At 36.9% G+C, this 72,089-nt stretch overlaps 1 long non-coding RNA gene across 1 annotated transcript; it reads left to right on the forward strand.

The window, feature by feature from the left end:
• The first annotated feature begins 35,682 nt into the window (after positions 1-35,682).
• On the forward strand, positions 35,683-49,808 carry LOC135269683 (uncharacterized). Its single transcript, XR_010337932.1, has 3 exons — positions 35,683-35,731; positions 35,968-36,048; positions 49,727-49,808. It is a non-coding gene; the product is annotated as an uncharacterized LOC135269683 (long non-coding RNA).
• The last annotated feature ends 22,281 nt before the right edge of the window (positions 49,809-72,089 follow it).

Here is a 72,089-nt window from a genome sequence, read left to right on the forward strand (position 1 = left end):
GAGAAAGCTTTACAAAATTGGTCTGGGAAATACTTTTTTGGATATGATCTTAAAGACACAGGCAACAAAAGCAAAAATAGACAAATGAAATCACATCAAACTAAAAATTTTCTACATAGCAAAGAAAATAAAAAACAGAGTAAAAAGACAATCCCTTGAGTAGGAGAATGTATTTGCAAAGCATGTATTTGATAAGTGGTGAATATTCACATATATAAAAACTGAGTCAACGCAATAGCCAGAAAACAAATAGGTGATTTAAAAATGGGCAAATTACTTGAAAAGACATTTCTCAAAAGAAAACATAATGGCCAAACATTTAGAAAAAAAAAAATTCAGTATCATTAATCATCAGAGAAATACAAATTAAAAACACAGTGACATATCACCTCACACCTTGTTAAAGAAGAAGGAAATTGTGTTATTTGTGACAACATGGATAAAACTGAAGGACAATATCCTATGTGAAATAAGCCAGAAAGACTAATACTGCTGATTTTACTTGATGTGTGGGGAGGCTGCACATAGTTACTTTCTTCCAAAGAGTACAATCTAGAAAGGGGAAAAAAATTTTTTAAAGCCCTGAAAAGCATTAACCCAGCTATAAGATCAAGGTTACCATCAACGGTGATAAGTCACATTGATATCATGTGCTCCTAATATGATGTGATGAGTATAGAATTTTATCTCTGTGATCGTCCTCCACAAAACTCATAGCCCTGGGCTTACCATGAGAAAAACAACACACAAATCCCCATGGAAGGAAATTCTACAAAATATCTGACTGGTACTCCTCAAAACCTCAAAAGGTCATTAAAAACAAGGAAAGTCTGAGGAAATGTTAGCCCAGAGGAGCCTAAGGAGACATTGTGACTAAATATGATGTCCTGGATAAGATTCTTGAACAAAGTAAGTAAGACATTAGGTAAAGGAAATCTGATGAAAGTACTGACTTTGTTTGATAATGTGTCGATATTGGTTTATAACTTGTGACAAGTGTTCTATACTGATGTAAGATACTGACAATAGGGGGGCACGGATGTAGGGTATATAGGACCTCAGTAATATCTTCAACTTTTCTGCAAATTTAAAACTATTCTAAAATAAAAACCTTATTGTAAAAAGTAAATATTCACTCAGTCTCTTTTTGTTGAAGGACGACTTCTAGTTTTAAGTCCTGAATTGTCTACACCTATTTCAGTGGAAGACATACAGACTGCAACTGCTGCAAAAAGCTCAGCTCCCCTAAAGCATCAAAAATTTTTATTATTGAATACTCAAGAATGAGAAATTGAGGATAGTTTTGTGCCATCATTTCATTGGACTTTGAACTCACAAGAATAAGAGTTAATAATGGCTTTGACCTTTCTTAGAGCTTTAATTTCACTTAAAGTTAGGGAATCTCTAGGCATTGGCATGTCACTGTTATTTTTATTTTTTCATAGTTTCATTGCAGAACTGTGATGAGTGATGTAGCCTGGGAATAATTTGGAATGGAAAGTACAATAGAGAGTGAATTCTTGGCTTTGATATAGGTGACGTTGGATTTAGCACAATTAATGTGCAGTCATGCATCACAATGACAGGGATACATTCTAAGAAATGCATCATTAGATGATTTTGTCATTGTGAAAACATTATAAAGAACACTTACACAAACCTAGATGGTATAGCCCACTACAGCGTGATAGCTATATCGTATAGCCTGTTGCCCCTAGGCTTCAGTCTGGTACCTCACGTTACTCTACTGAATACTGTAGGTAACTGTAACACAAGGACAAGTATTTTTTGCCTAAACACAGACAAGATACAATAAAAATACAATATAAAATATTTACAAATGGTACACCTGTATAAGGCACTTACTATGATTGCAGGACTAAAAGTTGTTCCAGTGAGTCAGTGAGCCAGGAGTAGAGGGGAATTCATATTCTATTTTTCTAGTGCATCACAGAAAAGAGAGATTTAAAAATCAGTTAAATCACCACTTAAAAAACTCATTAAATACTTCTTTCCCTTCACCCATATATTTGATCCCCAACCAAGTTGTGCCAGCTTGGCTTTACATATATAAATTCTATCTGAAGTTGATGCAGTTGTTTCCAATATTTCTGCTGCTGCTCTAATAAAATTAATATCATATTTTCTTCAGAAAATATATAGTCTACAAACTGTACATCTTTGGAAAATGGATAGTCTCCGAACTATAATGAGCTGTTACTTTTTCTTGCTATACATAGAGTATTTGTGAATACAAGGCAATCTCAAAATCACGTTAAAGAGTTGGGGTCAGGAAGCCTTCCCAGAAAGTGACATTTGATATCAGTTTTGAAGGATTGACAGGATTCAGTCAGGCAGAGAATGAGAATATATAAAAAATATTTCAAGAAGAAAAAAATGTGACCAAAGGCTTACAGGTAACAAGGTATAATAAGGCAAGAGTGGCCAGGTGGGATCTCAAGGACTGTGGGTGGTGACCCATCTGGCATTATTAGAGAAGCATTGTAGGAAACGAAGAAATTTGATTTAAATTGGAAATACAGTATTTTGAATTCTGAATTACTCTACTTGTTATATTTTCCTCACATTGTTGAGGAATGATAAATAGAAAATTTCAATTTAAGTAAGGTTGTGGTTATTTAGAAATGTAAATTTCTTCACTTAGATTTGCCTCATATTCTTCTCAAATGCACATTTCTCCTTCCTTTACTGAACTGCTGGCCCTTGATATACCTGAGGAGCAACCAACCTTTAATTCTCTACACTCCAGCTTTTGAGAAGGGATAAGGGGATATTTTATTCACGTTGGCTTCAGCAGACTGTTCTTCATAGTAAGTCAATTGAGACCAGTAATCTGGTACCATGGTAATAAAGAGGGAAAGAGGGGGCTAGTGGAAAGCTTAGCATTTCTCAGCAGAAAAAAAGTCTTCCTAAATAACTAAACTATCAGAAGTGTCACAGTCTCTGACTATTGCTGGGATTCTTGGTGCATTTAAAATGTAAGTGCAAAGAGGGAACTAAGAAGTCTTCCTAGATTTGTGGTTTTCAAATGTCATGGATTTTTCCCCCACCCCCATGCACCCAGGGAATATCTGACGATGTCTGGAGATATTCTGGGTTATCCAGGGGATGCTACTGGCATCTAGTAGGTAAAAGTCAGGGATGCTGATAAACATACTGCAAGATAAAAGCAGCCTCTCATCACAAAAGATTATTCAGCACATGATAGTGTTACTTTTCAGAAACTCTGTTCTAGATCACACCTTCAGTTTGCAGATGGTGAATAAGGTGCACAGATACAATGTGGAGACCAAAGTATAAACAGCAGGAGAGATGTGAGATTCCCTCCTTGCTTCATGTGCTCAACAGTTACATGCCTAATGAGTCATGCAATCAAACTACTGGATAGAAACAGCAGAAAAGACATGGTTCTTACAAAAATCGAGGTGGAGTAGGAAATCAAAGATGTCAATCAACATGATCATTAACTTCCTTTCATGGAGAAAATTAATCTCATTGCTTTTTCTCCATGGAATTAAAAAAAAAAAATACCAAGAAAAAAAGTGTACTTTCAGGAGAAAGAGATAGTCAAGGTTTTTCTTAAATTAAGTTTCTTGCAAAACACCAAAGAACTCTGAGAATATGGAGTTTTCTTCTGAGATATAAATAAAATTCATACGAGCCTTAGAGAATTTGAATCACCCACTCTTTGGCACCTAAAATTTCACTTGGCCGAACAGCAGCTGTAGTGTTTTTTTAAAAAACGCTAATCAGCTCTTATCACTTCCTTACTTAAAACTTGCCAGTGGCTTCTTATTGGAATCCCAATAAATCCCTGATTCTTTTATCAATGCCTGCAGCACCCTAATGAATCCAAGTCTTCTCACCATTTTGACCTTACCTTCTTTCTACCTTTGCCTCAGAAGTTTAAACTTATTCTTTCCGCTAAAGAAAATGCTATTTCCCTGAAGAATTTCATGTTTGGTTGTTTATCATCATTCATTCAGGCGTTGGCAAAAATGTCACTTCTTCAGACAAAAGCATTACCATATTTAAAGAAAGCCACTCTTATGATGTATTATTGTAGTCGTTTGTTAATTCTTTTCATAACACTAAGAAAATTTGCAGTTATTTCATTTATGCATTGTTGACTTACTTTTTTCTTTTACTGCAATATAATTTCCAAGAGTGTAAAAGCACTTTTTGTCTTGTTCACTGCTATATAACATTTAGCATAGCCTGTGACAGTTGGTGGGACTCAACAGGTTTGGGAAGTGTATAAATAAATTAATTCAATAACTGAGGAAAGGGGAAGAGATTTAATGTGAGATCTCAGAAAGGAAACTTTTAAAAAAATGAATAAGGATCAGAATAAGATTTATTTCTAAGAACAAGAATAATCACATGAAGGGTTAAGGATGATCTTGTCAGGACAAAAGGAGTCAGTTCTGAGACAGCAGTCTAATCCAAGCACTACTTAAATTTGAACAAAAAACAGTGAAAATAATCTCACTGTTATATTAAGATCTCCTGGAGTTCTGTAACTTTGGTTCTGTTACTGTCTGTAACTGACTTGTGTTCCTCCCTTGTGAACTGAGATAACATAAATACTTATCGCATGGAATTGTTGTTGTTAGGTCTTATTCCAAAGCAAGCCATATAAAGTTCAATAATAGTAGTCATAATTATTGGTTGGTGATAGGATTTATTATTGGTTTATTGCTGTCTAGTTCCATTTAATTATTATCAATAACAAAGAAAAACAAAACAAAAATTGAAGAACACAGGATTTGTTGTGGCTGTTTCAAAAACAGCAGAATAGGGAAAAGTTAGAGACTGGTACAGTGCTCCAAGCAGAGCCCAAATGGAATATAACAGAGATGGAAGCATTGATGATGATAGCAGGGAGGAAGCAGACAGGAGAAGTGCTAAGGCTGTAGGAGGGAAGAGAGAGGAAGGAAAAGCATACACCCCTGGAGGCTTCTTGCCCACAGAGGAGTAAAGCACCTGGCCTAGAGTTGTGAAGGATGTGGATGAAAAAGAAGAGGAGACACTGAATCTGAGAAACTTTGCAGGAAAAGCAATAACCAAAATTTGGAGCTAGCTTTATTTTTGAGACAGAAAAAAGTAAGTGACCAAAAGATGAAGTTAAACATACTGCAAAGGTTTGAGATATAAAAGTATTTTGTTTTTTTCTAGTTCTTTCTTGAACTTTTCAATTTATTGATAGACTTGTATCTTCAGATCAAAAGTGTTTTCTCTCACTCTCATTGTAGATTTCCTTTTCTTCTCCCCATATCTTTTCCCTTCACTCTGTCTCTTTCTATTTCTAGGTTTTTGTGTTTTATTGCTTTTTGGTCTATTTCTTTGACATTTGAATCTGTTCTCAGATGGTGATATAGTTTGGTTGTGTTCCCACCCAAATCTCATCGTGAATTGTAGCTTCCATAATTCCCACAGATTGTGAGAAGGACCCTCACAATCACGAGAGCATTTGCCCTCGTGATTGTGAGGGTCCTTCTCACAATCTGTGGGAGTTGAATCATGAGGGCAAATGCTCCCATAATGTTCTTGTGGTAGTGAATAAGTCTCTCAAGATCTGATGGTTTTATAAGGGGTTTCTGCTTTCACTTTCTCTCATTCTCTCTTGTCCACCACCATGTAAGACATGCCTTTCACCTTCCACCATGATTGTGAGGCCTCCCTAGCCATATGAAACTGTGAGTCCATTAAACCTCCTTTACTTTATAAATTACCCAGTCTCTGGTGTGTTGCTATCAGCAGTGTGAAAACAGACTAATAGAGTAAATTGGTACTGGTAGAGCGTGGTGCTGTTGTAAAGATATCCAAAAATGTGGAAGCAACTTTGGAACTGGGTAACAGGCAGGTTGGAACAGTTTGAAGGGCTCAGATGAAGACAGGAAAGTGTGGGAGAGTCTGGAACTCCCTAGAGACTTGTTGAATGGCTTTGATCAAAATGCTAATAATGATATGGACAATAGAATTCAGGCTGCAGTGGTCTCACATGGAGATGAGGAACTTTTTAGGAACTGGAATAAAGCTGACTCTTGCTATATTTTAGCAAAGAGACTGGAAGCATTTTATCCCTGCCCTAGAAATTTGTGGAATTTTGAACCTGAGGGAGGTAAATTAGAATATCTGGTGAAAAAAATTTCTAAGCAGCAAAATATTCCAGATGTGACTTGGGTGCTGTTAAAAGCATTCAGTTTTAAAAGGGAAATGGAGCATAAAAGTTTGGAAAATTTGCAGCCTGACAATGCAATAGAAAAAAAGAAAAAAAAAAAATTCTGAGAAGAAATTCAAGCCAGCTGAAGAAATTTGCATAAGTAACAAAGAGCCAAATGTTAGTTGCCAAAACAATGGGAAAAATGTCTCCAGGGCATGTCAGAGACCTTTGTGGCTGGCCATCTCATCACTGGCCTGGAGATATAGGAGGGACAAATGGTTTCATAGGCAGGGCCCAGGGACCCATTGCTGTGTGCAGCCTAGGGACTTGGTGTCCTGTGTCTCAGCCACTCTAGCTATGACTAAACGGGGCCAAGGTACAGCTCGGGCCATGGCTCCAGAGGGTGCAAGCCTCAAGCCTTGGTAGTTTCCACATGGTGTTGAACCTGTAGGTGCACAGAAGTCAAGAATTAAAGTTTGGGAACCTCCACCTAGATTTCAGAGGATGAATGAAAAGATCTGGATTCCCAGGCAGAAGTTTCCTACAGCAAGGGTGCCCTCTTAAAGAACCTCTGCTATGGTAGTGCAAAAGGGAAATGTGGCATTGGAGCCTTCACACAGAGTCCCCACTGGGGCACTGGCTAGTGGAGCCTTGAAAAGAGGGTCACCATGCTTCAGACCCCAGAATGGTAGATTCACCAACAGCTTGTACCTACAGCTGGAAAAGCCACAGATAATCAAGACCAGTCTGTGAAAGCAGCTGGGAGGGAGGCTCTACCCTGACAAGTCACAGGAGTGGAGCTGCCCAAGACCATGAGAACCCACATCTTGCATCAGTGCACCTTGGAAGTGAGACATGGAATCAAAGCAGATCATTTTGGAGCTTTAAGATTTGGCTGCCCTGCTGGATTTTGGACTTGCATGGGGCCTGTAGCCTCTTTGTTTTGATCAATTTCTTCCATTTAGAATGGCTGTATTTTACCAATGCCTGTACCCATATTGTATCTAGGAAGTAACTAATTTGCTTTTGATTTTACAGGCTCATAGGCAGAAGGGACTTGCCTTGTCTCAGATGAGACTTTGGACTGTGCATTTTTGAGTTAATGCTAAAATGAGTTAAGACTTTGCAGGGACTGTTGGGAAGGCATGATTGATTTTGAAATGTGAGGACATGAGATTTGGGAGGGGCCAGGAGTGGAATAATATGGTTTGGCTCTGTGTTCCCACCCAAATCTCATCTTGAATTGTAGCTCCATAATTCCCACATGTTGTGGGAGGAACCCAGTGGGAGATAATTGAATCATAGGAGTGGCTTCCCTGATACAGTTATCATGGTAGTGAATGAGTCTCGTGAGATCTGATGGTTTTATAAAGGGTTTCCTTTTTTGCTTCTCTCTCATTCTGTCTTGTCTGCTGCCATGCAAGATGTACCTTTCACCTTCCACCATGATTGTAAGGCCTACCCAGCTATGTGGAACTGTGAGTCCATTAAACCTCTTTCTCTATATAAATTACTCAGTCTCTGTTATGTCTTTATCAGCAGTGTGAAAAAGAACTAATACAAATGATCTCCCTGGGGAGTTACTAAAGTCAGAGCCACATTCTCTTTCAACACGTTTCTAATGACACTTCTTTTATTTTTTCTTTAAAAAAACCTTTTTTTCTTCAACTTTTAAGTTCAGTGGCACATGTTCCGGATGTGCAGGTTTGTTACATAGGTAAATATGCACCATGGTGGTTTGCTACATAGATCAACCCATCACTTGGTATTATGCCCAACATCACCAGCTATTCTTCCTTGTGCTTTCCCTTCACCTACCCAGTTCCCTGACAGACTTCAGTGTGTGTTGTTCCTCTCCCTGTGTCCATGCATTCTCATTGTTCATATCCCACTCATAAGTGAGAATATGAAGTGTTTGGTTTTCTGTTCCTGTGTTAGTTTGATAAGGATAATGGCTTCCAGCTTCATCCATGTCTCCACAAAGGATATGATCTCATTGCTTTTTATGGATGCATAATATTCCGTAGTATATGTGTACCACATTGTCTTTATCCAGTCTGTTATTGATGGGAATTTGGGTTGAGTCCATGTCTTTGCTATTGTCAATAGTGCAATGAACATAGTATGTGCATGTATCTTTATAATAGAATAATTCATGATCTTTAAGGAATTGTCACACTCTCTTTCACAATGGTTGAACTAATTTACACCCCCACCAACAGTGTAAAAACATTCCTTTTTCTCTGCAACCTCACCACCATCTGTTGTTTTCAACTTTTTAATAATCACCATTCTGACTGGCATGAGATGGTATCTCATTGTTGTTTTAATTTGTGTTTCTTTAATACCAAGTGATGTTGAGATTATTTTCATATGTTTCTTGGCAACATGTTTGGCTTCTTTTGAGAAGTATCTGTTCATGTCCTTTGCCCAGTTCTTAACGGTTTTTATTTTCTTGTAAATTTGTTTAATTTCCTTATGGACTGGATATTAGACTTTTGTCAGATAAACAGATTGCAAAAAATTTCTCCCACTCTGTAGGTTGTCAGTTTACTCTGACTGTAGTTTCTTTTGCTGCTCAGAAGCTCTTTAGTTTGATTAGATTCCATTTGTCAATTTGTACTTTTGCTGCAATTTTTTTTTTTGGTGTTTTCATCATGAAATCTTTGCTCATCTCCTGAACGGTTTTGCCTAGATTTTCTTCTAGGATTTTTGTAGTTTTGTGTTTTACATTTAAGTATTTAATCCATCTTGAGTTACTTTTTGTATGAAGTATAAGGAAGGGGTCCAGTTTCAATTTTCTGCATATGGCTAGCTAGTTCTCCCAGCACCATTTATTAAATAGGGAATTCTTTCTCCATTGTATGTTTTTTGTCAGGCTTGTTGAAGAGCAGATCATTCTAGGTGTGTGGTCTTATTTCTGAGTTCTCTATTCTGTTCCATTGGTATATGTGTCTGTTTTTGTACCAGTATCATGCTGTTTTGGTTACTGTTGCCTTATAGTATAGTTTGAAGTTAGGAAATGTGATGGCTCCAGGTTTGTTCTTTTTGCTTAGGATTGTCTTAGCTATTCAGACTCTTTTTCACTTTCCATATATATTTTTAAATAGTTTCTTTCAATTCTGTGAAGAATGTCAAGGGTAGTTTAATGGAAATAGCATTGAATCTATAAAGTACTTTGAACAATATGACCATTTTCACAATATTGATTCTTCTTATCTATGAGTATGGAATATTTTTCCATTTATTTGTGTGCTCTCTGATTTCCATGAGCAGTGGTTTATAGTTCTTGAAGAGGTTCTGCACTTCCCCTGTTAGCTATATGCTTAGGTATTTCTTTCTTTTTGTAGCAATTGTGAATGGGAATTTAGTCATGATTTGGCTCTCTGCTTGCCTGTTGTTGGTGTATAGGAATGCTAGGGATTTTTGCACATTAATTTTGTATCCTGAGACTTTGCTGAGTTTGCTTGTTAGCTTAAGAAGTAGGATACTTCTAACATGAGCTTCATGAATCCTTTTGATTGAAATAAATAGTCTTCATTTGCTTCAAAACAGTCATGAGACTGCAAGTATCTCCCACCAGGTTGTAAATAACTTAAAAGTAAGAAATTGTGGTGTTTGCTTTCCATCCTCAGTGCTAAGTATCCTGAGTATTGCCGGTGTATAATAAATGAATATATTAATACTATATAAATAAGTAGTATTTGTTTATTTTCAAACTAATATCTACTAAAGGACCCAATACATTAGTAGAAGTAGGGGACAGAACCACAATGTTGCAGTCTACCTGTGTGATATGTCCCCTTTCTAAGGCCATCTAGACCTCCAGAGAAAATTCTGAGCTGATGAAATGCCCAGGTGGATCTTTTTTTAAAGCAAGTGAGAGAACTAACAGGTGGAGATCCAAATGATATTTGCATTACTGATTTGCATATGGCATATAAATAGTAAAACAGCACCCAAGCTCCAGAGTAAAAGATGCAAATTAAATTGATAATAACATTTTTCCATTAAATTAATATTTTAAACCTTTTTTTATTCATTGGTCTCTATACATTAGAACAATAAATACTTTTAAACACTGATTTTGAAAATAAATATTGTTAACTTTTTGAAAAATAAGTTGAAAAATCATGTTTTTAATATTTAAAGTTCTTTGACCAGAAAATTATTCTTTTAGATATCTAACTTAAGCAATTGGGAGGAGAAACCCAATAGTAACAACAAAAAAAGTGGAAGAAAACTTTGGGAAGTGACAGATACTTTTATGGCCTTTATGGTGGTGATAGTTTCATGGGTATACACTTATCCTCAGTTTTATAGATATGTATAGATTAAATATGTACAGCTTCTATATATCAATTACATCTCAATAAAGTGGTTATAAATAAGCAAATGAACATAAATTAATTTTTTTCCATTTAAAATATTAAAATTGAGATTACCTAAATATTTAACTTTAGAATTATAATTAAATATATTTAATGCATTATATAACATGCAATGATTATAATGTTTATAAAAGGCATTTAATGACATAGAAAAATGTATATTACTTAAAAGTAATAAAAAGAATATATATAATTATATATTTATGTTGAACCTTTTACGTGTATATAAAATGCATATACATTTCTCTACTTTCTGAATCATATATGATAAGAAGTCAGAAGAAGAAACTGAGAACAAAATAATTTAAATAGACTCATTTCTAGTCTCTATGAAATTATCTAATTATAAGAAGTGAGGAGTGGTCCTAGTATCATGGAGCATAACTAGCAACCACATCATGGTTTCTAATATCCTCCCCAGAAGAAACAAGGTTGGCTTACAATTGGATCAGGAAGTGTATAAAATGAGCCTAGAGCATCTTGTAGTGCCAGAAAGGAAGAAAGTAATAAAAGTAAAAACACAAACAAAAGACATATTAATAGATATATGTCAAAGTGACACAGAAGTCAACTGAAAGAGCTCCCAATAGCTAAAGCAGGAAAACTTTGGGCCACAAAAGAAAGTAGTATCAAATTGTAAGCCAAAGCATAAAATAAATATTAATGAACCCATACTCCCATAAATAAATGATTGAATAAATAAATGAACTGGGGAGAGGAGTCAAATTTCTCTTACAGAAAAATTTCCATTCTGTAGGCTGTCTGTTTATAAAGTGGGAGAAAACGTTGGCAAACTATGCATCCAACAAAGGCCTAATATCCATAATCTATAAGGAACTTAATTCAGTAATCAATAACCCCATTAAAAAGAGGCAAAGCGTATGAACATCTTCAGAAGAAGATATGCAAGTGGCCAACAAATACATGAAAAACTGCCCATCATCGCTATATCATTAGAGAAATGTAAGGTAAAACCACAATGAGATGCTATCTCACACCAGTCTGAATGGTTATTATGAAAAAGTCAAAAAACAACAGATGCTGATGAGGCTGTGGAGAAAAGGAAACATTTATAAACTTGGCGAGAATGTAAATTACTTTATTTACTGTGGAAAGCAGTTTGGAGATTTCTCAAAATAATTAAAACACATATCATTTGACCCAGCAATCCCATTAGTGAGTGTATACTTAAAGGTAAATAGATCACTATGCCTAAAAGACACATGCACTCATATTTTCATCACCATGCTATTCAAAATAGCAAAGATATGGAATCAATCTAGGAGCACATCAATGGTGAATTGAATAAAGGAAATGTGGTACATATAGGAAAGGAATATCATGCAGCCATTAAAAAGAATAAAATCATGCCCTTTGCAGCAACACAATTGGAGCTGAAGACCATAATTGTGAGCACATTAACTGCAACATAACAGAAAACCAAATGCTGCATGTTCTCATTTATAAGTAAAAGCTAAACATGGAGCACAGATGAACATAGACAGGAGAACCATGGACACTGCAGCCTGCTGGGGGCAGGAGAGGAGAAAGCTAGAAAAACTACCTATTGGGCACTATGCACTACCTGCCTACAATAAACCTGTGTACCACACCTGCACATGTACCCCCATATCTAAAATAAAAGTTGATTTTAAAAAAAAAAAGAAAAATTCTAAATAATTATGTATCTCATCCTTCAGGAGGAGTAGCATAAATCTCTACTCCTTAGATGTAGGTCTTGCATTGTAACTTCCTTTCAAAGAGAACAACATAACAAGAGGGAAAAAGAGCAATTTTCTAGTGAACAAACTTGACAAATACTCCCTCAAGTGATTATGGTCAATATTAATGGTGAAAAATTATGGTGATAACATGTACCCTTCATGTAATGTGATAAAAATTATACCTTTATGGCCTTCCTCCCAGAAAACCATAATCCCATTCTAATGAGCATTTTGCTAATGAACCTTTAGTTCTGGGAAGTTTCAATTGCATATGCCACTTTCCAGGGAGGAAGCTTTTATTCTGAGTATTAACTCCAGGTTGAATATAAAATATTTAGTTTTATGATGTTGGTAGGACATATACAGAGAAATTCCTGATGATACACACAACTTGGTTAGTGCAATATTCACATTTACGCCTCTTAACAGGATAAGTAAGATGTGAGATAAGCATGTACTACCTTCCAGAGGTAGGTCTGCCTGGCAGCTTTCTGCCTGGGCAGCTCTCCTGACTCCAGCAATGCTATAACTTCAAACCAGCAATGCAAGAGTTTCTTTCTCCTCAATCTCTGCGTGTATTGGGTATACACCTGTGTCAGCACTATAACAAGAAAGCTCACATATGAAGTAGTAAGGTGAATGCATCCAGTTATCAATAATTAAAAACAAATTTAGTTCATCCATGCTAGAGGGAAAGCATTTTTTCTAATCCCACCATAGGAATTAATATTTAAGAATGTCACAGGAAGAGGTAATCAAAGACTGTGTGGTCACAAATATACAGAAAAATTTATTATAGAGGTATGTTGGGAAATTCATTTAAATATTACATTCTTTTGCATATTTTTGATGCTTGTGGCATTTATCACCTATTTGCATTTTTGAATGTGTTACGATTTCTTACTCTGAACAAATATTCATTCTTGCATCTAGTTTTGTTTTTGTAATTGTGTACCTTTTTCTTAAATAAGGGCCCCAGGGTACACATACATAAAACATCGTTATACTATTTTTAAATAATAGTATACCATTATTATACTATTGTATAGTATAATATAGACATATACAGGAAAGACATACAACAACTTTAAGATACTGATTACTGGTGTGGGGAAAGAAAAGAGAAGAAGGTGAGGATTTAGCTGTATCTGTAACATTTTTCTTCCTATTTTTAAAGATATATTTAATGCACGTATGGCAAAATGTTAACATCTGTTTAATCTCAGTCGTGAGTACATAGATGTCTGTATTTTTAATTCTTCTACATATTTGAAATTATATAAAATTCTATATGTATTTTTTTAAATTATGCTATTAGTAGAAAATTACTTATGTGAGTATCTCCAGCTACTATTTACAACTAAATAGTCACATATTTGACAAGGTAATCTTATTACAGGTCACTTATCCTAAGGTAAAAATAAAAGGAATATTTTACATGAATAAAATATTTACCATTTCAAAGACTATAATTTTAAACATCTAATATCAACCAGGCAATGTGCTAAGCTCTGAAAGCATTTACTTATTTTTATATTTCTTTTGCTTCTCAATGCCATGTGCTTATATTTACATTATTAATGTTTTGAAAAAAAATCTTCAGAATGTGACAGGTTGAATTTAGGATGAAATAGGCTGCACATCACATTTCTCTATCCAACAAGTATCTACTGAGCTTCTGTCATGCTCTAAGGCTAGTTCTGTGTCCAATGACCTGGTCTCAGATTTTACAGAGTTTATAGTTTATTGTAGAAGACAGACAATACACAAAACAGAATGTGAGCTAATATTGATTATCACCATGATAAGTGATAAATGTCCTAAAAGGAAGGAGAGGCATGCTGCTGGAGTAAGGTAATCCATGGGGTGGGGATACAACTTCAGGAACATCTCTCTTAGGAGATGACATTTTAGCAAACTTAAAGGCTGCCAAACAGCCAATATTCAATGAAATGATCAATAATGAAAATAATGTATCAATATAATCCTAAAGATTTGAAGCTGAAAGAATTGGGGGTGTAAATGCCACTGGCCAAACCAAGGAGGTCAATTGTAAAAGCTATTGTCAAGGGTCAGGAGAAATTACAAATTTATTAGCACATTGATTTTGAGGTTTTATTGGAAAATCAATCCTTGGAAACAGCCTCAGGCTTGATTTGGTATAATCAGTCACTGAAAATCATACACAAGCTAAAATACATGAACTGGACCTACATTCATAAAAATAGAAAAATATTAGTAATATAATACTGATTTAAATAACTCGTGAAGTGTGTATAATTTATACAATATGAAACCATGTGTATAAAGTATAAAAATACAAAAATCTACTACATATTGGTATGAGTTAATAAATACATAGGGTTTTATCATAAAAATATACATGGGACATATACACAAAGCAGTGTAAGACTTTGGGTACTTCTGAGGTAGGAGAAAAAGAAATGAGAGTGTGGAGGGATTGAGATATATCTGTAATATTTTGATCAAAAAACAAGGTTTGAAGCAAATATACAAAAATGTCAACATTTGATCTATTGTGCATTGGATACTCAAGGAACTGTTGTAATACTTTTCATATTCTTTCTATGTACTTAAAATATTTTATAATTTTGAAGAGTAATAAATAAAATGAAAACAAAATGAGTGAAGCAATAGCACAACACTATATTGTAGATTTAATTTCTAGCAGCCAGGCAAGGATGTAACTAACTCTATGTCTCTAGTTTGAGAACGATTGTTACCTATCAGGATTCAGTTGCATTGAACAGAAAGAAACCTAGGTATTTTAAGCAGAATAGCATTTAATGAAGGGAATTAAATTCTTACAAAAATCACTGAAAGGCAAGGACGCTAGCCGTCTTGCAATGAGGCTCAAATCAAAACTATGAATCTAGCCTACCAGGAGAGCTGCTACCCTCTACTTCAACAGAGAAGATGAGAAAGAGGGAGTTTACTCCCAGGAACTAGTAGGCCCTCAAATGCCTTGGCTTCCATCCAGGAATCACGAAGTCAATATTTAAATACCACACTCTGCCTCTCAATGTACAAACCTGATGACTGTTCACTGATATTTCTGCTAAGTTAGCTGCAGAAAATCTCAGAGCATTCTTTATCATATTTTGCAGCAGTCACAGCAGCAGTTGCAGAACTATGGGTCTTGCTTCCTTTAACATTCCAATCTAATTGGACAAACCACATCACATTAAGAATCCTGAAAGTAAGAGGGTCTTGGAAATGCTTGGAGATTTAAGTTTGTCAGCTTCAACTGTGTACTGGCAAACACAGAAGAAAAAAGGTGGAATGGCACCTTAGTCTCCTCAATGGGAGCTTCCACGCTCTTCATTTTGACCTATAGAATACCCAGGCAGATCTTGCCATTTTCTAATAGGACCAATCCAGAAGCCAGTAGCAAGCTAAACAAGGGATAATATCTGGAGCATTTAGAAAGAAGCACGTATTCCTTCTACACTCAAATGTCAGCAATAAGACCAGGTGGCTGCAGAACAGAGAGCAGCTGTTGGTCAGTGTTGGTTGGCGGCCAGGCAAATACAAAGTATCTTCGAAATAATGAAACAGATTTGTTCCTATGCTCATTAGGAAATTCCCTTTGGAGGTTTAGCAGCTGCCCCTGGTGATAAGCAACCTCAAAATTGTTTTCTTTTAAAATCTATAATAAGCTGAATTTATACAATCAACCTAAAAGATTTTCACTTGTTTGGTTTGGGCACTGAATTTTAATTAATCCGGAGGTCTTATTTTCTGGCTCATTTCTTTTGTCATTTCATTTTCACTTTATCTCCTTGTAACACTCCTGAGTGTGAGAGAACATTACTCTGTACTTGTCATTAAATACTGTCAGCTAATACTTCAAGTCACTTCATGAAAAAGATAGCCAAACAAAAATCAAACCTTTCAAATTCCTGAAAGAAAAAAGGAAGAGGAAAACTTGGGCGATATTCATTTCTGAAAGCAATAATAGAATCAAGAAATTATTCGCCCATGGTAACTATTAATAAGCAAATTATGTATTACTGGACCCATGAATCCTATGAGACCATGGATTATATTATCCACCAGTCCTGTAAAGTAGCTAGAATAAAATCTGTGTTGCGACAATTGCAAAATGGCCCTACTTTTTTTACCCTTCTCTATATCTACTTTCTTTGCCACATAACTTTGTAGTGTCCTTTTGCTAAGACTTTAACTTTGGCCATGTGGCTTGCTTTGGTTAGTCAGAAGTCAGCAAATGTAACCAAAATGAGGTTTGAAAGATGCTTTCCCAACTGGGCTTGGCTACTTTGCATCTATACCATTGTTGAACACGCTAAGACTAGACTGCTAGACAATAAAAGATACATGGAGTTGTGCTGGCTCACTGAAATCCTTTCTGTCAAAGCCATCATAGATCAGCTAACAACAAGACAATTTTTAATATAAACGTGTGTCTGTGAGTCCAGATAACAATAGTAAAGCTGTCTAGATGACCTGCAGCTGATGCAGACTGAGTGAGTCTGGCCCGAATTAGCTCAACTTTACAGCCACATGAGTTTAAGAGTCTTTATATGCCACCAAGTGGTCTGTTGTAATCATTTAAGTGGCAATAGGTAACCAATATAGCAACCAATGAGTATTACATGATGGTGAATTGATGATGATATGTGAACATACAAAATATCTAAATTTCAATTAAAATTTATTAAAATTGAAATACCCTAGCTTGGCTGTGATTAATACATTTTGAACAATCCTGCTGACTCCATTTTGCCCACCCTGAGCTATGTAAGGCATTCTGTTCCAAGAGCTTGTGGTCTGAGACACCTGGCATCTTTGTAACAAATTTTCTGAGAAACAGGGCCCACTGGCCTATACCTCCTGTATCTGCAACTGTGTAACTGCCTACCCCACAGCCTGAGTGCAAAATAACTTTAAATAGAATCTTGTTGTTAGGCACCCCCCACCCCTCCCTTCCCCAACCTGCTCCTTCTGCTTCTGTAATAATCTGCTTACTGCCCCCTGACCCTAAACTAATATAAAAATGTTGACTGCCCTTTGTTCGTGGCCGAGAGGTTTGAACTCTAGCTGACTCTTGGACACTGGCCATTAAAAGTGGACTCTCAACAAACTCAGAGCGTGGCGCTTCTGTTTAAACTCGCTCAGGTATAACAAACTGACTTAAGTATATCAAGAAATCATTTCTGAGTTGATCTTACAATGTGCTTTGAACCAAAAGCTGTACAAAAGATACAAGTTATTTGGTTGTTGAATTTTTCTTTTCTTGTATTTCAAAATAATTCTATCACTGGACCTAGTCATGATCACACTTTCCAAAGTTCTGATGTTTGAGAAGAGCAGCTCTATTAACAACTAATTCTGAACAAACGCTTTGAATTTCTAGGTTCTTTTAGGCAACTATGTATTTACTATCATTCACCTTAAATATAAAGTAATATAAAGTCTTTAGTGTAGGGAAAACCCAGGTTGCGTGACTATTTTGACTTTTGAAATGGCAGAATAAAATCTAGGCAAATTGTTTAGGTAGAGCTTACTTTCAGTTTTCTTCCATTTCATGTCTCTCTGTGCCATGTTTCTTATTTGTTCACCAAGGAACACTAAGAAAATCAATTTAGTAGTACCCTGGCAAAGAAGACTTCCATTCTCTGTATCTGTCTGCTTTTCTTGACTACCATAAAAATTTATTAGTTTTGCACCTTTATGGTTGTTCTTTGACTTTTAAAGTTTGCCTATGTGGAGAATTTTTATATACTTTAAGGTTCTGGGATACATGTACAGAACATGCAGGTTTGTACATAGGTGTACACGTGCCATGGTGGTTTGCTGCACCCATCAACCCATTATCTACATTAAATATTTATCCTAATGCTATCCGTCCCCTAGCCCCCCAACCCCCAACAGGTCACAGTGTGTGATGATGTTCCCATCCCTGCCCATGTGTTCTCATTGTTCAACTCCCACTTATGAGTGAGAACATGTGATGTTTGGTTTTCTGTTCCTGTGTTAGTTTGCTGAGAATGATGGTTTCCAGCTTCATCCAGGTTCCTAAAACTCCGAGTATTCTGAAGCATTAACAAATTGTTTCATTTAAAAAAAATTGAAGACATTTATCAAAAAGCATGAAATAAAAATAATGGTGAACAAAATCAGAGGAAAAATATATAGAAAAAATCATGAAATCAAGTCAAAGTGTGCTATGTACAGAATGGCAAGCCATTGAGTTATGATTAATAACTCAAAGTCAGCAAGAATTTTGATTTTAATGCTACCAATTGCCAAAGCGAGAGAGAACTATGCTTTATAAGAGTATCACATCACTTAAAACAAACATACAAAATGCTAGTTACTTAGTATAATTAAACTTGCTAAAAATGGTCTGAGACAAAAATCTTCTATGTAGGACCATTATTTAAGCAAGTGACTTCAATTATATCCCTACAATAGAAATTACAGTAAGAGTTTTTGTTTGTTTATTTGTTTTTTACATGAATGCCAAAGTAAAAGCAATAATATAAACGGTAAAAACCACGTAGTCAAATTGTGCAGCTTTCTAGCTTTAAGAGTTATCCAGAAATAAACTTGAGATTTCCTAGAGAGATACATGAATTGTTTATCTTTCAGGCAATCCTTTACTCATAATCTAACTTTTGTTACACATGGCCACATAAACATTTTGAGGTTGTATTCTCAGATACTGAAGTAATTTTCACTGATAAGAAAATGCAATGCCAGTCATCTTGTTATACCCGAGTGAGTTTAAACAGAAGCGCCACACACTGAGTTTGCTGAGAGTCCATCTTTATTTGGCCAGCGTCTGAGAGTCAGCTAGAGCTCAAACCTCTCGGCCAAGAAGAAAGAGCGGTCAACATTTTTATACCAGTTTAGGGTCAGGGGGCGGTAAGCAGATTATTACAGAAGCAGAAGGAGCAGGTTAGGGGGAAAGGGGGGCCTGACAAAAAGTTTTACTTAAAATTGTTTTTTTACTCAGGATGTTGGGTAGCAGTGTAGGGTAACAGTTACACAGTTGCAGATACAGGATGTACTGGGCCGGTGGGCCCTGTTTCTCAGAAAATTGGTTACAAAGATGGCAGGTGTCTCAGATCACAAGCTTTCAGAACGGAATGCCCTACATAGCTCAGGGTGGGCAAAATGGAGTCAGCAGGATTGTTTAAAATGTATTCATTATAGCCAAGCTAGGGTATTTCAATCTCACTGAAAAAATGGCATTGTCTATTCCTTAATTTTTCATGAGCCTGTGGAAGTAGCATCCTAGTATAAGTCTGACACAATTTACAATGTTTCTGGAAAGAGGAAAACACTTTGCCATACACACAGAGTGCATAAAATCTCATGTATTCCATGTTAACACTAATCAGGATGAATTGGTATATTTTCCAGGGCCTTTCAGATAACTGTTTATTTGTTGACTTTCACAATTTGTGAGATTTGTCTTTAATTAAAGGTAAGAAGTTTTCTTAGGGTACATTTTTCTTAATTTGGTTTTAGGTAAACATTTTCTTAGGAAAAAATCTTTAATGTCTACGAAATATGGTAAACTAGCATTTGACTGAGAATATAAGGTTAAAAAAACAATAGGTCTATATAGAATTATACTTGGCAGTATAATAGAGCTTTTCCTATTGACTTAGATTGCTGATGTCAGAAAAAATATTTCATCTTGAGTCAATGTATATGATGTGTGAGACTATATTGGAAAAACATTTCTTTAAGATGAGTTATTTCATTTTGACATATTTGTAATAATTTATATAGTATATACTTAGCATGTAGTGTTATCTATGTAATTATATTCTCTACATTGTGTTTAGTTCCAAGTCAGGTATTAAGATTTTTATATTTTTTTAAACTTGAACTCATCTCTAAAATATGTTAGCTCTTCAGAACACTTACTTGGATTTAACTCAGGAAAGAGAGGGTGATTTAACATGGCAAAAAATTAATCAATAAAATTTACTACATTTGAAACTTTAAAAATATAATTCATATCACTTTAATAGATACAGAAAGAACATTTGAGAAAATGCAATATCCACTCCTAATAAAATGTGTAGCAAAATAGGAATAGAAATGTTCTTAAACTGATTAAAGGCATCTATTATATATCATACAGCTTTTCTTCTTGTATGAGAAGCAAGACAAGGAGGTTTTCTCCTGCCTCTTCTATTCAACATTATAGTAGGGGTTCTAGAAAGTGCAATATGACAAGAAAAATAATTGAAAGACGTACAGATTGTAAAAAAAAGAAGAAAAATATTCTTTTATATAAAACATGATAATTATGTAGAAATATGGAATCTACAAAAAGTCTACTAGAACTAATAAATAAATTATGCAAAGTTACTGGATACAAGGTAAGTATAAATGTTATTTTCTATACAACTTCCAAAATTTAAATTACTTGTATACAATTAAAACAAATACACATAATCTATAAGTAAATCTAATGTAATATATATACCAACAAATGTACCCAAGGAAATTTGGATTAAAAGACTAATAAGGGGGTGATTATCTTATTTATCATCAGAATATACTTTAAAACTATTATATTCAAATCAATGTTAGTGACATAAGAATTTAAAAATAGATCTGTCAAAAGGAATAGGAAATAAGTAAAAATATGAGAGTTCTGTAAAGCAAAAGGAAGTAAATTATAGCCATCTTTTGCCACACAAAAAAATACATTATAGAGATGCACTTTCCCACACAGTAACCAGTAGCCATGTATGGGTATTGGTTAACTAAATTTCAATAGCCATGTGAGGCTATTGAGCAAAAGCAAGTTGAGATGTGTTTTCTAAAATGCACATGAAATTTTAAATGCTCATTTAAAAAAAAAGTTACATACCTAATTTATAATTTTTATAAGTACTGTGTTGGAAACAATTACATTTTGAATATGTTAGGCTAATAAAATATATTATCAAATTTAATTGTGTTAGTTGCTTTTTACATTTTTAAAAATACATGTAATATGAAATTTAAAATTTTATATATAGCTCACATTTGTGGCTAGCATTATATTTTAGACATTGCTTGTCTAGAGAAGGTAAAATAAAGAAGTTTTGCAAGAAAATCTAAGGTCCTGATAATATATTCTAGAAACAGGTGATTTCTGTGACTAAGTAAAAAGTCAGAAACTATAAATTATATTATTTAGAAAAAATATTAAGTTATACAAAAAGGTACTTATCAAATGTATTGAATACAAATAAATTTTGTGGAAAATTCCCTCTCAGCAGAGCGAATAGGCATAAAGGTGATATTAATTCTGAAGCTGGAGTTAAAAAACCCTACAGATAAATGAGCAAAGGTTTCTAAAAATAAATTCAAAAATGAGAAAACTCCACTGGCCAATAAATATATAATAGGCTGTCTCAACCCTCTATTAGTGTACTATAAATTTAAGTAAAAATATACTATTTCTAAAGTATCAGATTTAAAAAATTGTTTGGTAGTACATATTGTTGTAAGAATAATTATGGATGCGAGAAACAGAATGATAGGCAATTTCATACATCCCTGGTGGAAATGTCAATTATCACATTTTTGGTAAGACAACTGCTCTGTCACAGAATTAATTGAGGTGCATAAAAATATTCATTATAAATATGTTCATTAAAGGATCATTTTGATGTTTTTATTACCACTCAACTATACACTTAAACCTGTTAAGGATGATAAATCATATAGATGTATGTTTTACCTTAATAAAAAATAAGAAAGGGGAAAAAGCATTGTTCATAATTCCATAAAACTAGAAACAAAGTGAATATATATTAATAATTAAATAGTTGAATCAACTATATGCAAACTGTGACGTGCATTAAATATAATTAGTTGTGAAAATTAAATTTCAGGAATTTTAATAAGTTTTAAGAATTGCCAGTTGAGAACAGTAAGTTAAGGAAAAGTGAGTATATGATTACAGTTTTATAAAACGATTATTTTAAAAAGTCTATCTCTTACATATATCTATATATTTATGTGTACATACACATTTATATTACATGTATATACTTATGTGTATATATGTATTCTTACATGAGCATGAAGAAAAGCATGAAAGGACATGTTTTTAACGTGTTGAGTTGTTAATGTAGGTTGCCTGGTATGAAAAAGATATGATAAAGAATGAGAGTGCAGTACTGAACCAGGAAAAAAATACGAAACACCTTTACACACGCACACACACACAAAGCCAAAAAGAAAAAAATGATATCATCACATTCAAAATGCATTTATATAAAATTGCATGTGTAGGTAAAATACGTTTTTAAACATGAATTAATGCAACACAAACATGCTGATGACATTTAGCCATTTGATTCTGATATTTTTTAATTTTTACTTAGTGTTTTGGTTTGATTGCCAATAGACTGTTTTGTATACTTTAGAAAGATCTGGGTTCCAGACCAGCTCTTCCAACTATAAACTGTGGGATAATAGTCAATTTACTATTGTACTTAATGCAAATTCCTTGTTAATAAATAGAGCAAAAACAAATAAGTATGAAAGGATGTTACAATAACTAAATGAATTAATGTGTTTCAAAAGTCTTATACACAGTTAAACATCCAATGCACATAATTAGCTGTAGTGGCTGTCATTAACATCAATATTGGGATCATTGCCATTCTTGCCACCACCATTACAGCCATTATCATTATCATCATTGCTTTAAACTGCATTGTATAAAGGCAGACACTCCCTTCATAAGGTATTCAGTAAGTGTATGATTGCATTCAGAGAAGCCATAACTTATCTTTTAAATATATTATGCCATCTAGGGCTTTTAGCATTCTCTCTGGCCATCTGTGATAACAGATAAAAATACCAATTGCCAAGCTACTATTTCAAAATCACATATGATATTAAAAAACAAAATCTACCTATGTAAAAATGAAATTAAATTGTAGATTTAAGTATTACAGGGGAAAATGGTTTAGCAGATAATGCCACCATGAAAATATTTTCTTTCTATCTTTTGTGTGTTTGTTTGTGTTACCTAGAAGTAAGATTGTATACATTATTCTAGGGAGTAAAAACTTATTTTTCTAACTATTCTTCTCTAAAAATGTCTGTTCATTCATTAATTTATTTATCCAAACCATCTCTTGAGTGTCAATCTGTGTAAGAAAACACTATGAATAAGAAGGTATAGTAGGAGTAATAACAGCAACATGGCAAAGTAGGAAGCCCTCAAGCATCTTTCCCTTGACAAGCACCAACTGAGAAACAACTCATGGGCAAACTCCCTTTGTGAGAAGTCAGAAACTGTTGAAAGGTTCCAATACCCAGAGAGAATGTAAAATCAATTCATTGAAACAAGTAGAGAGATTTGGGAAACTCACTAAAAACCTTGCCCCTGGGGTAAGAACATATGATCGGGAAAAGTTCCCTTGTACCCAGCTTCACAAAGGAGCAAGAGTAGATTGGTTCTCTCATTCAGTATCCCAACTTTTTTGAAGAGACTTCTCAGATAACTGGTTTCTGTCGTTTTAGCCTCACAGCCCTGGTGAGGTGAGCACAGTCAAGCTGCCTAGGAGAGAAGAGCTACAGTGGCTTGGGCTGATAGGCACTATCAGTTCTCCCTGCTCAAAACAGAGTGAAAAGATTTAAAAATATCATGTCTCAGCTTCTCCCTAGACAGTAAAAATGTTGATCCATGCATCCAGTGCTGTCCAAGGAATTAACATCTGTCTCACTATTTTTGGATTTCTGATGGGTCTGGCATGGTCTATCTGCCTGGAGAAGACTGGATGCAGTAGCATGGCTGGTAGATGCGAATGCTCACATTCTTGGCTTAGCACTCAAAGAAGGAACGAAACACACAATGGCCTGCCTTCTGCATGGGGAGGGAAAGACTTGCTAGAGGCCCCCAGAATCTCTAAGCTGATTGATGGGGACTTTTCCTGTATGAGGCCAGTCAGTGAAGAATTGGAGAATTCTTTATCTAAAGGGCAGACTCAACACAGACTGTCAAGGAAAATGAAAAATCAGGCAAAGATGTTCCAAACAAAGGGATAAGATGAATCTCCAGGAATCAACCCAGATAAAATGGAGGTATATAATTTGCCAAACAGAGGGTTAAAAATTACTCTCATATAGGTGCTCATCAAGGTAAAGAGAAGAGTGCATTAATGAAGTCCACTCAGCAAAGAGACAAAAATATAAAAGTATTAAACAGCAATTGTAAAGCTGAAGAAAACAATAACTACACTAAAAATTACTAGAAGGGTTTAACAGCAGACTAAATCAAGTTGAAGAAAGGATGAGCAAACTCAAAGACAGGTTACTGGAAATAATTCAGTCAGTAGAACAAAAAGGAAAAATAAAATAAAAATAATGAATAAATCTTAAGGGGCGTATTAGTACATTTTCACACTGCTGACAAAGACATACCTGAGACTGGGTAATTTATAAAGAAAAAAAGAGATTTAATGACCTCACAGTTCCATTTGGATGGGGAGGCCTCACAATGATGGCAGAAGGCAAAAGGTGTGTCTTACGTAGCAGCAGGCAAGAGAGAGTGTGAATCAATCAAGCAAAAGGGGTTTCCTTTTATAAAACCATCAGATCTCCTGAAACTTGTTCACTCCCATGAGAGGAGTATGGAGGAAACCACCCACCATGATTCAATTATGTCCCACCAGGTCCCTCCCATGACACATGGGAATTATGGGAGCTAAAATTCAAGATGAGATTTGGGTGGGGACACAGCCAAACTCTATCAAGGGAGTTATGGAAAATGTCAAGCAGACCAATATATGCATCATGAGAGTCCCAGAGAGAGAAAGGATCAGAAAGCTTCTTGAGAGTAATAATGGTTGAAAACATCTCAAATCTGAGAAAGGAGTAAATATATTGATCCAAGAACCTGGAAGGATACCAAATAACATAAAATGCAAACATTATTTTATATTATAATAAAACACATTATAATAAAATTGTCAGAAAACAAAGAATTTTGAAAGCAGCAGAGAAGGCACTTGTCACATATATGACAAACTTCATGAGACTACCACTAGATTTTTTTTTTTTAGCAGATAACTTGCAGTCCAGAAGGGAGTGGAATAGTACTAAAGAAAAACAACTGCCAACTAAGAGCACTAAGTCCAACCAAGGTCTCCTTCAAAACTGAAAAAGAGATACAGACTTTTCTACACAAACAAAAGCTGAGGTAATTTCTCAGAACTGGGTTTATCATACAAGAAACGTGAAAGCAAGTTCTTTGCTTTGAAATAAAAGGATGTGTGATGGTTAATACTGAGTGTCAACTTGATTGGATTGAAGGATACAAAGTATTGATCCTGGGTATGTCTCTGAGGGTGTTGACAAAGGAGATTAACATTTGAGTCAGTGGGCTGGGGAAGGAAGATCCACCATTATCCTGATGGGCACAAGCTAATCAACTGCCAGGAAATATAAAGCATGAAAAACATGAAAAGGAGACACAGACCTAGTCTCCCAGCCTACATCTTTCTTCTTTTCTGGATGCTTCCTGTCCTCGAACATCTCACACCAGTGTTATTCAGTTTTGGGACTCAAACTGCTCTCCTTGCTTCTCAAGCTTGCAGACAGCCTACTGTGAGACCTTGTTATCATGTCAATCAATACTTAATAAACTCTCATGTTTTTGCTATTAGTTCTGTCCCTCTAACACAATCCTAACTAATACAGATTTTGGTACCAGGAATGGATCTAGGAGAACAGAATATTAAGGATAGAGTTCTTTCTTTGGTTTTGGGGTTTCTAGAGTTGGCTGCTTAATAGTATTAGACCCCAAAATGCTAAGGACTCTGCTTCTAAAAGTATGGAGAACACTGATAGTCCCTGGTGTGAACTGTTTAGAGAGTTATGCAAAATAAATGCATTTGACACTCCTGATTCACGATTTGTGAGAAGCAAGTTTAGTGACTCTATACATAATACCTTTAACCATACGTGGAGAACCAAGGAACATAATGAAACTGGTTGGTTGCTCCTATGTTCAGTGGGCAAAATGATGAAAGAAAATGATGAATTCAGGGATTCCGTCTGCCAGCTTCAGGAGCAGATAATGAGCCTCAAATCTGCTCAGGTTGCCCTGAATGAAGGTCTTATCTCCTGTAGAGAAAAAGCTGAAATTGTGGAAAAACAGCACTTATCATGCTAGTGGCTGATGTACAATGAATGGTGCATGCAGAGCCTTCCCAGGTGTCTACTGTTAAAGTGAGGCCATTGATGGGAAACGAATGGGACCCTACAACTTGGAATAGGGATGTGTGGGAGGACCCTGATCAAGACAGAGATATTGAGTTTGTAAACACCAATCAACGTTTTTTTGCCAGAAGGAACAGCTTCCACATCCCCAGCAGTGGCAACATTTGTTCCCCAACCCATACTGCCATCAGCCTTTTCACCTTTGTCTGAGGAGATAAACCCTGCACTGCCTGAGGCAACAGTAAATGCCTCTGCTGAGGCAGTTGCCAGGCAAAATAATGTTGGTTCTCCTCAGAAGCCACCCCCAACACCCCTGTTTGCTACTAGACCTATAACTAAAGTCCCAGGGGGTCACTAGAGGTGAAGTTGAGAGTGTGACCCATGAGGAGGTGTGCTACACCAGAAAAAAAAAATGGTTGTTTTCTAATTTATATAAACAGCAATATGGAGAACAAGCATGGGAATGGATAGTAAGGGTATCTGATAATGGTGGAAGGAACATAGACTTGTATCAGGCTGAATTTGTGGATTTGGGCCCACTCAGTAGGGACTCTGCTTTCACTGTTGCAGCTCAAGGAGTTAAAAAAAGGTCTAATAATTTATTTTCTTGGTTAGCTGAAATATGGATTAAAAGATGGCCCACTGTGAGTGAGCTGGAAGCGCCTAATCTCCCTTGGTTTAACGTAGTGGAAGGGATTCAAAGGCTTAGGGAGATTGGGATGGTGGAGAAGATTAGACCTATTTTAGACCTACTTATCCCAGCTTGGAGGGGTCTAGAAGATATATTCTTAACCAGTACCTTGCCAAATAGAATTGTGAGGGCAGCACCTGGATTTTTGCAGAGCCCTGTAATTGCTCTTCTCTATATGTCAGATCTAATGCTGGAACACTTTGGACTCTTCCTACCTTTAAGTCAACAGTTTAAGAAGGGAGTTACACTGTTGGCTGGGGTGATTGATCCAGATTATCAAGATGAAATCAGTCTACTACTCCAAAGTGGAAGTAAGGAAGAGTATGCATGGAATACATGAGATTTATTAGGGCGTCTCTTAGTATCACCATGCCCTATCATTAAGGTTAATGGGAAACTACAATAGCCCAATCTACACAGGTCTACAAATGACCAAAAACCTCCAAGAATGAAGGTTTGTGTCACTCCACCAGGAAAAAAACACAACTTGCCATGGTGCTTGCTGAAGGCAAAGAGAATACAGAATGTGTAGTAAAAACCTAGTCATCAATACCAGCTATGACTACGTGACCAGCTGCAGAAATGAGGATGGTAATTGTCATGAGTATTTCCTTCCATCTTTTCTTAAAATCATGTTGACGTGTGTATACACTTGTACTAAGAAAATACCTTCATTTTATTTCCTTTCTCTTTTATCATGTGGCATCAGATTTATTGACTTCATATCAGCATTTAAGCATTGTTAACTTTATGAAATAGTATTTGGGTTGGGGATTGGTGTATTTCCAGTTGTCGGAAGGACAGTTGTGGTATGTTAGACTTAATTATTAAGATTATGTATGATCTCAGGAGATATATATGGGTTCAAGATGACAAGGGGTGAACTTGTGATGGTTAATACTAAGTGTCAAAGGATGTTGATCCTGGGTGGGTCTGTTTGGGTGTTGACAAAAGAGATTAACATTTGAGTCGGTGGGCTGGGGAAGGCAGATCCACTCTTAATATGGCGGGAGTAATCTAATCAGTTGCCAGCAAATAAAAACAGGCAGAAAAATGTGAAAGAGAGACGGGCTTAGCCTGTCAGCCTACATCTTTCTCCCATGCTGGATGCTTCCTGCCCTTCAACATCAGACTCCAAATTCTTCAGTTTTGGGACTCGGACTAGCTCTCCTTGCTCCTCAAACTTGCAGACAGAGTATTGTGGGATCTGGTGATCATGTAAGTTAATGTTTAATAAACCCTCCTTTATATATTCACATGCAGAAAAAAAAGAAATACATTAGACCTCTTTATTACACCATAAACAAAAATCACCTGAAAATGGAACAAAGGTTTAAACCTAAGACCAGAAATTGTAAAACTCCTAGAGGAAAACCTAGGGAAAAACTTTTGCACCAGTAGTCTTGGAAATGATTTCATGGATATGCCACGAAGACCACAGGCAACAAAAACAAAAATAAGCAACAGGGACCACATCAAACTAAGAAGCTTCTATATGTCAAAGGAAACAGTAGAATGAAAAAGTAAGATAAAGAATGGAAGAAAATATTTGCAAATTACATATCTGATAAAGATTGAGTCTCCAAAATATATGCAAGAACTCCTACAACTCAGTAGTAAACAAAACAACAAAAACCCTAATAACCCAATTTAAAAATGGTTTAAGGACTGGAAAAGATACTTCTCTAGAGACTACATGCAAATGGCCAAAATGTACATAAAAGGTGTTCAACATTACTAATTATCACAAAAATGCAAATCAAAACCATGATGATATATTACCTCACACCTACCAGAATGGTTATAATATATCTAAAAAACAAAAACAGAAACAACACAAAAGACAACAAATGATAGTGATTTCCAGGTTCAGTTTTAATACATATACATATATGTGTGTGTGTGTGTGTGTGTGTGTGTGTGTGTATGTGTGTATGTATATGTAAAACCAATGCTGGTGAGGATAAGGAGAAATTAGAAGCCTTGAACATTATTGGTGGGAATGCGCAGTAGTGCAGCCACCATGGCAAACAGTATGACAGTTCCACAAAAAAATTAAAATAGACCTACCATGTGATCTAGCAATCCCAATTCTGAGAATTTTTCCAAAATATTTGCAATCAGAATCTTTAAAATATATTAGCAATCCTATATTCATTGCATCATTATCAAAATAGCCAGTATGTAGAAATAACCCAAATGCCCACCAACAGGTGAAGGGATAAAGAAAATGTGGTATATACATAAAATGTGGATACTATTCAGCTTTAAAAACAAAAAAAGGAAACTCTGCAATATGCAACAACATGGATTTCAAGTGAAATAAGACAGTCACAGAAAGACAAATGCTACATAATTCCCCTTATGTGAGGTAAGTAAATAGTCAAATTCAGACTGAAAAAGTGGAATGGTGGTTGGTTACCATGGGATAGGGAGAGGGTGAATGGGAAGTTATTGATCAATTGGCATAAGTTTAGTCAAGCTAGACGAGTAAGTTCTGAGATCTGCTGTACAGCATTGTATTTACAGTCAACGACAATGTATTGTACACTTAAAAATTTCTTAAGGCTGGACGCGGTGGCTCATGCTTGTAATCCCAACACTTTGGGAGGCCAAGACAGGTGAATCATGAGGTCAGGAGGATCAGGAGGTCAGGAGTTTCAGACCAGCCTGGCCAATATGATGAAATCCCATCTCTATCAAAAATACAAAAATTAGCCCGTGTGATGGTGCGCACCTATAGTCCCAGCTACTTGGGAGGCTGAGACAGAAGAATCGCATGAATCCAGGAGGCAGAGGTTGCAGTGAGCCAAGATTGAGCCACTGCACTCCAGCCTGGGCAACAGAGCGAGAATCCATCTCAAAACAAATAAAGTAAATAAATCCTTAAGAGGGTAGATCTCATGTTAAATGTTTTTATCACAACAAAATAAAATAGAATTACATTAAATTTTAGAAAAAGATAAAGAGGAAAGTAGGCCCTGGCCTCAAGGAACTCACATTGCAGGGTAGAGAAAGGATGGAGAACTGTACAACTACCCTTCTACAAAAAGATGATTACTGTAATAAAGGTATGTTTAGAGTGCTAATAAGAAGGACAAAGAGAACAATTTATCATGGAGAAAGGATGAGAGGGGAAGTCAAATCATTTTTAAGAATCCTTGCAAAGTTTTTTTTTTATATATAATGAATAGATTCAGTGCCTGTAATTAAATGGATGTCTTTCTATACATTCAGAGCTGTTAAAAGCATGTGTCTGTTTTCTATCAATTAGATGTTTTGTTTCTCAGGAAAGATGAAATGCAATAACATCATAAAAAATTAGAGACAGAAGTGACCTTAAAAAAGAGTTTAGTCCCAAATTACAGTTGATTTTAAAATAGAACAAAACTGTTTCCAGATAGTTTGGGATACATTCAATTTGGGAACACAGATTTGGTTGTTAGGAGAATAGTGCTGTAACCCATGTCCCTTGCTTCAACTTCCAAGCCAAGACTTTGTCTAGAGCATGAATCTTCTTTTTGTTCTTATTTTGTTCTGTGCCTGTTTTTGTTTCTGTGTTTTCTTTGTCTGTTTTATTGTTCAGTGCATAGCAAAATCCTAAATGTCAGGAGATATAAGAGATGCTTGTAACATAATAAATAGACTTCTTTTGGCCTCTAGAAAAAATTCAGAACAGTACCACAGCACTTTATTAAAGATGTGTGGTTGTTCTGAAACAGTCAATTTGGCTCTGAAAATCATACTTCATGCCTTAAGAGTAATTTATGCACTGCCAAATCTTGTGTAAATCTCATTTCACAAACTGTGCTTGAGGAATACTGAAATTGATGCTATTCACACATACAATATTAGCAAATGTATTTTTTCTATGCAAAGTATAACCTTGTCATTTTTATTATCTACTAGTATGCTGTGTTTATTACTGATGTGAAAGATTTATTTAAATATTTCTCTATGGCCTTAAGGTCTTCTGAGGCCATATAACAAATTTATCTTGTATTTCATTAATTTTTTCTCTATCTTGCTATTATGCTGACAGTTCTATTACTATGGATTTTGGTAATCATCCCAAAATGTCAGTTAGGCTTAGCTTTAAAAAGAAAAGAGAAGAAATTGACAGAGTCAATGAATCATCTCAAAGTTTCTTTTGTTTATAAATGTCTATTTTATAAAGGAAAAGCTTTTAAATTCATTAGGTGTGTTTTGTGGAAATGTTGTCCTAAAACTGTATTATTAGGCTGTATTTGAACAGGCCTTTTTGTCTGAGATACTCAACTGATTTCTTAGCTTTAGTAAGCAAATATGATCTTACCTACCAAGTCTTAATAAACAAATTCTTAATATTCACAAAAGATACATTATCTTCATTGTCCTTCATTAGTCAAATGGCTGCACATTTAACATAAGCTTGAGAAGCAATCACTTTTGTATATCTTTAAGTGAAAAAAGTGCTACTTTATTGCTATGTTGAAATTATTCCTTGACCCAATGGTCTATTTTTACACTTCAGAAATAAGAAATTTCACTTGCTGTTAAAGAAACTATTCCTTATATGTTATCATTTGAAAGTCACCAAGCAATTGTATTTATTGATTATGAAAATCATAACTCAAAGTACATTTTAAGAAAATTTACATAATAAGTATAAATACTGTATATGATCTTAGAAAACATTATTTACACATTGATTTCATAGTACTACTGGAAACATAGAGATTTTAAAGCTACTATTCTGAATCAAATCTGCTTCTGAGAATTGTAATTATTTGAGTACATCATTCTATCTTCATAACTTTTCCTTTAGTGTTTATGCTTGTATAATATTTGTACCCTTACAGATATTTATATTTTAAAATTCTCATACCAACATTATTTCAATATTGCTGTCTTTCATAATGTATTTTTAAAAAGCTTTATAAATATTTCATTATATATTTTTATTTCAAATTGCTTTAAACTCCACCCAGACATTTTGGTTGACACAATCTAAGTTCCATACAATTATATCTAGTTTAAGTCAAAATGAAATTTGGAGACTTATAAAACTGAAAACTTCAGGGTAGATTTGACTTAAGACATATTGGTATTCAAGAATTGAAAACATCACCAGGTCACTGTCTTCATCCCTGGGTAGTCTTGGCTCTCAGGAATGCTTTTCAGTCTTGTTGGCAAATATGATCCCTGGAAGCACTAGAGTTACTAACATTTCCAGAAGTAGGAGTTGTATTTTGCTCATAAATCCAGAAAGGTAAGTTCCAGAGATGAATTTCATTGACTCAACTGGAGTCACTGACCCATTCTTGAATGATTATCTGTGGCTAGAGAAGAACTGCTCTAGTGAACTGGGCTTGGGCTATATGCCCTGCACTGAAGCCAGAAGTCAGTCTCATTGAAGCCACTATAACAGATGGCAGATGCAGGTATGATTTCTCAATATAAAATAGTATAGAGCTTGAAAGCTTAACTAACATAGTTTTATATAGCTACAAAAAACACTCATACTTTCATCTATATTTCAATTTTTAGAGATATGAAAAATAAAATGCTAGTCTCAAGATTTTCAGTAAGTCCATAGGCACACCTAACATGGAATGTATTATGACATTTAGTCAGCACTATTAGAAATCTGAGCTTTTTACCAGGTTCTCTGAATCCTGTCAAAACACTTGAATTTCAGAGCTAACATTTAAGAGGTAACAGTAAAAAAAAAAAAAAAAAAAAAAGGAATATAGAAGGAAAGAGTCAAATGAATTTTTCAACCTAGACAGTTGCTTGCTTGATTTTTTAGTTTATGGTTATACTGTCAGAACCTAAGTACTTGAGTTAGGAAATGAAGACACATACAATGGATGACTAACTGAGGATCCATATTCAAGTTTTGACTAATGATTGAAGTTCAGTTTTCAGTCAACTGAGAGCCATCTATCACTCACTATTATAATAAACTTAATACATTCCTTTTACTCTTTCAAGGCAACATCAAGAACAATTAACAGAATTTTAGCAGCCATACTAGTTGACTAAATAATACACTCTACTTCCAGGGAATGAAACAAAGAAAAGATGTTTATGTCAGTTGATAAAACAAAAACAAAAATCTCCACCCTTATACAACTTATGTTCTAATAGACCACGGTATATTGATCCTATTTTTAACTTTCCTCTTCACTAAGTGAAAATTTGATCTATTTTTTTCTCTATTATTACATTTTGGGTATCTTGGCTTGTTAAATGTATTAGTATTGACTGAAATACTGTTTGAGGTATGATCATGGCATGATCCAGATGAATTTGAAGAAAGCCTGACTTTAGATATGCTGTCACACAGAAAGCCCAAACTCATTAAGAGTAACTTGTATGCTGTCCCGCTCCACCTCCACCCTGTTTGTCAGGCTTAGCCTGTTCTTGTAAATAACAACTCTGTAAAAATCACAGTTAGCTGGACTAGTGTTTAATTTTTCCCTTTAATGGGGAGGAGAATCTTTTGCGTTTACATGTAGGATATTTAAAATTCATTAAAGGGGGACATTTTAATTATCTATATACAGAAAGAAGAGCAAAAGAGAATGTGTATCAGGGTTGGTTGAGAGTAAATATGGGAGCTCAGCAGAGAATGGTAGTGGACATCTTCATAATGTCCTCCTTCTGGGAAGTACTTTTCTCCACCTAGCAATATGGTTTCTTCAAGGATGCCAAGTTCTTACATGTATTAGTCCATTTTCACACTGCTGATAAGGCAAACCCGAGACTGGGGAAATTACAAGACAAAGAAGTTTGATGAGATTAGAGTTCCACATGGCTGGGGAGGCCTCACAATCATGGCAGAAGGCAAGGAGGAGCAATTCACAACTTTTATGGCTGGCAGCAGTCCAAGAGAGAGCTTTTTCCTTTATACAGGAAGCTCCCCCTGTATAAAACCATCAGATCTCATGCGACTTATTCACTATTGTGAAAACAGTACAAGAAAGACCTGCCCCTATGTTTCAATTACCTCCCACTGGGTCCCTCCCACAATATGTGGGAATTCAAGATGAGATTTGGTTGGGGACACAGCAAAACCATTTCATTATGTGACCCCTCAACTGTGGTAGCAGATATTTTGGTTCAGAAATTGTTGCATGATCCAAAGTAGGAAAATGGTTCTTTTCATGGGTTTTTAAAATTTGGACTGAAATAATTTTTTTTCTATGGCTGAAGATATAACATTTAGGATGTGTTTGCTTCCTATCTTCAGTCATGAAGAGAGTGGCAGCCTGAGAGAAGAATAAAGCCACAACAAAGAGAAGCAGTAATAAGAAGAAGCAAGTTCTAATAGCATCCATGCCCTTCTTACAAGTATTTCTGAGAAATTTTTCCTATTGCTGAGGATGGTTCAAGTAGGTTTTCTGTCACTGACAAACACAGTGCATTAATGCACAATTAAATGTTATTAAGTGTCATTAAATCTCCTCATACTTTGTCTCTGTGATTTTTAGTTTATTTTTTTCTCTGTCAATTTCAACTCTTGATTTCTTGAGCTACCTCCTTCTTAGTTGGGAAGCCAATTAAACAAATCCATTATAATTGCATCTAAAATAAGTTCAGATGCACTTTGTGTGTGTGGACAGTTCCCTTTTAGAATTAGAATGCCTGAGAATTAGTGAGTGGATCTTGTGACAGCTATTTTGACAGTTTAGGGTCTTTTTTTCTTTTACAAGCCAAACTTTATTATGTGAGATATGTTAGGGTGATCCACTGTCCAGAGGGTTCCCAGGATGCAGGACTTTCAGTAGCATAACCAAAAAATGTCCTCGTACAATGGGCCAAGATGGCCATACTAATGCTGGAATTGACTTCTTGAAACTGTGACACATCATTGTGTACTTAAGTGCATAGGCTCTGGAGCTAGCTTCTCTGGGTGAAAATCCTGGCTTTGCTATTTAATGCACCATCTTGGTCAAATTTCTTTACCTGTTTTTACATCAGTTTTCTCCATCTGTAAAATGGCCATAATAATGATGTTTACCTCTTAGGTGTGTTTTGAGCATTAAGTTAGTTAATATATTTAGTCCTGAATATAATGCCTTCATTAATTTTAGTTGCTATTGCTATTCTTGTTATTGAGTGTTTAGTTGCTATGGCCAAATAGAAGGCAAAGAATTTAGAGTAAATCTGAGTACTGGACTCCCCACAAAGCTTGAGTAGGGCACATATCCTAAAACGCTCTGAGCTATTTCTCATATCCAGATCTTAGTTCTTCCATTAGATTTGCACAAAATATCGTTTTTGTTTTTTTTTTCTGGGAAAACATCGTTTTCCCCAATCTTCATGTTATCATTAAGCATTATTCTGCATTTGATGTATAAAATGAAGCTATGCATTTGCCCTTTAACTTTTCCTACTCTTTCCTTTCCCTATGTCAAGGCGTAAAGAAACAGGAAAAGGAGTAAGAAAAGGAGGAGAGAGAAACAATCACGTTGTCACGCAGTGTCACGGTGGTCATATCCTAGTCAGAGTAAGATTTGGTATTTGCCCTATATCTACATATAGGCAAGTTTTCACTTAATTTATATCCAATGGCTTTCTTTTAATTTATCCTTTCCTATAATGAATTTTTTAGAAGAATGTTTTATAGAATATAGCAGTTTTTAAAATATCAATAAAACATAAAAGACTATCTTTTTAAGTGAATTACAAATTCTGATCACAAAAACTAATAATAATAATAATGGCTCTTACCTTTTATTACAGGACTTAATGAGGGAAAAGCATACTGGATTAAATGCTTTACATATGTCAGAACTCATTTTTGCCCCTATAACACTTTCTAAGGTAAGTAAGCAGCCTTTTTATTTCATTTGCATAAAAGATAGAATTGTGAAATAAGTTGCAGCTCAGAGAAAATAAGCAATTTATCAAGTAATATAAATAGTATCAGCAGTAGTGTATGTGTTTTGTTTTATTTTACTCAGGCAAAATTAATAATTTTCTTATTGGTCATGTTCTAGTTCATGTTATGTTCTAGTTCTCTCATTCATCTAATCTTCCAGAGTTCCACGACTACAATTGCCTTAGAATGATATGAAATGGCATTTTTGTACTCTGTATCACCTAGATTTAAGTACCTAATGTTTCTTTTAGTCAGAGCAGGGAGTTTTTTAAGAATCTGCCAGCCAGTACCCCAGTGGTTCAGCTTATCTGTCTTACCATGTATTCTGTTCTGAAATTGTATTTTGGACCTAGTTAACTGACCCAATACTCTGTGACCTCAAACCTAAGTCCTTGATGCACACTCTGGTTTATCTCTGACTAAGTCTAACATTTTATTGAAACTCAGCCACATTCATTCATTGGCATGTCAACTATGACTGTTTTCATGCTACAATAGCAAAGTTGAGTACAATACTTGCAAAAGAGACCGTATGACCTGTAAAGTCTAAATTATTTACTATCCATGTCTTAACATAAAAAGTTTGCCAACCTTCACACTAGTCTTTCAACTCCAAACTCATTGACTACTTCTAATGGGGTTTTCCATTCACTATTTCTATACTCACTGTTTTTGCCTATAGTTGAGAAACCTGCCTGCTGACCCTCCTGGTTAAATCTCTTAGTTAAACCTCTTATAATTGACTCACATGTCTGTGTATACTCCATGTCCAGGTTACACTGGATCTGGATCATTGTAAAGCCTTATGTATGACATATTTTAATGAAGCAACTCTGTTTTGTCAGTCCACTTCTAATTAGCTCAACAAGAAGGTGAGATGAAATGCATTGGCACCCTACAGATAGGACAACGACAGCAGAGATAAGGGGTTGGGGTTGTCAATTATTTTTCTTCTCCCAACCACAAGTAAAATTTCTAACATATATTATGTTCATACTGTTTGTATTTCCTTGTTTTGAAATGATATTTACAACAGAAAAAGTACAGAGAATATTTCGGAGGGAGGCATGTTCTGACCTTTACTTTATATAAAAAGGAATAAGAGCAGAATTACAAATAAGACTCCAATATCTACACCCTTTCACAGGAGGATAGGCATTCACCAAGCAGGGAAGCGATTAGAAGATAATTGCTGTTATATCAAATTAGAGCATTCTGAAAATCATAGCTACAGCTGTAGAACTCCCACTGAAAATGAGCTAAAATTAAAAATTCGCACGTCTGTAACTGTGGCTTCCCATTGGTAGACTATATTTTGGATGCCTTGCCAAATGAGTACAGTTTGCATGATTGTTCTTTGAGGCAAGAAATTTTCCCTCTTCTGTTAACCCTAATTGGGCTAGTTAGAGCAGGGCTGGCTGTTGGTGACTAAGACAACTCCCTGAGACTTGGAGCCAGGCAATGAACTGTGCAACTAAAACCTGATGCTCATGGCTAGAAAGTATCATGCTTGGATGTTTCCAGAATAAGCACCAGAAGCCCCAAATTATTCCATAAAGACTCTGCTTCTGTAACTTTCTTATATATAATAACTTTGCTGGTAAAGATTATAGAAAGAGCAGGTTCCCACTTGAACTTAGGGAGCTTTCTATTCACTGAAAATTGAGAAAGCAGGGGAAGCAGCCACTTTATAATAAAGGATTTGTATTCCACTGCCATTGTTACCAGGGAGGGAGTGAAACACATTTTATTTCTGGTTTGATACGGAACTCTCCGTTAAAAACCTGAGCCTAGGAAGCAGCACCTGTTGTACATAAGTGATTCCCCTCCTGGTAGATTCAAACTGCTGGCCTGATTTTCTGATTACTTAAAGCTGTTTTTCCTACATCTGTCATAAGTTGTAACAAGATATTTAAAAGGATGTCTGACAACAAATGTGAAAAGCTATTTAGTCCCCAGTCTAGCTTTTCCAAATGGTAGTACATCGATCAGCTAGGCAGTTTAATGAATCTGCCATCTTGTATCAGCAGTTATTCTCTAAATTAAGCCATATTCCATATAAAAGCCTTATTGTTATTCAGGGCACTTCCCAGCTCCAGCTGTAAGACTGGATTAAATCAATATGTTCCTATGAGAAACCGCATGTTGGGGAAGGCAATGTTAAAATGCACAGGGTAACAATACAAGAAAAATACAGGATTTCATTTTACTAATGAAGTTCCAAGGTGTGTTTTCATATGCTTAGAATAGCCCTTTTCAAAGGCTCTTCCTTTGGAGTCATTGCCCCAAAATAATTTGTATAATCTGACTCACTGAAAACGAGAAGGTAGGATGCAAGTCAGCTAATGGCAGCGTATCTTACACCTGGCCTGGAATAATTGGTTAACTGAGCAAGCTACCCTCTTTCATCCAATGATACAAATACAGAATAAAGTTAGATTTTCTCCGCCATTGTCTCTGAATTTAGATTATGAACTCTAAGTGGCATTCTAATCCTGTTACAATTATAAGTAAATTAGAGAATAGCATAGATTTTATTTTTATGATAAACCAGCCTATGTTCAATTCTGGGATCTCCTATTTACTGTGTGCATGAACTCAACAAAGTCACTTAGCTCTTTTGTAAAATAGGTTACTACTTTCCTGTTTGCTTTACAATATTATTGTGTCTTTTACTCATTTTTTTTAATCTTCATGAGCTAGACTAAGGCCTGACACATGGTAGGAACGCTAAAAAGTTTTGTGGAATGAATTGAAGTGCTGTAAAACAATGTAAGGATCCACACTCCATGATGTATAATGTATGTGACATTTTTAGCCCAGGTTCTTCACCCTGTTCTATTTTTTCATCTTTTGTCATTTGATTCTGTAGCTTTTCTGCCAGTGACAAAGTGTGTTTCTTTACCCATTGTCTTCTGGCTTAGACATGGAATTAACAGAAAGTGTGTGCAAACAACAGTTTTCTAGGTAAGCCTAGGCCATCAGAAGCATTGCACATTTCAGCGTGCTCTCTTGCTTTCTGCCATTACTATGGTAGGCCAGGTCTCACTAACACAGGCCTCCATAACAACTGTTTCAGTACTGACTGAGTGGTTAAATTAAATATTAAAAGCTGAAAAAAATCAGTGCCCTATACAAAGGCTGAAATATAACAAAAGCCCGCCAAGAGTTTTGCCTAGGCCTTTCCTGAGCCTTAAAGCATGACAAAATAATGAAGGAATTCTTAACGAGATCCATTTAGGATTCAATAAGTTCTATTGGGGGCCTGAAGAAACTCTCCAGGCCTCCACAAACAAGTTTATTGGAGATCCGACAGCACTCCCCAAACCTCCAGGCTCCAGAGGAAGGTCTTCAGGACTCAGACCTTAGTTACAGATTAAAAGAAGTGAATCACTTATGTCTTTGAGTGAATGCACATTTGCTCATAGATATACAGCTTAGAAGGTATATAAGCTCTGGGAAACTTTGTAATTTTGAGTTGGTCTGGCAATAATTTCCAGGCCTTCTCCCTGTAACTGGTTACAGAAATAAAACTCTTTTCCTCCTCAGTTCATCTGCATGCCTTTATTGGGCCACTAGAAATAGCAGCCTGACCCTCAGTTTGGTCCGAGAATATTACCATGAGAACATAACCCAGCAAACTTACTAATCTAAAGCATATGAGAGACGTGGAAAATTTTCAAGCTGAACCTACAAGTTATAGCCTCCTAGCCAAGCCCAGACTGTATTAGCTGAACCCCTACTGCGCAAAAGCATGAGCAAAATACTTATTGCCTTGTGTCCCTGAAATTTTTGTAGTTATTTTTAAGGCAGTAACAGCTAACTAATATACCATGCAATGTAAATGCTTACCGATTGAATAGCTTGTAATGATACATTCTTAGAGAAGGAGAAGTGAACAAGACAAACATGGAATAGATACAGCCTAACTCTCAAGAGTTTAAAAGTCATTCTGTCTCCATGAAAAACTGTAAGAACTAATAGACAAATTCAGTAAAGTTACAGCATACAAAATCAACATACAAAATGAGTTGTGTTTTTATACATTCACAACAAAGCATCCAAAAATTACAAGAAAACAACCCCATTTATGATAATATTAAAAATAATAAAACACTCAGGAATGAATTTAACCAATGAGGTGAAATATCTGTATACTGAAAAGTGTAAAACACTGATAAAATAAATTGCGGAAGACACAAATAAATGCACAGACATTCCATGTTCACGAACTGGAAGAGTTAATATTGTTAAAATGACCATACTAACCAAAGTAATTTACAGATTCAACAAAATCCCTATCAAAATTCCTATGGTATTTTTCATGAAAATAAAAAAAAAATTCTGAAAATTAATGTGGAACTACAAAGACCCTATTGCCAAAGCAATCTCAAGAAAGAAGAACAAAGCTGGAAGTATCACACTTCTTAATTTCAAAATATCTTGCAAAGCTATAATAATCAAAACAAAATAGTTCTGGCATAAAAACAGACTATAGACCAATTGATCAAAAATAGAAAGCCCAGAATTAGTCACACATTTGTAGTCAACTAATTTTTAACAAACGCACCAAGTATACACGATGGTGAAAGGATAATCTCTTCAACAAATGGTGTTGGGAAAATTGGAATATCCACATGCAGAGAATGATATGAACCCTAATTAAGCATATACAAAAATAAAATCAAAATTAACTAAAAATGTAAGCATACCACTTGAAATCATAAATCTTCTAAAATAAAACATGAAGAAAAAAAGCTCCTTGACATTGGTCATGACAATTAATTCATGAATATGATGTAAAAACATGGACAACAAAAGCAAAATAAACACATGGAACTGTATCAAGTTAAAAATTCTCTTCATAGCAAAGGAAACAATAAAATGAAACCTATGGAATAGGAGAAAATATTTCCAAATCATATAACTGATGACAGTATGCTAACAGCCAAAATATACAAGGAATTCTTACAACTCAATAGCAAAAAAATAAATAATCCAATTAAAAAATAGGTTAAGGACCTGGAAAGATATCTTGCCAAAAAAGATATACTAAAAGGCTAACAGGTATAATAAAAGGTATTCCTTTAAGTAGTTACTAATCATCAGGAAAATGCAAATAAAAGCCACAATGAGATACTGCCTTACAACTGTCAGGATGGTTATTATCAAAAAAAAAAAAAAAAAAAAAGATAACAAGTGTTGTGAGAATGTGGAGAAAAGGGAATCCTTATACACTCTTGGTGGGAATATTAACTGGTGTAGCAACTGTGGAAACAGTATGAAGATTCTTCAAAATTCAAAAGTAGAACTACTATAAGATTCAGCAATCCCACTACTGGGTATATTTCCAAAGGAAATAAAATTAGTATGTCAAGAAGATATCTGCACTTGCAAATTCATTGCTGTTTATTTACAATAAGCAAGATATGGAAACAACCTAACTGCCCATTGATGGATAAATGAAAAAAGAAAATTTGTTATATGTACATATGCAGTGGAATATTATTTGGCATTATAAATTGAAGAATATACTGTCATTTCTGACAACATAGATGAACCTGAAATATGTATACTAAGTGAAATAAGGCAGGCACAGAAAGACAAATACTGTATGATATCACTTAAATGTGGAAAATGAAATAGTCAAACTCATAGAAATAGTAGAATGGTAATTCCAAGAAACTGGGAGGTGGGAAAATGTGGAGATGTTGACCAAAGTGTATAAACTTTTATAAGTTGGATAAAATCTGGAGATCTAATGTACAGCATGGTGACTATAGTTAATAATGTACAGTGTATTTGAAATTTTCTAAGAGAATAAATCTTGCATATTCTCATCACATAAAGTTAAGAGAGGTAATTATGTGAGGAGATAGATATGTTGATCAGCCTGACTGTGGTAATCATTTTACAATATACACCTATACCAAATATTCACACTGTATGCCCTAATATATACGTAATTTTTATTGGTCAGTAAGAACTCAATAAAGTTGGAAAGAAAGAAAAGTTATTGTGGATATGACAAATACATGTCATTGCAATAATACAACACTAGAAAGAGCATAGGAAATATACTATGAAATCAAAAATGGCAAAGTGGTAGTAATAAGAGAGTCAGGGAAGATTCATTCATTCAGCAAATACCTATACAATGCTTACTCCTATTTTGTACTGAGTACAGAAGAAATGGTGGTTTGCAAAGCAGATTCATTGTCTACCCTCATGGAGTTTATTGTCTAGTTTATGCAAAGAAGAGATAGTGTTTGAGCCTGTACAAGGAAGATGAGCTTATTTTCCCCATTTGTAAAGATGGAGGAGTTACTATTTAAGCATAATAGACAATTTGTATCCAGCAGCAGCACAGAAGTTTGATGAGGTGATCTAAGATGAGAGAGGGTGGGTACCTTCATTGGCATATATAGTTGAAGATCCAAGTTCTCAGAGCTCCTTAATCAAATGCCCAATTTAACTTTAATTTATGGTTACTAAGAATATAAGTGAATGCCCAGAATGCCCCTGAGATGTTCACTAAAGCATCTAGACCTCTAAATCTTTTTTTCTGAACTTTAGTGTCATAATTCCATACATTCTCTGCCATTTCTATTTTCCTTCTTAAGTGTTAACCTTATTTTCACAACTAAATTTTAAGCTTGTTTCATGTTTTCCAGCACCTACTATATGCCAAGCACGGGGAGTGTAGCAATGAACCAAGCAGATACAAACTTCTGTTCTCAAGGAGCTAAAGTACAGTAAGATAGTGAAGAAACAAAGTCAATTACGAGTACATTATATAATACGTCAGAAAGTGATACGTGTTATAGAGAAAAATAAAACATAGAAATAGGAAACTCTGATGAAGCATAATATTAAATAGTGTAGCCAGAAAAATGCTTATTAAAATGTTGATTTATTTTCTGTAGAAAGTAAGGAAGCAGGTCATAAGGATGTGTGAGAGGAAAGCATGCCAGAGAGAGAACAGCAAGGACAAAGTAAGGTGGAACCATATTTAACTGATCAAGCAACAGTTAGAACATCAGCCATGCAGAGAGAGTGGGGAAATAATTCATGATGTTCATGCTATCCGAATGAATGGGGGCTAGATCCACACGTGGGCACTGTGTGGATTTGAGCTATTGCTCTAAATTAAAAGTGAAACCATTATGGGTTCTTAGGCAGGAAGGTTCATGATCCGCCATTTTAAGAGGCTCCATGTTGATAATAGAAGTATAAGCACAGTTTGGAGACTATCATCTATCATCTGGGTGGCAAAAGAGGGAGGCTTAGATATGGGTAGTAGCAGCGAAAGGGTTGAAAAAAAGTCAGTGCTCAGTATATTCTGAAGGTAGAGTCAACAGAATTTGATCATAAATTGAATATATGCTGAAAAGAATACAGTCAAGACTCAGTTTACCATGTCTAGCCTGGGTAGATGGAAATATAGAGTTGCCAATTACTGAGACAGAGAAAGCTGTGGGATGAACAGCTTTCATGGAGAATATTAGAAATTTAACTTTAGACATATTAGGTTTAAGATACTTATCTCCAAGTGGGGATGTAAAGTCATCAGTCAAAATTATTATTCCAGGGTTCAGGGAAGAGATTCATACTGGAGACATAAATTTGGAAGTTGTTGGCATATTGGTAGAATTTAAGGCCATGAGACTAGATGAGATCAACAAATATGGAACTGAGGTAGAAAACAGAAAATGTCTTAGGACAGAGCTCTGGAAATTTCACATTTTAAAATCAGAGAGATTAGAAGTAACCAAAAAGAAGATGAAGAAAGAGCTGTCTGTGAAGTGAAAGGAAAAAGTGTAGAGTGTGGTATGATCGGAAAGCCAAGAATCAATCAATGATCAGTTGGGTCAAATGTTGCTGATAGTTCAAAGTGAAACGGGACAGTAGCATCAAGGGAGTGTTTTGCATTTACAGTAAGATGATGGCATGTTTGTGAGCTGAAGGGAAATAGTCACTAGGAAGAAAAAAATAGGATGCAGGAGAGGCGATGGTTAACTGCTAGAGCTATGTCTTTGAGTAGCCAAAAGGGGATGGGACCTTGAGAGTCGTTGCCTATGTCTGTATTTCCTGGGCCTACACAAGGCTCATTGGAGTTCAAAATACTTGTTGGCAGACCAATTTCTTCCATGGGAAAAAAAAAAAAAAATCAATAAGAGGATAAGACTAAAAAAGAACTCTTTAGAAAATAAATTCATTATCGACTACTTGCCAGGTATATGAACAAATGCCTTCAGCTTCCTTGTAATGTAGATGTTAAAAAAAAACATCATTGTATCTTCCCCCAGTATCAGGGCACAAATTCTCCTATGGAACATAATGTAATTTTAAGAAAAATGATGCATTTTTCTAACTAGTTATTCATGATACTATAAATATCTAAAGCTAATCACCATCATGTTGAGTACTGTTATACAAGTTGATGAATATTAATTACTAATTAGTATGCATCTAGATTTCAGTGTTCACATGGAACATCCACATAAAAGGATAAAACAAAAATCCATACCAGAAATTGAATTACTTTTTTTATTACCTAATTTTATCAAACTCTAGCCCCACTATAATTTGTGTCTCAAATGCAGATTTCTTCTTCATTTTATTCTTATCTGATTGATCACATTGAAATGAAAAAGAGTAACATTACTGCATCTTAAAATAGCAATATTTTCCATGGTAAATAATCGCGACTAAATGTTTACTTCTATGACTATTTTGGCATCTGGGAAAATGTGAGAGGTTTTTTTTTTTTTTGCAATATCTCCACATTGCTCAAATCCTTCTGGCCCACTCTAAAGGGATCTATAAAAACCTTTCAAGAGAAAAGGCACTACTAAGAATCTCTACAGGTTGAGTGCACTTTATACCTTTTAAAATGTTTTTAAATAATGTCCTCTCTGTTGATTGGATCTTCATAACTTTCCTGGGCCTCAGGAGCCAGCCAAAGAGGATCTGAGAGCAGCTGTTAGAGTAGGAGCCAAAGATTTATCAAGAGTGCCTGCCGGGGAATTACGCTTTGGCAAGTAGAGTTGAAGTCTTAGGTTATGGGATAGTTACTGCAATTTGCTTAATCAGCAGCTGTACCAGAGAAGTGGGTGGGTTGTTGATGTGAGATGCCATACTCAGAAGTGTTTCTGAGAAAGGGAAGCCTGGGCTGAACCCAGAGAGGTGTAGGTTGTAAAGAAAGAGGCTCAGATTCTCTCCCTCTATCTAAATTTTTGTACGTGGAAGATTCCAAAGCTCTTAGAAATTGCTTCTGATAAGCATAATAGGAGGTGGTTTCTTTGTTGACGAAATGCTCAAAGGTGCTTGACAAAGAGTTCACTATACTGCTACTGAGTTGTAACTAACATCAAACACGATTTTGTCTCCTGCAATTTCCTCCCTGAAATTTAAAGATAGTTCTATGGTATGTTTTACTAATTTTAATTTTGAAAACTTCAACAGAAATTTTTTTCGAATATTGAGTCAAAGTATTCAAAGAGATTAAATTTGTATTCAGTTTCTTACTTTTTTACAAAGAATGTAGTCAGCTATGAAAGTAGTTAAACGATGTCTGTGAATTTATTCTGTAATTTTAAACATTTTCATGAATTTTAAAATGCCAGATTTTTTCCAAGCTGTAAAGGAAGAACCCTAGTGTTTTGATTGTCCATCTTTATGTTCCTGCATGAACATGGTCTGTCTGCTTGTTCTGAGAGGAGATCCAATAAATAGACAGATTGGGAAAGAAGGTAGTTTATTTCTGCAGCGGGTCACAGGGAAAATGTCAGAGTAACTCACCAGACCAACTCAAAGCTACAAGTTTTTCTCCAGGGCTTATATACATTTTAAGCTCTATACCTACATGTAGAAGGGCACCTACAAGCAGGAGTGTTTCATTCCGTCTATATCTAATCTTTTTTTTTAATTGCATTTTAGGTTTTGGGGTACATGTGAAGAACATGCAAGATTGTTGCATAGGTGCATACGTGGCAGTGTGATTTGCTGCCTTCCTCCCCTTCACCTATATGTGGCGTTTCTCCCCATGCTATCTCTCCCCAACTCCCCAACCCCCGCTGTCCCTCCCCTATTTCTCCCCAACAGACCCCAGTGTGTAGTGCTCCCCTCCCTGTGTCCATGTGTTCTCATTGATCAACACCTGCCTATGAGTGAGAACATGTGGTGTTTGATTTTGTGTTCTTGTGTCAGTTTGCTGAGAATGATGGTTTCCAGGTTTATCCATGTCCCTACAAAGGACGCAAACTCATCATTTTTGATGACTGCATAATATTCCATGGTGTATATGTGCCACATTTTCCCTGTCCAGTCTATCATCGATGGGCATTTGGGTTGGTTCCAGGTCTTTGCTATTGTAAACTGTGCTGCAATGAACATTCGTGTGCATGCGTCCTTATAGTAGAACGATTTATAATCCTTTGGATATATACCTAGTAATGGGATTGCTGGGTCAAATGGAATTTCTATTTCTAGGTGCTTGAGGAATCGCCACACTGTCTTCCACAATGGCTGAACTAATTTACACTCCCACCAACAGTGTAAAAGTGTTCCTATTTCTCCACATCCTCTCCAGTGTCTGTTGTCTCCAGATTTTTTAGTGATCGCCATTCTAACTGGCGTGAGATGGTATCTCAATGTAGTTTTGATTTGCATTTATCTAATGACCAGTGATGATGAACTTTTTTTCATATATTTGTTGACCTCATGTATGTCTTCTTTTGTAAAGTATCTGTTCATATCCCTCGCCTACTTTTGAATGGGCTTGTTTGTTTTTTTCTTGTAAATCTGTTTTAGTTCATTGTAAATTCTGGATATCAGCCCTTTGTCAGATGGGTAAGCTAAAAAATTTTTTTCCTATTCTGTTGGTTGCTGATTCACTCTAATGACTGTTTCTTTTGCCGTGCAGAAGCTGTGGAGTTTGATTAGGTCCCATTTGTCTATTTTGGCATTTGTTGCCAATGCTTTTGGTGTTTTGGCCATGAAGTCCTTGCCTATGCCTATGTCCTGAATGGTTTTGCCTAGATTTTCTTCTAGGGTTTTTATGGTCTTAGGGAAGCATTCCCTTTGAAATCTGGCACTAGACAAGGATGCCCTTTCTCACCACTCCTATTCAATATAGTACTGGAAGTTCTAGCCAGAGCAATCAGGCAGGAAAAAGAAATAAAGGGTATTCAAATAGGAAAGGAGGAAGTCAAATTGTCTCTCTTTGCAGACAACATGATTGTATATCTAGAAGACCCCATCATCTCAGCCCAAAATCTCCTGAAACTGATAAGCAACTTCAATAAAGTCTCAGGATACAAAATCAATGTGCAAAAATCACAAGCATTCCTATACACCAATAACAGACTTAAAGAGAGCCAAATCAAGAATGAACTGCCATTCACAATTGCTAAAAAGAGAATAAAATACCTAGAAATACAACTAACAAGGAACGTAAAGGACCTCTTCAAGGAGAACTACAAACCACTGCTCAACGAAATAAGAGAGGATGTAAACAGATGGAAAAACATTCCATGTTCATGGTTAGGAAGAATCAATATCATGAAAATGGCCATACTGCCCAAAGTAACTTACAGATTCAATGCTATCCCCATCAAGCTACCAATGACCTTCTTCACAGAACTGGAAAAAACGACCTTAAACTTCATATGGAACCAAAAGAGAGCCCACATAGCCAAGTCAATTCTAAGCAAAAAGAACAAAGCAGGAGGCATCACACTACCAGACATCAAACTATACTATAAGGCTACAGTAATCAAAACAGCATGGTACTGGTACCAAAACAGAGATATAGACCAATGGAACAGAACAGAGGCCTTGGAAGCAACACAACATATCTACAACCATCTGATCTTTGACAAACCTGACAAAAACAAGCAATGGGGAAAAGAGTCCCTGTTTAATAAAGGGTGTTGGGAAAACTGGCTAGCCATATCAGAAAGCAGAAACTGGACCTCTTCCTGACACCTTACACTAAAATTAACTCTAGATGGTTTAAAGACTATATCTAATCTTTAACTAGGGTCTGGGATCTGGAAAATTTTCTTGAGAGCCTTGGAAAGTTTCTTAATCTTAAATGGACCGTGGTATGATGTGTATGTGTAAGAATTCTTTTATTATTCTATCAGACTTTAGGGTCTGGAAAAACCCAGGTAGGGTCTAAATGGGTTTGTTTCCACATTCCAGCCCTCCTACTCAGGCACCCCTTTCTCCAGTTCTTTAATGTTTAACTTACACATTCATCAGAATTACATTGATAGTAAAGTTTTAGTGGAAACTGGCTGCTCTGGCTGCTAATGCAAACCTGGCCTGCCACAATTATACATATGGAATACTATTTGTCTTTAATGTAACATTTAGTGTGCTTGTAGATTTTCTTTCTTTCTCTCTTTCTCTGTGTGTGTGTGTGTGTTTTATAAATGTAACTTGAAGAATGATATGTGATCCAAATCATTAATCTATTAATTAAAAAGGTGGCTATATTGTAGTAGCAAATAAAGTTGGCTTAGAACTGAATTAGTCTCTAGAATGACTATAAAAATCTTAGCCTGTAACCAGACAAAGAGATACTCAATAACATGTTAGTTTTCTTCAAGTTTCATTAGGTCACAAATCTACCTTTTTCTACAGTTATCTGTGTGTTATAGTAACAGTTCAACCCACATCAAGGCAGAGGCCTTCCTCCAATTGCATCTTTGCTGCATAATGTAATAATATCCATGTTCTCCCAAGCCAGATAAGCCCCCTTAACCCATTGACCTCTGTTATTACTTTACTTGCTCCCATGATGCTTTTCCATTTTCTCTCTGAAAAGCAAAAGCATTAACAAGAACATGTTTAAATTACAAAAAGCATTGCTCAATATTAGCCAATTTCCTGTGAAAATCTTCCCAAAGAAAGCCCAGGAAATTGCAATCACTTAAACACACTCAGAGACTCCAACATGTTTGTGACTAAAATGTGTTTATATTTCTGTCTGTCATCTTTTTAGCTATTTTAATTCAGGGAATGCTCTGTTTTACTGCAAAGAAATTAATTTGGGGCCAAGTTCCTTCTATTATATATATATTTTTTTACTCCCCATTATAGTACATATACTCCCTAAAATGACTATTTAATAAATAATCTTACTTAAATGACACTACCTAGTGTTTCCTAAAGTTTTCTGAAGATAAGAATCACCTGGAGTGTTCTTTATGAGGTGAATTCCTGGGCCCCCAACCCAATACATTGAATCAGAATTTCCAAGGAAGAAAGCTTTCTCAATGCTTCTCATTAGGAAAGTTTGAGAAACTCTAATTCATCATGGAAAAATGATGAATCTGCTTCCACCAACCCAAAAAGGCTAAAGTTATAGAACAAATAAATAAAATGTCCATTTATCTCTATTTTGTTGAATTAAAAAGAAAATACCCCCACAATGCAAACAATGAAAATTTCCTTTCCAAACTTCAGAGGACTTCCTTCAGAGGAAGTTTGAAAAGAAAAAAGTGAGAAAGAAAGAATATGTTACCTAATAAATTTGTCTGTGCTGGGGATATGTTGAGAAGTCGAGATTGCTACTGCTTGGTGAGCTTTATTTTCTCTGTGAAAAAGGAATATGCAGCCATCTGCTGAGGGAAAGACATGGAGCCATCAGGGACTCAAGGAGTATGGTGAAGTTTAGACCTATCTGAGGGGAGTGAGAGAGGGGACAGGTAAGAAACATGGAGAAGAATGCAGAGTGATTGGTGAGTACTCTTCTGACAAAGCAATCCGAGAACCGGTACATATTATGACGAATTTGTTTATATACTGGCCATTATGGCTCCAGAAAACTAACCAGAATGGTATATTTCCTAATAAGAGCTAACAGATATGGGAGGCAGCTTTCAAGATGGCTTCCAGTGATTCTTGCTACCTGACAATCCTCTCCCCTTGTTTGCGGATTGGGCTTACTGATTCACTTCTAATGAATATAATATGACAGAAGTAATGGAATATCACTTCCAAGATTAGATTATAAAAAGACTGTAGCTTCCAGTTTGGGTCTTTCTCTGACTCTCTTTTAGATTGTTCATTCTGGGGAAAGTCAGCTGCCAGAGAACCATGTAGAAAGGCCAAATGAGCGAGCTTAGAATTCGATTTTTTTGAATCCTAGCAACAACTTCGTAGCCATATTTAAGAGCATTCTTCAGCTCCAACTGAGTATTGAGATGGCTGCATTTCTAATCAGCAGCTTGACTGAAACCACGTGACAGATGTTAAGCCAATAATGGCAACAAGCTAAGTTACATCTGGCCTTCTAACCCACAGAAATCATGAGATAATAAACGCGTGTTGCTTTAAACCACTAAATTCTGAAGTAATTTGCTATATCACAATAGATAACTCATACAATATGTATGTAAAGACAATTAGGAAGACAAAAGAAATGACAAGACATTGAGCCTTAACTGTATTGAATATTCTTTGCAATTGTTAATTCTGTTTCTTTACTTTTAAAAAACATTTTCATGGTTGAGTGATAATGTTTTAGTCATTAAATGTATAATTCAATTTCTTATTTATAAGGCAGGTAATGTATTGTTATCTTTATTTTTTTCTTCAGGTGAAAAAAATTTGGCCTGTTACGCCTTCTATACTCTTATATTAAAGCACTGATGAAGAAAAACTGTTAGAACTAAAAGCAGGGAATGAAAGAAATAATCTATTTCTGATATGTTCTAAATCTTTAATTCTTTATCCATAGCAATAATACTAAGACAATTACCCCTTAGTAAGGACAACTATAATAATGTATTTCTTCAGTATATAGATTTATAAATTTAAAACATTCATATTGTTTTGAATCTCTAAGTCTCTAAAACAGAAGCATTTTTTACTCTGTATGTTAGTCAATCAGTTGATTAATCAAAACTTGTTGTTTCGTATATGCAGTGATGTTTATAAAAATAGCATGTACATATAAGATATGCACCTTGTCTTCTGTATGTTAAAGAAAATGAAATTAATAATTGTCCTCAAAATTTCAAGTTGATAGACGAAGGAAAATTCAGGCACAACATGATATATTAATATTTTTACATATAGCTCTTCAGTCTATCACTTACCTAATTTAGATAATGTGATTTCCTGAACTTAGCCTGAATATTAATAGACTCTCATCCATTACATCAGAGATACTGATTAGATTGGCTTGAAGAATGAGTGGTCTTTAGAACTATAAATATTTATTCACTAGCTATTTATATTAACATAATGCCCTTATGCATCCTTTGTGCTCGTAGGTCTTCAGAAATTATCCTTGACACTTGATTTATGCAATAAAAAACACAGACTTCATAGGGTATATTGTAATAGTATATGCACACACACACACACACGCACACAGAGTTTTGCATTTTAGAATTGTAATTTGTCTGCTCTTAAAAAATAATAAAAGGAATTTTTTGTTTATAATATAGAATATAAAAATGTATTTCTTAAAATTAATCTACTAATTATATAAGCTACCAGAACTTTGAATAGCAGCAGTTGATTTTCTACATAATAATGGCAAAAAAAGGAGCAATTTTTGTGAAGTAGAACATCAATAGAAACAAGAAGATGCAACCTTGTGTTTGACTAATCAGTTAAAGGCAGTAAAAATGAAAAAGAAGCCTTAATTGTGAAAATTAATTTGTGAAAGTTATTAATAAGTGGGACAAAAGCCAATCTAATTATATGTCTTCTTTAGATGACTGCAACTGACAAATTTGGTTTATCAAATATCTACTTGAAAAATATCCTAATTTTTATTTAAGTTTGATATAATCTACTCAGTTGCATTATAAAACGGTATACTGAGTTTTAAACAGTTTCATTTATATGCATTTTAGGTTTTGGGGTACTTGTGAAGAACATGCAGGACTGTTGCATAGGTACATACATGACGATGTGGTTTGCTGCCTCCATCCTCATCACCTATAGCTGGCATTTCTCCCCATGTTATCTCTCCCCAACTCCCTACTCCCCACTGTCCCTCCCCTAGTCCCCCCACAACAGAGTTTTAAACAGTTTCAAAAGATATTTTATATTGGAATCACTGTTTATAGTTACCTCGTGACATCATTTTAAAATTTTAGAGCTTGATGAAGTTAATTTATCAAATAACTTGAACAAGGTCAACTGACTCTTGCATCATTTTAGGTGATTTCAGTTTGGAAAGAGGCAATAATATATGTATTCACATGAGCACACACAATGCACATGTATATACACATGGGCACGCAAGACCCCACACACAAGCCCACATACATATATCACACACACAAGACAGCAGCAGACACCTCACATCTCAACACAGGTTGCTTTAGAGCTCAAGGCTCAGCCCAAAGCAGTATGCACCTGCAGATGACTGTCCAAATTGGGGAACTTCAGATCCTGCTGGGGACAAGTCTGTGTTACTCAGGCTTATACCAACACAATGGAACAATTTAGACTATCTATTCACCTCCACTTAAAGAAATGCTAGTAACTATAAAACTCTTCTTCCTTTGAAACAAATTCATGCTTCCTTGGATATGAGGGGGAAGAGAAAAATAGTGCTCTAGTCTTCCAGGATTCAGTAAAATATTTTCTCTCAACAGTTTCCTTTATAACACTTGTATATTGTCATATTCCTTTAAAAATGTGTCTAGATAATTTTTTGCATTAGATTATAATATTTTTGACTTCACTTTTTATTCTATACGCTGTTTTGAAATTTGTATCTAATGTCATACAACCAGCTAACAATTCTGTTGACATTTCTTAGCTGTGAATCTCTAGGAGATATATTCATCTCTATGCTAAACACAAGGTCTAGATTCCCAAACACTTGTTAGAAGCATCCATTGCAAAGTACTGGAAGAAGTGTTGTAAAAAAGCTCAAACCAAATTATCACCTGGCTTTTCTACTTTTATCCCTGGCTCCCATTTTTCTTATATATGACCATTTTTCTCAAACAGTGGCAAAATCTTTGATTCTTCATAGTCTTTAATCTGTATTTTCTTCTCCAGCCTACTGACAATCTTTGTATATGCCTGTGTTATTTTTTACCTTAACTATTTTAATCACCTTCTAAGTGGCCTCTTTTCCTGCAGTATCAGCTCCTTCTGCTTATCCTCCACATTACCAGGCAAAATCATTTATCTCACTGCAGATCAGAACATGTCCCTTTCCTACTTGGAAAAGTCTTCCATGGTCCATCATTATTTCCATAATAACACAGAGTGTGGCAAATAATTTGTTTTATGATCTTGTCCTTCTGACTCCCACACATATCTTGCCATGAAAACCAGTTGCTGTGTCTTGCATGCAATGCGTGCTCTCACAGAACCTAAATTCACACACAGTGCTGTATTTCCTTGTTGAACCACACCTTTTTGGGAAAAATCAGATCCTGGGGACTCAAGAATCTTTTCAACCCTCCTTATTCCCATTGAGCAAATGGAGCTCTATGCATTCATCTTCCTGCTTCTGTGGCATTTTCAACATACCAAAATTAAAAATTTGTTTTCTATTGGTCTGTACAGGTCTTGAGAAGAGTTGTTGTTGTTTTGGTCTTGAAGCTGTATTGATTTTTATTTAACACTTTCTCTATACTTATCTTAAAAACAAGTACGTAACGGGAGAAATTTATTACTAAGCAAGAGTAAACCATGTAAAATTCAGACATTTAACCACGAGTAAGCTTCTCACATGCGGGCTTTCATTCCCATGCTCTCTCATCTTTCTCTTGCTTCACCTCAGAATTTATTTTATTTTCTCTACTGCTTAACAAGCTTCTGCACATAATGAGGAACATGCGGGCGTGATTTCACTATGTTGGACTATTATTGTTGAGGCTCAGAAAACAATACCCCAATATGAAAGCCTCAGCATCAGTCTCAAAAGCGTGAGTTTTTCTCTGCCCTCCATCTCTGAGTTCCATTCTCCCCTGAGACCAGCCGTAGAAACTAGAATCTCTCTTCCCCAAGGGGTTATATACAGACCAGAACCTCTTTTCCCAAAGCTAACCATACAGTCTAAAAATATTACACTAATTTTCTTTTTGCTCCATCTGTATAAAAACTGGTCATAAAGAAATTATCGGATCTACCTTGTTTGACTATAGGTCATAAGACCCTTATTCCAGAGAGGGTCCTGCCCCACACCCAGAAGGAAGGAAGACATGCTCAGAGAGGCCAAGAATCTGAACAGACAGGCTTTGCTGGGTTTTCCCACTTTGTCTATAAGCCTTAGACCATACTCTTGTGAAAGGAAAATATTTTCAGCCCCCAAAATCACTAAGGAAATCTCAAGCTGGAAACTGCTTAGAACCAACCTGCTTCCCATTCTATTCAAACTCTGCTCACTGAGACAGATGCATATCTGATTGCCTCCTTTGGAAAGGCTAATCAGAAATGTATCTATGACCTGGACACTCCCTCCCCACTCCGAGTCTTTCTACCCTTGCTTCAAGATGTCCCGCCTTTCCAGACTGAACCAATGTACTTGTTACATATATTAATTGATATCTCATGGTCTCCCTAAAGTGTATAAAACCAAGCTACACCCCAGCTACACTGGGGTGTCATCAGGACTTCCTGAGGCTTTGTTACGGCTGTGTCCTCAACCTTGGCAAAATAAACTTTCTAAATTAACTGAGACCTGTCTCCGGTTTTCTGGGTTCACACTCTCTATTCTACATGACCGTCTATACTTTGTTGAACCCAAGCACAAAGACAGAAAATTGCCACTGTATCTTTGGTCCTACCTTCTGAAGGTATACACCCAATGGGTCACCTTCCCAACTGCCTAGACAAGAGCCAATTTATTAAGACAGGGGAATTGCAATTGTGAAAGACCAGTTCACCCAGAGTCAGCTGTGTGAAAGACTGGGGTTTTGTTTTTTTCTCAAATCAGTCTCCTTGAGCTTTCAAGGATGGAAGTTTTAAAAGATAATTTGGTGGGGAGGGGCTTGGGAAGTGAGAAGTGCTGATTGGTCAGCTTGGAGATGGAATCATGGTCAGGGGTGTGGAAGTGATGTTTTCTTGCTGTCTTCTGTTCCTGGGTGGGATTGCAGAACTGGTTGAGCCAGATTACAGGTCTGAGTTGTGTCAGCAGATCCATCTAGTGCAGGGTCCACAAAATATCTCAAGTACTGATCTTAGGTTTTAAAACTGTAATTTCTAATTTTGGAGCTAGTTTGTTAGTCTTACAAAGACAGGTTGGTCCCAAGGCAAGAAGGGTGTATTTTCGGGAAAGGGCTATCATCAGTTTTGTTTCAAAGTTCAAACTATAAACTCAGTTCCTTTCCCAGGGTAGTGCGGCCCTTGCCCAGGAATGAACAAGAGCAGCTTAAAGGTTAGAAGCAAGATGGAGTCCATTAGGTCTGTCTCTTTCACTGTCATAATTTCCTCAGTTACAGTTTTTGCAAAGGTAATTTCAAAGGCTCCCATGTATACATGTTAAATATATTTGTATGCCTTTTCTCCTATTTATCTCCCTTTTGGGAGCTGATTTTCCTGTGAACTTTCAGAGGACCAAAAAGAAAGCTCTCATTTGGCCTCCACATTGCCAAAAGGCAAGATCCCAAAGCAAGAGATTTTATCCTCCAGATCTATTTAAAAAAAATCTCAGAGAAGAGGTATATTGGTTTTCCTGTGCCATACGCTCACCCTTGAACTTGTCAGTGCAGTCAGGAAAGTTTGGTACTAGGATTGATTGCTCCTGACATGCATTCCTCCAGGAATGTGACTCAACGTTAGGATGTCTTCTGTGCTACTGTCAACCTTCCTCTGCAGCAGGTTATGCTGAAAGATGCTATGATTATCAGTAACAGTTTTTTCTTCTGAAGTTTCCATTTGACTCACCTAAACAAAGTAGAAAAGCATTAGCTACTGAAAAAGGGAATCCTCCATCTTCAAAGATGGCAGTGCTTCTAATAGGTACCTTCTCTCCCACTGAATTTAGTAAAATGTTTGAAGAACTCACACTCCTTTCAATCCTGTGAACTTTTGAATAGTGTCTTTCTGGTGGGACAACGGCATCCATCACATATTAGCAATGTTTCTGTCTTTTGACAAAGTGCTGTTAACGTTTATTTTGTTTAAAATTTTTATCTATTCAAGCCTTTAAAGGTGTTGAAGGCAACAACATGGTTGCTTGGTTTGGGAGTTTAAAGTAAAAACTTTTCTTTAATACAAGGTATGACCTCAAAGACAGTAATTACAGTGTTAGATGGGTGTCCAAGTGCCAGGGAAACAATAAGTATTTCAATTGTGAAAAACAATTTTCCTCTAGTAATCCATTTATAAATAGAGCAATTGTATAATCAATTAGAACTGCACAAAAATAATTTTCGAAAAGGAGGCAGCAAATAGTCTTTATCAAAGATCTGAAATTTTAAATGTATAATTATTCATTGTCTAGTGTTTCTTGAAAAGATTATTACAGCTGTCTAAGGGAAAAGGAACATTAAAATGCAGGTGATTTCTCAGTAATAGGTACTAGAGTTGCAGTTTCTCTATTTAAAAGCGTTAGGATATCTTTATATCAGGGGACAGGTTCAGAAAGGCAGTAATGACTTGCAGTTAAGAGTTCAGTTTGGCTGGGTGCAGTGGCTCATGTCTGTAATCCTAGCACTTTGGGAGGCGGAGGCAGACGAATCACCTGAGGTTAGGAGTTCAAGATCATCCTGGCCAACATGGCGAAACTCCATCTAAATTTTTTTTGTACTAAAAATACAAAAAAAAAAAAAAAAAAAATAGCCAGGCATGGTGGTAGGCACCTGTAATCCCTGCCACTTTGGAGGCTGAGGCAGGAGAATCACTTGAACCAGGGAAGTGAAGGTTGCGGTAAGCTGAGATTGCCCCACTGCACTCCAGCCTGGGCTACAGAGTGATACTCTATCTTAAAAAAAAAAAAAAAAAGAGTTCAGTCTAAGGCATGCCTGGCTTTAACCTCAAATCTCCTAAAACCTTCTTAGGTTTCCAAATCAAAGTCGAAGTTGCCATTGATGTCACCCTCTTGCAGTACACTTTGTCTTTCTAGAGTCAAATGCTCTGTAGGGCTTGGCTTCCTCCCATGACTTGTAGAAAATTCACCTGACAATTACCTGCCAGGAGGAAACACATTTACCACATTGTTTGAAGGTCAGCTTTAGATATTCTTTTATTTTTAAAATTTATTTATGTCTTTAATTGATAAATAATAATTGTACATACAATATGTATGGGGTACCACGTGGTATTTTGACGTATCTGTACAAATGTGAAAAGATTAAATCAAGCTAACATATTCATCACCTCTCCTCCTTATCGTTTTTTTTTTTTGTATTGAGAATATTTAGTGTTTGTTTCCACTCTTCCATGCAGTCAATTACCTAATATATCTTAATTCACCCTAGACAATGCTATCCCAGTTGATGCATCAGATAGCTAAGACCTTTCATTTTAGGGCCACAATAGGATTCTCAGTGTTCCCATTGTTAGGAGGGGACAGCAGGGCTGTCCCATAGCTCGTGTTTCCATATGGGAACATTACTTGTACTTTGAGCCATGTTTTGTTCACTACTCCTTAGGGGAGGAAGAGTCATTTTTCTAATAGGTGTAACACTTTATTTGTGTGGCTCCACTTGTTCCTTCCTCCTTTTGGCTGGTGTACGTGTATGTGCACGTGTGTGTGTAAGACCACAGCTGTTTGCCTCAAGGTGCACTGTAGTTTGCTGTCTCTAAAGGTGGTAACATTATTGGAATAGGCTATACCTATATAGCAAAGTCTTAAATCTTTTTTGGAGGAGGCATGGTTATGTCAGCTACATTTCCTAATATGGAAAATCTTGGCAATAATTTGGCATTTTTATCTTTAACTGCTGAACCCTTGTGTTTTATAAATAGTTCAGAATTCAGACATAGAACAAACAAGAGTTTTCTTTAGTAGAACCTTTAAGAGTCAAACATTGAGACATCGGCTGGAAACTGAGAAAAGACAAGGGTAGGCTTTGAAGCCCAAATAATTGGCACAACCTGGGGTTGTAGCTTTAGGAATTAGCTCAAGTGAGATCAATATGGAGAAGTTTTAACCTTGCTAATTTGCAATGGCTCTGCTGTCTCAGGTGGCTAATTTACAGTTGTGAAAATGTATGATTTTACAGTTATGAAAATGACTCCTAACTTATACCACCTGGAGAGATAGATAAGTATTAGAATCTGGTAAATATGATTTCTGTGGAGTTTTGAAATTGGCAGAGCCCTGCAGCTTTTGACAGTGTTGATCACAGGCTAAAGGTTGATGTATGTGGTATGGGCCTCAGCAGTTTCAGGCCCTGAGCAAAGAATTTGACAGGCCTGGGAATCAGGGGTCTTGATGTGCAGTCTCTGCAGCATAACCTTGACCTCTATAGATACCTGTGCTGCAGACACAGTGGTTTCGAGGATTATTAACAACAAGACTCTTGCAGTCCCAGGAAAAGCTCATTTTGAAACAAGTAGTCTCAGTTACTGCTTTTATTGGGTTTTTGGCCAGGTATGCAGGTCAGGAGACTGAGAGTTTAAAATGCAAAGGTGCCTGAAATCTATAAGTGTTACAGAGCAGTAGAAGTGGAGGCTTATACTGAGGGACTCTTCCCAGGTCCATGAGGGGCGGGGTTTCAAAGGCAGGAGTTTCCTGGCTCCACCCCTTCCATCCCAGAACCAGAGGGGTTTCAAATGTAAAGTTCTTTGTCTAGGTTTCCTGCACCCAGGATAGGTGGAAAAATCCAGGTGGGCTTCTTTGTCCAAAAAGCCTGCCAAAAGCTCTGGGAGGAGGGGGCTTTGTTGTGGACCAAGTAGCCAATCCGGTATCAGAGTCAAAGATCAATCGCTCCAGAGGAATTTGAAAGAACTCCTTTCATTGGACGAGAACATGACTTTGGGTCCACTATATTTATTCAAACAGCAAACTCACCATGCCTCCAGGGCCCCTTTCCCCATTCTTCAGGGTAATAGAGGCCAAGAACCTCATCTGGGAACTGGGAGAGTCTTCGGGCCACCCTCTCCCCCATCCCCCAGTTACATCTTTTGGCAAGCCAGCCAGGAGTATGTTGGACTTCAGAGCTGTGAGTGGTATTGGACTCCCTTCGCTTGCTAATCTGTCCTTTCCTTCTTTTAAATTTGTTAAGGAGGCAAGGCTGGGCAGGTGCCACCTGCAGAGAGCACTGAGTAGCCAGGCCTGTATGAGGCTGCATGCAGCGTGGCTGGGCCCATGCAGCTGGAGCAGCAGCTGCCTGTGCAAGCCACGCCCAGCCTTTCAAAAGCATGGCTGCCAGTCTGAAGACACAGGTGTCAGACTTTCTCTGAACCAGCTTTCCTTTCTTGCTGTTCTTTCTGTCTCTGGGCCAAGCCAAGGGTTGGCAGAAGGAAGTCCGAGTCTGAACTCCTGATTCAGTCAGGTTGAGGTTGGGTCCCGGCTTAAAACTCCAAAGAAAAGGGTGACTATGCTAGCCACACTCAGCCTTTCAGGCCCCAACCTCCTGGGTCCAGATTTCCATGAGGCAAACTTCTTCCTGGCTCTTTCCTCTAAGATATTTCCGACACATGAGGCTTTTGGGGTGGTAGTCCAGGGACCCTTTCTGTGGTGCCCTCAGGCTTATGCCTGTGAGGACTTTCTACAGTGCACAGGACCAGTTCCCATAGTCCACAGTGCTAGGTTATGTCCTAACAGAGCCAGAGTCTATCAGTGGGTACTGGAGGCTATAGGACATGGTGTTTTTTGTCACCCGCAATTTCCCAATCCAACTGAGTGGTGCCAGAATCTAATTATGATATACAATTTGTCTTGCCTAGGATTGGCTCCCCATATGGCAGAACTTCTTCATCTAAAATACCATAGTCAGACCTTGTCTGGTGCTCAAATAGTTAATTACAGGCCCCAGAACCCTAGGGCATATTCCTATGATGGAAAGTGGGGTGGGGGAGAAGGTCTGTGTTCCGAGGGCATTGTTCTGGCCTCAGTCATGCAGCCAGCCATTACCATCTTTAAGATTGTTGTGCTTAGAGGCCCCTTCCAAGGAGTTTATCCTCTGCAGCTTTTATCCTCCTAGGGCAGCCTTATGGTCAGGCCTATGTTAATTAAACTCTTGCTAGGGAGTATTGGCACCCATCGCCCAAGTCTCGCTGGCCTAGTTCTTCAAGGATGCGCCGGTACAGGGCCACTAAGCCCGGCAGTCCTCATGTCCTTAAGATGGCCATAAGCACATTTAGACAGTGAGTATGTGTCCATGAGGTCAGTAAGCAAGATTAAATCCGGCACATGGGGGGGGCGCCCAGAAGATGATTACGCATCTAGGGCACAAGGAAACTACAAAGTGCTGTAACTGGGGGACGTCCCAGGGCTACCAGTTGCAAGGACTAACTAGGGATGCGGGCATCCCTGTGTTCGATTTCAGATGGGTGCTACTCTTCCCAAGGCAAAACTGCCCTCAAAGTGTATCTTGGATAACTGGGCCCAATTCAACCCATGATCTTTGAAGAAGCGGCTCATTTTTCTCTGTCAAACAGAGTGGCAGCAATACCCTCTGCCAATGGAGAAATCTGCCCTCCTCAGGGAAGTATAAATTATATCACCCTTCTACAATTAGGCCTGTTCTGTAAGAGGGAAGGTAAATGGACTGAGGTCCTCTGTGTGCAAATTTTCTTTTCTCTAAGGGATAATCCTCAGCTATGTGAGGTCTGTAACCTACACTCTACTGGCCCCTCCTCAAGACTACCCCATATTAGGACACCCTGTGGCCCCTCCCTCCACAGATGCTGACCTGGTCCCCTCAGCTCCTATAACCCAAGAGGAGTCAGGGAAGGCCAAAGCAGCCAAGGCACCTCAGGCTACTAGGATGCCCCACCTCTGCCCCCTACAGGCAGTAGGAGGTGAACTTGTCCTGACCAAAGTACACACCCCCTTTTCACTTTCTGACTTAAAGCAAATCAAGGCAGACTTAGGAAAATTTTCAGATGACCCAGAGAAGTACATAGATGTTCTGCAGGGCCTGGGTCAGCCCTTAAAATTAGATTGGAAAGATATCATGTTATTGCTTAGTCAGACCCTAACCAGCAATGAGAGAGAGGCTGCTCTAGCAGTGACTCAAGAGTTTGGGGACATCTGGTACCTTAGGCAAGTACATGACCAAGCGATGCCAGAGAAGAAGGATAGATTCCCTACAGGCAGACAAACAGGTCCTAGCATGGACCCTCGCTGGGATCCTAATTCAGAACACGGGGACTAGAGTTGTAGGCACCTATTGACCTGCATACTTGAGAGATTAAGGCAAAAAAAGCCCATGAACTATGCAGTGTTATCCACCATAACTCAGGGAAAGAAAGAAAACCCAACAGCCTTTCTTGAGCAGTTACAGGAGACCTTAAGAAAGTATACTCCCCTGTCACCAGACTCCATCCAGGGTCAGTTAATATTAAAAGACAAATTTATTACACAATCAGCAGCAGACATTAGGAGGACACTCCAGAAGCTGGCCCTGGGGCCAGAACAGAGTCTAGAATCATTACTAAATCTAGCAACCTCGGTGTTCTATAATAGAGACCAGGAGGAACAGGCTGAAAGGAACAAGAGGGATCAGAGAAAAGCCGCAGCCCTCGTCATGGCCTTTAAGCAAGGAAACCCAAGGGGCTCAGGAGAGAGAAAGGCTTGGGTTAGCCACCAGTCTGGCAGAGCTTGCTACCACTGTGGCTTACTGGAAGACTTGAAGAGAGATTGTCCCCAGAGGAACGGACCACCTCCTCATCCTTGCCCATTGTGCCAAGGGGATCACTGGAAGGCACACTGTCCCAGGGGACGAAGGTTCCCAGGGCCTGAGGTGGCCAACCAGATGACCCAACAGCAGGACTGAGGGTGCCCAGGGCAAATGCCAGCACAAGCCATCACCCTCACCAAGCCTCGGGTAAAGCTAACTATAGAGGACCAGAAGGTAGATCTTCTCTGGACACTGGTGCGGCCTTCTCAGTTTTGCTTTCCTGTCCTAAACGGTTGTCCTCCAAGTCTGTAACTGTCCGAGGAGCCCTAGGACAAGCAGTCTCCAGATATTTCTCCCAGCCCCTAAGCTGTAACTGGGGAGACAGACTCTTCTCCAATTACTACTTCTACTCAGTTTTACTATAAGCTATCTCAAGAGTTAAATGACAACAGGGAAAAGGTTGCTAATTCTCTCTGCAGAAGCAACTTAACTCTAGCTGCCATGGTTCTTCAAAATAGAAGGGCCCTGGATCTGCTAACAGCAGAGAGAGAAGGAACCTGTCTCTTTTTAGGAAAAGAATGCTACTACTTTGTAGACCAGTCGGGTATTGTCGTAAACAAAGTTAAAGAACTCAGGGATAAATTGAACGCAGGACTAAAGACCTCCAAGAAACAGAATCGCTGAGCTTGTTTAACAATGAGCTGTTCTGGCTCCACCCTCTTCTAGGCCCCTTTATAATCATTCTATTATTGCTGGCCTTTGGGCCTCTCGTCTTTAACCTTCTTGTCAAATTTGTTTCTTCTAGAATTAAAACCAAAAGGCAACAAATGGTCCTGCAAATGAAACCCAGAATGTCCTTGGCTCGTGGGTTCTATTGTTGACCTCTGGATCAACCTGCACCCCTGGAAGTCCCCCCTCTGGAGGAAACCTCAACTGCAGGGCCCCTTCTACGTCCCAATTCAGTAGAAAAGTAGTTAAAAAGCTACCAATGCCCATGTCCCAACAGCAGTTGGGCTTTCATGTTCAGAGGGGGGACTCAGGGACTCTTCCCGGGTCTGAGAGGGGTGTGGTTTCAAAGGCAGGAGTTTCCCGGCTCCACCTTCTCCATCCAGGAACCAGAGGGGTTTAAAATGTAAAGTTCTTTGTCTAGGTTTCCTGAGCATGGACTAGGTGGAAAAATCTGGGTGGGCTCCTTTGTCCAAAAAGCCCCCGAAAGCTCTGAGAGCAGGCGGCTCTGTTGTAGATGAAGGTACCAATCCAGTATTAGAGTCAAAGATCAATCACTCTAGAGGAAGTTTGAAAGAACTACTCTCATTGGACAAGAACATGAATAGGGAGGAAATAATTCAAGGATTAAATTCCCACTACTCCCTCCCTATACGGGTTCCTTCTCTGGATCCCCTACAACAGCAGTGACAGCCTGGGAGCTGTCTCTCTCTCTCTCCTTCTCTCTCTCTCTCTCCCCATCTCTCTGCCTAATAAATTGCTATCTGCAAAACTCTTTGGGTCCATGACATTTATTTGAACGGCAAACTCACCATGCCTCCAGGGCCCCTTTCCTCATTCATCAGGGTAGGAGAGGCCAAGAACCTCATCGGGGAACTGGGAGCATCTTCGGGATGCCCCTCCCCTGCCAACACCTCCTAGTTACAGTACCAGATAGAGGTAAATGATGCTAAACCAGCTGCTTCAAGTTTTGCTCCTTTCCCATGTTGTTTTTATTTACCTCTAGGACCAAGAGAAGGAACTGTGATTTCCTTCACAGGTTCCAAAGGGCAGTACTGAAGCTGATACCTTCAAAAGCATTCATTACACTCAAATCTTATCATCCTTTTAGATTTCAGTGGCTGGAAATAACACTTTTACCCACAGAAGGGTAGTGGCTTTTAGTAACGAATAAATAATGAATGGATAATCTGATTATTAAGAGAATATACAAATTGCTCAGAATGAAGGAGAAATAACTCAATAAAATTGTTACAAGTTAAGAAGACAATTTAAAAGGCCCATATCTCTAGGAATCAGATCTACAGAGAATATCAAGGAGAAGCTGGAGCATTGGGAAAATATGTTTCATCGTCAGATGAAATGGGAGCAGTAGAAGAATATAAGTGCAATAAGGCAGATAGCCTGGTTAAGCTGGAAGAAAAGAAACTCCTCAGGAAATGCTGACATTATAGAGAATAGACAAAAAAAGAAATGAAGTGGAAAATGAGAACTTGAACATCGACATACACAGAAAACAAACAAATGAAAGTTGTGCCAGATTTTTTTTGCCTATCTTGAATTGATTCAGCGCTCTGGCCTGGAGGTAAAGAAAGTTGTAGTTTATTACATAGCCCACCTTCTCACATCTAAACATTGGTCCAGCTACCAAGTTATTTCTTTACAAATGTGGACATCCTTGTTTTCTCTGCACAAAATCCTCAGTATGGAATTTGTGACCTTTCCTAATCAAGGCCCAGCCTGTTGTCCTAATATTTCCTCATTTGTTCATTTACTCAATAGTATTTATTTGGAACACAGTAGTTGCCAGGCACTCTCTAGCAAATGAAATGCAATGATTAACAACATACGTAGTTTCCCTTAACATAGGCTTACTAACTAGATGGAAAGACAAATACTGCAGACGATTTCTAAAATTGGATTTTAGTTGAAATTTTAATGATAGTAAAGGAGACCTACAGTGGTCCTCAGGTCATATAACCTAGAGACTTAGCCAAGTCTTCACTGTCAAGGAGATGTGCCCTGCGGAGGTTAGGCTTGACTTTAAAAGTGAGTAGGTATTAGCTGGATGGTAGAAAGATAGTGGCTTTGGAGGTGGAAGAAGTGAGATCATTCAAGCAGAGGGGAAAAGCATGTGAGAAGTTCTTAAGGTAATCAGGAGCACACATAGGCCACTTGACAACAAGAGCTGTGCTGACTGTGGTGCCGTTAAGGCCCAAGAGAATCCTCCAGGGTTGCTAAGTCAGGATGAAAGTGAACAAGAGGGAACTGAGTCATCTGTGCAGAGTCAGGTGAAAAGGTGGTGATTAGTGATGAGACCACATGGGTTCTGGACCAATAGAAATCAATATATGAGTTTGTTTAAAGCATGTTATGAAATCTCCTAATGTAGAGGGAAATAAGAGAGGAGGCTGAAAGTTTTAACAGGAGCCAGATGCTATAGGTGCATTGGGATGTTTTAAGGCTTGTGGTCTTCATTGAGAGTGACTGGAAATCATTGAAGATGTGTAGGGTGGGGAAGACAGAATCATACTTGCATTTGAAAAAGATCACCGTGGCATAAAGTGATGAACCATGGCCATAGACAAGTGGGAATCAGAGAAGAGCAGGCAGAGACCATTGCTCTCATTCACTATCTCCTGAACGTGCCTCATGCCTGATCATACCCACGTAACTTCTCACCGTTCTTCCTGTCGAAGTTAAGTATGTTGCCCTTACCAATCCCTCTTTCTACCTCGACACATCAAAATCTCATGTGCCCTTAATTACTCAATAAATATGCTGCCTCCTTCATAAATCTAACCATCAGTTCACAGATGGTTCTGAAAGTTCATTTTCTCCTCCAGCAATTAATTCCTCTTACTCTCACCTGATCCATTCACAGTTAGAACATTTTACAAAGTATGACTGCTTTGTCATACTTTAGATAGTATATCTTTTTATTCTGTTTTAGATACAAGCATTTTCTCATCCTCAATATTTTTGAAGACATATATCACATCTTATCATCTCTATGTATCTATTCTTCTAACATTTAGAATAGTGACTTAGACATCACAGATGGTATTATTTTTTATTGCAGCAATCTATCACACAGGGATTCTTAATGCATGATTTTGAAGGAAGTTGGGGCACTTAATAGAGAAATCCAAATGGGGAGTTCAGCAAAGAACCCAAACTTGTTTCTGCAGTGATCATCTCATTATTCCCTTGCTGGGCTGCCACTATCACCTGATCCACATATTAAGACCTGGTTTCTAAATCTTTTCAATAAATGTTTGCCTCTCTGATCAAGAAATAAATGCAAGATTTTAAATGTTTCACTGCCAGAGTTAATAAATGCTATTTGTATGGTTGACGGATGTGATTAATAAGATCCATTAGAACAGAAAGAATATAAATAATTGCTTCATGAAATAGAAAATGCTAATTGCTAGAGACAATCAAGGAGCATCCCTGTGCTTGGATAGACAGCACCAAACTATGTAATTGCTTACTGTTCTCACTTTGTGTTTTTACAGGAGTGAGAACGGGTGTTTAATTGTTAGTTCATAGTTTCATTTGTACCATACACCTGCTGCTTTTGAATATAATAATCAAATCATTCAGTTTACAATTCCACATCTTCTTTAAAAACATTGTAACTCTGCTTAATTAGAAAGAATAAAAATGACAGCTTGCAAAGTATCATTTTACATTGTACTATTTAGTCACTGATATATCTCAGCTACCACATGGGAAAAAACACCTCACTTCCCTTAACCACTGCTCAGAAGGACAGCCTTCCTAGGTACTCGTGTCTCTTCCTCCAAACTGTTTTATCTGACACCAAACATAGGTTTTAAGTTTCCAAGTAAAGTACAACATCTCTCTAGGTTTGTTGACATGTTTCCAATCCTGTGGGTGTCTCCCAGGCAACAGAATTTTAGGAGGACTAAACATAGCATATGAAAAACAGTGGGAAATTGAGATGTTCATCAAGTGAACAGTAAAAGTAGAAATCAGAAAAGGACAGGCTTTACCTACATGCTTGTAACCTAATGATACTGCAAGAAGCTAGTAGGGAAATCAATAGCAGATATAGCAGCCTCTAGCAGTTTGAGCTAAAGGTGAGCTGTAGTGTTGAGCCTGATGTGATAGGCAGATAATACTCCCCATACCCCAAAACACAGCCATTTCAAATAACCTACAAATAGGTTAATTACATGACAAAGGAGAATTAAGGTTGCTAATCAGCTGACTTTAAAGAGGAAGACCATCCTACATTATCTAGGTGGGCCAAAGTAGTAACAAGGACCCTTAAAAGTCTTTAAAAGTGGGAGAGGGCAGAAGAGGTAGTGGGAACTGTGACTACAGATGGGCAACCAGAGAGAAATGCAACAATGCTGTCTTTGATAATGGGGGTAGAAGTCTAAGAGCTGAGGAAGGCTGGTGGCCTCTAGAAGCTGGAAGAGGCAAAAAATAGATTCTACGCTAGATCTTTTAGAAGGAAATGCAGTCTTACCAGCCCCTTAGTTTTAGCCCAGTGGGATCCAACTGTGGCTTCTGACCTCCAGAATTGTGAGATAAGTTTGTGTTGCTTTGAGCCACAAAGTTTGTAAAAATTTGTTACAGGAACAATACAGAAATAATAAAACTGGCATTGTCTTTCTTTCTGTTGCTGTTAAGTGGCTTGGAACCTGAGAGGTAAGGAGTAAGAAGATGAGTGACTGTATCTGTGCAGAGCCAGGTGATAAGATGGACCTGTATTAGTAGTTTGATCTGACACAAAAATCTAAGTCAGGAATGCTCCCTTGGCTCAGGGACCTCCATGCAGTCAACACCATCCCTTCTTTAAGATTATCTCAGAAAACAGAGGAGAGCCAGTATTTGCCTGAAGCATCTGAATGGAAGGTCCTCACACATGTGGGTGGGTATCTGAGATCAAAAGACATTTCTCACAACTCACTGCTCTCAGCCATTCCCTTTATGTACACCAGACACTGTCATTGGCTAATGAGTTACTGATATTCTAGCACCTCCTCTATGTCATATATGAGTCCTCATCCTGAAGAATGTGGCAGGTTGCCTTGATAAGGTGGGAATGCAGAGTCTCAAGGAGCTAGGCATAACCTGAAATAGTGAGCAGTGAGATAGAGACTGGATTCAGCAGATCATAGCACCGACATACTCCATAACCTCAAGTGTTCCCAGGCAGGAGTCCCTTATCCTTGGACAGTTGTCTATATATGATGGGGTGAAGTTAGACTACACATCCCACTCAGAATTTCTCCTAAAGGATCCATTGTTTTTAGTGGTTCTCCCAGGTGTTGGGCGGTTCTTCTAGATACTGGCCTTTAGGTATAGAATGGAGATGAAAACCAGAGTTGAAGGGAGTCTTTCATTTGGAACATCATGCTTCATTATAAGAAATCCTAGCCATGAATTGAAAAGTGTATCAGTTACACTGTGGCAAGAGATGTAATAGTAGAGAGACTCTTCTGTTATACAAAAATGTATTTTCATTAGGCCATCGTCAGGGGGACAAATAGATATGGTCCAGAAGAGAGGTGGTCATGAATCTGAAAAAAATAGATTATAACCACCTAAAATGATGATACAAACTAGTCTCTGGAGTTGGACATCTGGATGCTTGGAAGTCCAAGGAAGCTGCTTTCCCACCTTGTACACACACACACACACACACACACACACACAATTATCTGCATAAGAAGGCAGGATATTACATGTAATATTGTCATGAGTGCGTTCACACTAAACATGAAAGTAACTGGAAAAACAGTAAAATCTGGGACTCAAGGTGTAACAGACCTTTGGATCACTGTGTTAGGCTGTTCTTGCATCATGATAAATACCTGAGCCTGAGTAATTTATAAAGACAAGAGGCTTAATTGGCTCAGAGTTCTGCATGCTACACAGGAAGTATGGCACTATTATCTGACTGGCTTCTGAGGGGGATTCAGGGAGCTTTTATTCATGGTGGAAGGCGAAGCAGAAGGAGCCATCTCACATAGTGAGAGCTGGAGCAAGAGGTGGTTGTGGGGAGGTGCCACACACTTTTAAATAACCACATCTTCTTAGAACTCACTAATTATTCACAAAGACAGCGCCAAGCCATGAGGGACCCACTTCCACGACCCAAACACCTCCCACCAGGCCCCACCTTCAACACTGTAGATTATATTTCCACATGAAATTTGGACAGGACATATAAATATCTAAACCATACCAAGCCTTGTGTACCGGATCCAGATTTGTGCATTGGATCACAAAATTTTATTTATATAGCATTCAGTGTTTGAATGGAGAAATGTAGGCAGCCAAAATGTTATGCATTAGGGGTTAAAGTTAGGTTGTTTTTTATTATTGTTATTATTATTATTTTTAATTGCCAGACTTATATCTAAAGACTAGGATGCAGTTGAATTCTGCTTTGCCTATTGCCTTTCCGAATCATGAGATTTTCAAGGGATGTAGACACCTAAGGTACATAGAGAATGGAAGGTAAATCAACCCTTTAGTGTTAGCTGAGTCTCCTGTAGTATTTACCATGGCAGAACTCTGGTAAACTTGATTAGAAAGCTTAGTTCAATTTTGAGGCCTAAGTCAAAAGTTTAATCATCAAATATTGTCATTTTGTGGCCAGCCATATTGTAGAGAAACAAGAAACAATGATCATCTTATTCTGAAACAAAGTATGATTAGGCCCTAAAAGGGTCTTGGCTCTAGATCAGTTTAAATTTCAGCAAATGAAAGAAAAACTAAGAAACAGAGGTGAGCTTTAGGCACATGAAATTTTAGCATAATAATGCCATGCACTTAGAAAACAGAGGCTAAACTTTGTCTTGACACCTGAATAATCCTATTGTTTCCAGCTCCTGTGAAGAAACACAGAAGAGGGTGGTCAGAAAAAGGAGCTAGACAGACTTCCTTTCCTAACGCCTATGTGTAATAATTGGATGTGAATTCTCCTGGTATACCACACTCAAACTGTATTGGTTAGATGAGCCTGGATGCTATAACAAACCTCCACAATTTCGGTGTTTTAAAGATGGGACTTTATTTCTTCTTCACATAACAATTCATAGGGAAAATCAAAGACCCAAACTCCTTTCATCCTGTGGCTCATCCTCTAACACTGGGGTTCTCTGCCTCCAGCTGGAGAAGAAAGAGAAAGGAAGGCGTACTTACTCTTTGAAAACTTCGATCTTGAGTGACTTCGTGTCACTTCTCACCTTCCATTGGTGAGAATTTGACCATATCTGCAAGGACGCATGACCAGAAAATACTGTCCCTGGCTGGGCAACCACTTCCTAATGACTATTTCACACCATGCAATAGGAAATACCAAGATTTAGTGGACAGTCAACCAACTGCCGTGCCCAGTTTTGCAACTCACCAAGCAATTCCTAGAGAATTTTTAGTCTGAGAAGTTCTCTCCTGACATCTATTGCTGACTTCACGGTATCGTTTTGACTCATGTTGCCATCTTAAGCTCCATTCTATAATTGACTACTTGCTGAAACATTGTGGTAGAAGCTTCTGTTGTTTTTCTCTTAGACATAAACATAGCATCTAACACTTTACTCTGGAATCTTCATGTAAAAATCGTCATTCAATTGAAAACAAGAAAAGACACTCCCCAATCTATCCTTCTTCCCTAACCAGTGAAGATTCCTATTAAATGTCAGGATTATCATTGCAGTGAGAGGAAGAAGCAAGGAGGATCAGTCAGAATAATAAGCTCATCCTCTGATGATCTTCCTTTTATTATTATAGTTCAAATTTAAATATAAATCTGATAAACAAACCTCAAAGTCATACCTATAACATATATGCCCATGAAGTTATATTCAATGTAACACAGTGGAGGGGTTTGTGTGGATGAAGGAGAGGCAGTCCCGTCTCTTTATCTTCTGGCCATGTTGGCAAGGGCTATGAGATCAATTCTGTTTGATTTGCACAGATGGCAGAACCATCTATTTACCCACCTGCCATCTCCTACTACAACCTGGGGAAGTTCAAGAGTAAGGACTCATCACTGCCCAAGATGTTGTAGAGAAATTCTGATACCTGAAGAAAAACAAGTTGCATTTAAAACATAAAATGTTAAAATAATTTAGGGGAAGAAATGGCATTTACTTTCAGGCCTGGAGTTTATTATTTTTAATCCTATTTTTAAATTGAACTTTAAGTAACATAGTAAACTAAATCACTGTATGGAAACAGTGCTTTATTTAGAAAAATGTCAGTTCTATTTTATTCTTTCATAGATAGATATTGTTAAAGTTTAATATGTATATATCAAACCCATTGCTAAGGATTTCCAATCAACCTGAGCCTTACTACATATAGTAAAATGACTTTGGTTGCTATCAAAAGATTCTGAGAAACAATGACAATGACAATTAGCATTCTAATCTTGGGATTATAGGCAAACGACTTCAGGAACCAGATTAAACATTAATAATTGATTTCTATCATGAAGGACGGGGAAATGGCTTCACCTGAAAATCATTTAAAATGTATTCTCATAGTTCATGTGCTCTGAGAAAATTTATATGCCAATCTTTCGATAAAGCCTAAAAGATCTTCCTCCCCTTTTTCTCTTTCTCTCCTACATCTGTCGGTTTCTTTCTTTCTCTCTTTCTCATTTTCTCCCTCTCATTTTCTCTCTCAAAATATTTTTAGCTACAGCTTATATGATGGAGCACAAAATGTGAAAGTACTTTTCGTCTATCATGCTTTAGTAGTTACATACAGAATGTCACATATTCATATCATCACTATGTTATGGTGTGTGTGTGTGTGATTATCTTAAGATAAGTTTAAGGAGCCCTTAGCAAAAGTGTCCATTCACTTTGTTTTAATTAGAAGATTAATTTCATTAATTTAAATGATGCACATGAAATTGAAGGCGCCAGCTTTGATCCCACTATAGAGAGGCAGTGATGCTCACAAAATAAGCACTCAGTCACTTCAGACAGTACTTAAGATTTGGCTCTTCCACTTGCTAAGTATATGAACTTGGACACTTAATCTCTGTGCCTCAGTTATCTCATCAGATAAAGCAGAAATAATCAGTACCTTCCTCCTAAGTTTGTTTTGAGGATTAAATAAGTTAAATACACAAACACACAAAATACTTGGGACAATACCTGGAATGTACCAGGATTTACATAAGTATTTCTTCTTCTACTTCTTCTTCTTCTTATAACCACTGCTGCTGTCGTTACACTACATACTGCTGATGTTGTACTACATCAGCACCATGCAGCGTCAGGGGATCCAGGGAGCACCCACTAGCAACTTAAGGCAAAACAGAGAATCCTCACTCTACTTTTTTTTTAATACTCTTAAAAAATATAGTAGATGCAGATGGCTGAGAAAAAAATTCTTTGAAGCAATCAAATGGTCAAAAATAATGGTGATATACAGATATCATGAAAATTGAGATAAATAATTTTATCTTGCTTAAAATTGCCTTTAAGCAAGGTTTTATTGGGGGGGATTTTTCTTAAAAT

This window comes from Aotus nancymaae, unplaced genomic scaffold (genome assembly GCF_030222135.1).
Source record: "Aotus nancymaae isolate 86718 unplaced genomic scaffold, 86718_ANA_hifiasm-v0.15.2.pri h1tg000006l, whole genome shotgun sequence".
Lineage (NCBI taxonomy): Eukaryota > Metazoa > Chordata > Mammalia > Primates > Aotidae > Aotus > Aotus nancymaae.